Source organism: Astatotilapia calliptera, chromosome 1 (assembly GCF_964374335.1).
Source record: "Astatotilapia calliptera chromosome 1, fAstCal68.1, whole genome shotgun sequence".
NCBI classification, from domain to species: Eukaryota; Metazoa; Chordata; class Actinopteri; order Cichliformes; family Cichlidae; genus Astatotilapia; species Astatotilapia calliptera.
In genome coordinates this window covers 12,362,708-12,434,796 of record NC_137422.1, presented here as the reverse complement: position 1 = coordinate 12,434,796, position 72,089 = coordinate 12,362,708, and the positions used below count along the sequence as shown (strand labels likewise).

The 72,089-nt window shown below is 39.9% G+C and overlaps 2 protein-coding genes and 1 long non-coding RNA gene across 13 annotated transcripts; 1 reads left to right on the top strand and 2 right to left on the bottom strand.

The window, feature by feature from the left end:
- Nucleotides 1-31,835: 31,835 nt before the first annotated feature.
- LOC113019271 (kinesin-like protein KIF23) lies at nt 31,836-44,083 on the bottom strand. 10 transcript variants are annotated; one of them, XM_080307620.1, is made up of 24 exons: nt 43,960-44,083; nt 43,333-43,399; nt 42,533-42,661; nt 42,169-42,274; nt 41,890-42,026; nt 41,687-41,799; nt 41,374-41,544; nt 41,106-41,141; nt 40,536-40,648; nt 38,595-38,716; nt 38,349-38,451; nt 38,123-38,202; nt 37,884-38,003; nt 37,385-37,544; nt 37,075-37,236; nt 36,683-36,849; nt 36,391-36,564; nt 35,848-36,054; nt 35,314-35,622; nt 33,279-33,512; nt 32,971-33,059; nt 32,720-32,780; nt 32,595-32,635; nt 31,836-32,496 (listed from the first exon to the last, which is right to left on the bottom strand). In XM_080307620.1, exons 1-24 carry the CDS (start codon nt 43,971-43,973, stop codon nt 32,481-32,483), a joined length of 2,931 nt encoding a protein of 976 aa, XP_080163746.1. In that variant the 5' UTR covers nt 43,974-44,083; the 3' UTR covers nt 31,836-32,480. The 10 variants fall into 10 exon arrangements, with proteins under 10 accessions (XP_080163746.1, XP_080163724.1, XP_080163700.1 ...); XM_080307598.1 differs by having other exon boundaries at nt 33,279-33,509; nt 37,075-37,239; nt 43,960-44,081; XM_080307574.1 differs by having other exon boundaries at nt 37,075-37,239; nt 43,960-44,080.
- On the top strand, nt 44,037-48,201 carry LOC145431777 (uncharacterized). Its single transcript, XR_013912078.1, has 2 exons — nt 44,037-44,173; nt 47,784-48,201. It is a non-coding gene; the product is annotated as an uncharacterized LOC145431777 (long non-coding RNA).
- On the bottom strand, nt 46,920-55,991 carry paqr5b (progestin and adipoQ receptor family member Vb). 2 transcript variants are annotated; one of them, XM_026162914.2, is made up of 8 exons: nt 55,840-55,991; nt 55,470-55,597; nt 52,424-52,629; nt 52,049-52,175; nt 50,907-50,951; nt 49,961-50,057; nt 48,807-48,951; nt 46,920-47,997 (listed from the first exon to the last, which is right to left on the bottom strand). In XM_026162914.2, the coding sequence occupies exons 1-8, from the start codon at nt 55,891-55,893 to the stop codon at nt 47,723-47,725; spliced, it is 1,077 nt and encodes a 358-aa protein (XP_026018699.1). In that variant the 5' UTR covers nt 55,894-55,991; the 3' UTR covers nt 46,920-47,722. The 2 variants fall into 2 exon arrangements, with proteins under 2 accessions (XP_026018699.1, XP_080163959.1); XM_080307833.1 differs by lacking the exon at nt 50,907-50,951.
- Nucleotides 55,992-72,089: the final 16,098 nt, after the last annotated feature.

Below are 72,089 nucleotides of genomic sequence, written 5' to 3'. Positions count from 1 at the left end.
GGTGGTGGGTGGGACACAACAGGTACAAAGCATTACAGACCAAAGAAAGCATCTTTCATGGTTAGTACTGCCATCTAATGGTGACTAATTTACTGTATTAATGTGTGAGTTTACAGAAAAGTCTTCATATTTTTGCTGAGGTATTAACTAAAAATTATTATTATTAATAAAACTTAAAAACATCAAGCTCTTCACTTCACTTGCTGATTTAACAGACTCTGATGTGTGTAGTTTTGTTCAAAACTACTTAGGCAAAACAAAAAAAAGGTTTAAAAAAAAGAGTGATGACGACAATAGTGTAACCGTAAATACTTCGAGTTAACTTTAAGATGACTTATTTTGAAAGAAAACCACATATTCAGTGTGGTAGTTGAAACAATCCAAAGTGCTGCTTTGAAAAAAACTGAAGAGCTGTGTACTGAATCCGGTTCAATCTAATAACTGAAAGCACTTGAACACTCAGTTTCGGCGCTGACAGATTTTCTATGAAGGACCTAAGAGTAGCTGAACGGACAGTGAAGAGGTGAAAGTACATACACGAGTTGTCTGTTGATGTCTAAGCTGCGAAAGCCACTGCAATACGAGTTGATGGCTAAGCCTCACAACACAACCTCAAGATTTCCTTCCAGGTTTCTGATGTTATTTGGGTTTGGACCGAAGCAACTGAATCAATGGATTCACTGCAGTAATTACTGGCAGCTTTCTAAGGAATGTCTGGAGTCACCGTGCCTTGCGGATGAGATTTCAGGTTGGTAAGGGGTGATCTTGCAAAGTTAAGCCTCACTTTCCTCTGACTTTTTCAGCACTGATAAAGCACTGAGCTGGCAGCAGATGGCCTGGGCTGAAAAAGATTTACATTGTGCCTGAAGGTCAGCTTGAATCTGCTTGGCAGTTCCCTAAGCTGTTATCTCTGGTATTTCAGCAATATTTGATGTCTGACTAAGTATATTTTTCTTTCTTGTGATCTCATTCTGAGAACCGAGCTACAATGCCACAGCTCACAAGCATCACAATAACATTTATTTTTTTATGGAAACATGGACGCAGTTCTCTGGAGGTAAACTTGTAGCTTTGATAATGTCCCTGAATTCAAACGTATCGTTTTCTTATCTACCTCTGTCCACAGTTATCCGCTCTATAATCATTGATACACACAGCGATGGCAACGTTAACAGTTACTTGTTTTCAAAACTGGTAGAACGAGTGTTCGTTATGCTGTGAGCAACGAGAGGCAATAAAAACAATTCAGAGAAATCGTAAGCATTTCCAGTAACACTGATGATACAGTCGCTTGAAATAGGACATTATTAAAAAAGTGCAAGGATGCAAATATTACCAGCAGAATTCCCAGCTTCTGAGTAGCGCAGAGACACGCAAGATGTCTAATAAATGGAAAGGCAATTTAGGGAGCTGTAATCAAATATGTACTTGACTTGGCTGTTAAAACCATCTGCATCCACTTCATGGTATTTGGAAAAGCTGCAACCAAATAAAACCTGGCCAGCAACTACAATGTCACTGTTCAATATACGTCTGCAGTATTTCAGTTAAGGCATTTATTTTTTCTCTAGTTTGGGAAAGCATAACAGTTATTACTTGCAAACCTTTTTCTAAAAGAATATTATTTAACAGTGTAACGGCACCATTTCAATTTGCCGCTGCTAACAAAATCTTAAACAAATATTAGCTCTGGCAGGACATCACGTCAGAAAACATAAAGTCACTGGCCTTAATGAATAGTTTATAGAGTCGCTTACTGCATATAAAGAGTGGACAAAGACAATGGGAGCACAATGGAGGGTGGAGCACTGTGTCCACTAATAGGAGGTATTTAGTGTGTCCTTATATATCAGTGACCTCTGTGAGTAACATAAGGGTTCTTTAAAACAAACTCGCACAACAACTGCACCATAATAATTGGATCTCGCCAGAATTTATTATGACTCAGTTTGTATTTGCATATCTCTGTTTGTATCTGCATAGATGCACTGGTTTGTATTTCCCCTGACAGATAGCAATTCCTGATATTTTAAAGGTCTGACCTGCCAAATCAATATCTTTGCACAAATCAATATGCCATGTTTTATTGATTTCTGTGTTTGCACAGGATATTGCTGCCAAGCGGAACAATCAGTGGCTTTATTCTGCTCCTCAGCAACGTGCCGGTACGTTTCTGGAGAGGTGAACGTCAGGTTCTGGTGAATCGGCATAGAATGGGATGAATCTAAGGTCGACTTTTATCTGAGCAGTGACCTGCTAACTGATTCTGCCTGATCGATCGGTGCATACCTACGCATTTAAAACTACTTTTTAATGATGGCAGTATGAGGTTAGATGAGGCCAGACATAATTAAAACACACTTTCAGGTTAGCCAAACTTTATTACTCTCAACTGCAGAAATAGTAATGATCGTTTGTTCACAAACACATAGGATTGAAATACTGCCCATCTAGTAGCCAGAACTACAATTCCTTTCCATATAAAAACACTGTCAAAAATACAGTTTTGCCGCAGTGATTAAACTACTAAACTTTTTTCTACATCCTGGATCCAATGTTGTTATATTTATGTGTATATAGGTTTTTGGAAGCATTAAACAAAATCACAGAAGAAAGCAGGTAGCTAACATTCGAGGCCCTACCTTCAAAATCTCTAAAAATATGGCTACAGTGCACGGCAGCTGTCTGGCTAACGTAGTTCACGACGCATAAAGGTGAAAATGGCTCTTTTCATTCCAGAACGGAGCTCTGAACTAAAGCCCACCACGCTGCATAGTGCTACTGAGCCAAAATCAAATCAAATCAAATCAAATCAAATCACTTTTATTGTCACATCACATGTGCAGGCACACTGGCACAGCACATGCGAGTGAAATTCTTGTGTGCGAGCCCCACAAGCAACAGAGATGTGCAAACACAACAACACAAACGAGCAAAATACAAGAATGGCCAACCTGAAACTAATAAATATATGTACAATATATAATAGTGTATGCATTTCTGGATGTGTATACTAAATATTTTCCTACGTGTGTGTGTGTGTGTGTGTGTGTGTATACACATTTTTACAAATTAAATAGTAAAAAAAAATAAAAAAATAATAATAATGATAATAATAATAATAATAATAATAATAATAATAATAATAAAATATATAAAATATACAGAGTTGAATATGTGCAAAACAAGTGGCATTTATATACAGTATGGAGTGCATAATGTTAAAGTTCCAGTAGTGAAGCTGAGGTGTCTATGACGTGTTCAGCAGTCTGATGGCCTGGTGGAAAAAGCTGTCTCTCAGTCTGCTGGTACGGGACCGGATGCTGCAGAACCTCCTTCCTGATGGAAGTAGTCTGAACAGTTTATGGCTGGGGTGACTGGAGTCCTTGATGATCCTCCCCGCTTTCCTCAGGCACCGCTTCCTGTAGATGTCTTGGAGGGAGGGAAGCTCACCTCCAATTATCCGTTCAGAGCACCGCACTACTCGCTGGAGAGCTTTGCAGTTGTAGGCGGTGCTGTTGCCATACCAGGTGGTGATGCATCCAGTGAGGATGCTCTCAATGGCACAGTGATAGAAGGTCCTGAGGATGCGGGGGCTCATGCCGAATCTTTTCAGTCTCCTGAGAAAGAAGAGGCGCTGCTGCGCCTTCTTCCCTGTTTTGTTTGTGTGTACTGACCACGTAAGATCCTCAGCCAGATGTACTCCAAGGAACCGGAAGCTGCTCACTCTCTCCACAGCAGCGCCGTTGATGGTGATGGGGGTGTATACTTCTCTGCACCTCCGGAAGTCCACTATCAACTCCTTTGTCTTTGCGACGTTGAGGGTGAGATGGTTGTCTTGACACCAGTGGGTCAGGGCGCTGACCTCCTCCCTGTAAGCCGTCTCATCACCGTTGGTGATAAGACCCACCACTGTAGTGTCGTCCGCAAACTTCACAATGATGTTGGAGCTGTTAGTGGCTGTGCAGTCGTAGGTGTAGAGTGAGTACAGGAGAGGGCTCAGTACACACCCCTGTGGAGCACCAGTGTTCAGTGTGATGGCTCCTCAAAGAGCTGTGGCATCTGTCTAAAGAGCTGCACTTTTCGTGTTCCAAATTTAAAAATATATCTGCAAAGGTCTTAAGTATGTGAAATATAATGAATATTAACTGTGTGGCTTTTACTGGGCTAAGCCTCAGTTTATATATTTTTTAATCTGAATCATAAATTGTAGAGCGTGTTAGAAAAAACAGCACCTGACATGAAAGCCACGTTAGCGTGCTTAAAACAGAAGTTACAATGTGATTTCTCCTAATCACATCCAATGTGACAATGCTGGCTTCTTTAAAAAGAGCTTCACTAAAACACACTCTGCAGGGGGATGAAAAGGCTTGGTATGCCATTTTCTTGTGTGCTCTGCTGAAAAGAAAAGCAATTATGTCTCTTTTGAAAAGCCACTTGGACAGCTCTTGTGGCATCCTGTGAGTAGCCCCACTCATACATGACTCATTTCTACTCATTTTCATCCAGCGACTGAAAATGCACTACACTACTGCTCCTGCCAGCTTTTGGTGCAATTATACTCGCACTCCTCCACTCTCATATCTTCTCCATGTGAGGTCAACTAAGGCCCTAATATCTGTGTGATTTAGAATAGAGCATCTAGCACTGAAAAAGTCCTTTGCATTTTAACAGAGAAAACTGCACCTATGTACTTATAGTGGGACATTATCACAATCTCATATAAATCTATATATTGTATACATTTAGTTTTGCAACAAGCATAAAGTTTTTATAAGCACAATCTTGATTGTTGGTTCCTCTGCTCTTGGCTCGTCTATAGACGCACCCATCTGGCACAAAATTAGGTTCCCCAAAAAGAACAACATATCAGACAAAATTATGTGCCAAGATACAAGATATGGAAGACATGAAAACAACAATTTGAAGTACCACAATCCTTATTAATAATTTTTCCAAAAGAGTACAAACCCACAATACACACACAGTGGCACCCACACTTGTAGCCATATACCAACAGGTCACTTGTTCTTCGCTGTGACTGAAGACATAAAGTGAACCATGAGAAGGCCATGAAACACAACAAACCTAATCGAAAACTTAAGTCATCCTCACACAGCTAAACATGCACGTTTCAAAGAAGCCTGACCTCTGGGTCAGGCAAAGTTCAGCTATTCAGAGGTCAGAGCCAGACTCAAGCCAGCAGTCTTTGTATGAGCAAAGAATCAAAACAGTTATGAGGAAAATTACAGAAATGACTAAAAAAGAGACAAGTGTCAATATTCTGATATCCTGTGAAGTCATAAACATAACAGAAAATGTTGTAAATACCTGACATTTGTTTTGCTATAAATCTGTTTCACCTGGCTTTGTTTGTCAGGGTAAAATATATCAAACAAAGATGGCTGTACACCATCTGATTTTCAGTTAATTACTTGTACCTGCTTCGAGTAGAAGATCACTTTATATTCAAATATTTCAGCGACAAAAAAGCTTGATATGAAGTTTAATAATTTCTTTAATCATGAAAATAATAAATGGCAATAAAGTCAAGCTTTATATGGGCATTTATATTAATTAGAGTGATTTTTATTGATTAGAGGGATTGATTTATTATAACCTACCTGGAATATACTTTGTAAGGGTTTATTTTTAATATATGAACTATTGCTACACTTTATGGACTCGCTGTCAAACCCATATATCCTTTTAGTAGTTATGAGCTGCTATCAGGTCATGCATCCCTTGTAAAAATAGTTACTCAAAACAAGCAATATAACTTTCCAGAAAATGCAATTTGCACTTCCTTGAAATCAGGGTGACTATGGTATGTATTTGAGTCTCTTTCAATAGGCCAAGTTAAACATTAATTTCAGCCATCCACACCAAACTGTCATTCACTGGATGTTTACAACGATGGTGCTGCCACATGACTTATGATCCGGCACTACACAAAGGGTGGAAAAAACTGTGTATAGATTGAGGTGGTAGAGGGAACAAAGTTATTTAATAGTTATGTTAAAAAATAGAAAAACCTGCATAAATCAACCTGATATGGTAACATAATCTCGCACATAAAAGTTCAGATTTTAAAAGTTAACATTCATTAGGTGAAATTATGATATATAAGTAACTAGAATTCAAATAAGTGGGAAGAAAGTAGGGTGTGGTTAATGGCTTTGAGTGCAGCACGGTGCTCACTGCAGCAGTGTCCTGACCGTGAGTCCACCATCTGCCCGCGCCCTTTATGTGTGATGTTTCCTCCGTGGGTTCCAGCTTCCTCCCAAAGTCCAAAGATGTGCAGTTAGTGGGGTTAGGTTAATTGTTAAATTGCTCATGGGTGTGAATGTGAGTGTGAATGATTGTCTGTCTGCCTGTCTATCTGTGTTAGCCCTGTTTCAGACTGCCTCTAATCCTGTGACCACTCAGATAGGCTCCAGCTCCAGGCCAAGGGGCTGGAGCACTTTCTGTGCAATAGTAAAAAAAAAAGATCTTAATCCTCACTAATATTTATCTTGAATTCAAATAAATACAATAAAAAAAATGAAAACAAAACCCCCCTCAACACAAGAGCCATTTGCATTTGCTAATTAAAATGATTCATCGTTTTCTGTGTCATGATTACTGAAACTAGATTATGTCAGTACAAACAGCAGCGTTGTTCCACAACACAGGTGTAACAAACTCGGAGCCTAACGATATAATGTGAGTTGATGAACTCTAATATGGACAACTTTCCATTTCCAGAAAGGCTGATCACTGTTAGTTCAGTCAGCTTGTTCACCCTAAGTTAAGAACATGTGTTAGAGAAAGCCGTCATATGTGGAGCTCCAATACTGCAATTTACTATGGCAACAAACAAGTAAATAAATAGCACCAGGGACTAAATGTAGGTAATAGTAACTTAAAATAAAAATACTACTCTAACAAAAAGAACTGTTTATTCTTGGATCTGTGATATTATTTAGTGAGACTGATTAACATGGATTTTACTGGAAAAGAGATCAAGGATTTTAAATTTTCAGACAATGTAACTTGTAAGTTTTGCTTGGCATCATTTAATGACTGGATTTCACATTTCAATTTCAACATGAAATCAGGCTGTCTGCAGTCTGCATTCAAAAATGTACTTCAAACTAAATTTTATCCAAATTTAGGTCACACACACTCATTCATATATATATGCACACACAGTGTACTGTATACTGTATATGAATATGACAGTTGAGTATTGGGAATCAGACAACTTCATGGGTTAGTTTGTTCAGCTCTAACGACCAGATTTGGTTAAACTGAGCAATTTTCTGTTTCAGGGCCTTATTTTTTTCAAGGATGTATAATTTGTTTGAAGATTATTTTATTGCCAGCGTTCAAAATGGTTTTCAATTTCAGTTCAAAGAGATGGCGAGGACCAAGAAGGCCATGTGGAGAGCGTTAGGGCTGTAAGGAAATTACTAGCAGAGGGAATTTGCAAATATAAAGGCAAGTAATCTAAGAGGCAGAGTTACAGAAACAATGTTTGGATGTATGTTTTTTCTAAACTGCTTAACACACTTCTTGTTGCCATTGCCCTTGCCACTGTGTGCGTGTCTGCATGTGTTGGACATATTAAACCATTCTTAGTGTAATCAGATATGTGGTACAATTACACAGCCCCATTATCACTGCAATTAAAAATGATTGGAATACCATTCTGTCAGCTTTGGCAACCAAACACTGGTGGCTGGCCGCCAGCCTGGCACTCATTTCTGAAAGCTACTTTTAGGAACTGGAACATTTAGCACAAAGCCATTTTCTCAATATTAAGAAAACCAGGAACACTGTAAATAATCTCACCATATTGCTTGTTTCCACTGACCACCGTTTCCTGCGTATGGGTCCCAGTCCTGCTGTATAATAAAATGGCACGATTTCCCCAAATCCCAGAGAGCTGAGGGTACCATAAGGCTTGTGCTAAGATGAAAGATGGATAATTTGCATTGATAATGTCATTAAATGTAAAACATCATGAAAAAGCTTCTAAACTTTTTGTAGTGTTGTATGAAGTCAACAAAAGCATCATTAAAAACTCAACGCTTGAAAGTAAAAGGAGACTGGGAGTTTAAAACCAGAGCGGGAGTGCGATAGAAAACCATGCATACTAGCCTTTAATGAGTGTGGGCGGATGGGCATCAGTCTCAAAACTGTCATCATAAAGACAACCACAGCCAGTGAAAAGTCAGCCTGGGATTCACAGCGCCTTAGCAAAACCACACCACTGACAGCTGCAGAAACTAAAGGCTGTGCCAGGAACACAAGGAAAACATCCAACCCACTTTGGCTGAGAGTGTTTATCCCTCAACAATGCCTTCCAATATTTTCTGTGGATGCAAAAACCCAGAGCTTTCATTGTTCTTGGCAGGGCCCTTCGTGTCCTGGTTGGTGTTGATGAGGAACCAGCTTAACAGCAATCACTTACAAATGTATTTATCTTTTATTGCTCACGATTGCTAAATGTTTTCTACAGAAAGCTGAAGCCAGTGTTTGTCAGTTGAGGCATTTATTTGAGATTCCTTCAGGAAAGTTACATTTAGGGCCCTTTTCACGCTCGAATGTCCAAACCAAAGTATATTTTTGTTACATTTAATCTCGTTAGTTTTGGTTTCACAAGTATGCAAACATGATAAAAACTTCACATATTAATGCACTGAAAAAAGTGGCTCGGCATTCAGCTTATAGCACTGCTGAGGATTTATTGAAGCCCAGGTTGCTTTAATTCATCTCATCACTATTTTTGGGTCAGGTGTTTCTCCATATCCCATAAGTTCTCCAAAAGTTTCAGATCAGGCTGACTGGCCAATCAATGATGGACAAAAAACCTTTTGGTAGTAGATATGGGACTGTGGACAGAACAGTGAAACAACCACCACTAAAACCAGTAGATGAAATGGCACCCCACAGAAACTTCATGCTGGACTTTGGACCGCATGTGCTTCTCTGCTCTTCCTCCAGACTCATCTAAAAAGATAACTTTGGACCACTGAGCAAGCGTGCAGGTCTTTTCCTACTTAGCCCAAGTAAGGTGTTTCTAATGTTTTCTGTGGGTTAGGACTGGCTTGATATGAGACAATTGCAATTGTATTTATATAGTGCATTTACAGTAAGTGCAGTGAGAACAGAAAAATGAAACTAAAACCATACATGCAAAGCGATTGAGTGTAGGCCTGTGTGAACAAAAAGGTTTTGAGGCAAAGATGTAAATGGTCTCAGGTCAGCAGGCAGCTTGTTCCAAAGAACAGGACCACAGTAACTGCGAGCATCTTCAGTACACTTCAGTCTGATTCTAGGAAGATCTGTACCCAATGACCTGAGAGGTCTGACCGGGTTGTAAACAGGGAGCAAGTCACAGTACTTGAAAGGACTCTGGTTGGAATGAAAGCACGGAACAATTTCTCAGAGCAAGTTCGGGATAATATTTTCTCTCTTTTATATATTTTTTAAATGATAGAAGGCAGTTCTGGTGATGGGATTGACATGATCATCAAAACTGAGATCACTGTGCAAAATGATCTCAAGGTTCCTGACTTGCTTACTGTGTTTCATAGACAGAGATGATCTAAATCAACACATTTTTCTTACTCTGACTTTTTGGACCAACAACCAGTATTTCCATTTTGTCTCTGTTCAGTTCAAAAAGTTTTGAGACGTCCAGCAATCAATGTCACCAGTGCAACTCAATAGTTTGTAAACAGGGGTTAGATCACCAGAGGTAAATGATATATAGAACTGTCTCTCAAATGCATAAGAATGGTAGGATATGTAATGATCTTTATGATAGTACAAAGCAGGTACATGTAAAAGAATTGGTTAAAGAGTAATGGATCAAGGACAGACCCTTGAGGAACCCCAGATTGAATTTTTAGTTCTGCAGATCTGAAACATAAAAAACTAAAAATTCTACCCTTTAGATAAGAGCCAATCAAGAACCTGACCTGTTAAACCAACTGCAGGTTTGCTTTTGATGTGCTGATACCACCCTCAGTCCAATCCTTGCCAAGTTATTTCTAGCTCCCGAACTGACTATTCTTGACAATCCTCTGATTGTTGTGTCCATCGCTGTTGCTTCTTCCCCCTTTTTCTTACCACACTTTTCCTTTCCAGTCAGTACCATTAACAAGCTTCAGTACAGCACTAGATTACAGCAATAATCTTCTGTTGCTTATCCTCCTTGTGGAGAGGGTCAGTGATCATCATGTGTACAACTGTCAAGTCCGCAGCATCGCTGTGACTGTGTTTCCATCTGCTGAACTAGACCAAGAGATACAAAGTGTTGCAACTGTTTAAATAGTATCGGAATATTTGAATCATCGGAATAAAAAGAGGTTTGATATATTTTCACGTATTTGCTCTGAAAACACACGTGTAAAGTGTTGGGACTTAGATTTCTCTTCTGTTAATTGTCAAAACATATATCCTAAATCAGGCGTCCCCAACCTTTTTTGCGCCACAGACCGCCGTCCTGAATAATAGTTTCCTCATCTACCATGTGCTACTGCAGCTTTTCTTTCCAGTTCTGATAATAATCTGCTATACTTCCTATTTACATTGGCACATTTATAGGTCCAAAAGCCCATCCAAAAGGAAATACATAAGAAATGAACCAAACCACGATTCCAGTTTGATCAGAACGGACCCTCATTCATCTGTTCGATCAGGACCTTGACCTGGGGAAGGCTTCACACTTAACTGAAAGAATTAGGTGTGAAGCCACAGTTGCAGATGCTTTTACATGATTGGAAAACAGCTTAGGTGACCCATTGCATTGCAATGAGCCATTTTACCAGTTGGTGTGCATTTGAGCCAAGGAGTCATTACCCAGAGGCAGAGCGAACGGATGACAAATGAGGCCTCCAAGTGAAACAAAGCCAGATTAGAATATTTTTTTCTTCTCTGAATAAATACAGAGAGCATCTTTTTGTGTGGATAAAGGATAAGTCCTTCTGTAATCTATTTATAGTATTTGTATTATGGTTGTGCTGTGGCAGATGGTGTAGCACTGCTCAGCAGTGGTAGTCCTGAATGGGATTTATTTCAGTCAAATTCAAAGTTATGGATATGGTATTATGAGAGTGCCACAAGCGGATGCATTTTAGAGCAGCTTTCATTTCATAATGTTACCAATATGGTGGTGTATAAACCACAGCACATTCAGTAATGTGGGGATTATGGCTACAGCAGGGTTATGGGGAAATCCAAGGAAAATATTGTCTCTGCTCACTGTATCGTCCCCATCTTTTAGCTTCAGCCGACACCGTTAAAGTGTCAGCTGAATCTAAGAGAAAAACACTGGGCACAAAACATTTATTTAAAATGAGATTTTAAGCAAAAATGAAAAGGTTGCATTGAATGAAAATATGTTGCTATAACAGACAAGGCTTTTCTCATGTTTTATCTGCATTCATCCACTACCATTGACCTAAGAGTTGCTTCGTTGTGATAGTTTGCAAGTAATTGTTGTAAACCAAAGTACTGAACACATTTGTATATGGTTTGGTTGAAACTAAGTAAAAATTAAACAACCATCTGTTAGAAATTATCTAGAAAATGTAATGTTTAAAAATAACTCCTAGAAAATGTGAGCTTCGTGGTAATGATGGAAAATTTCTAAGGTAATAGAAAAGGTCTTTCAACTAAAACAAATCCATCATATACCCTCATGCAGTTAGGTCCACAAGTTCTTTTGTATACATACATTTAACATTTACACAATATGCGTTAATCTTGGTCTCATCTGTCCAGAGATGTTTTCTTTTTTTAGACCTTTGCAGGGTCGTTTAGATTGCTGGCAGAGGCTGACCTATCCTTCTTGTTCTTGAATGTAGATGGTTGGCACCTTGTTGTAAACCTTCTGTATTTACATTCATGAGTGCGTCTTGATTGTAGACCTTGACGATGTTATGCCCAACTCCAAAAGAGTGTTCTTGGCAAGATGTTATGAAAGGGTTTTTCTCTTCATGAAACTGCAATCATCTGCTTTAGTTGATTTCTGTGGTCTTTCAGTCATTTTTAGCATTGCTGAGCTAGCCAGTCCACTCCTTCTGTCTAAGAATGTACCAGATTGTTGATTTAACCACTCATACATTTTTGTATGATTTTTGGTTGGTTTATTTTGGATTTTCAGTTACTTGCTTAGCTTGAATCGACATCTCTTTGGACCTCATATGGAGACTTTCATTGAAAAGCTACAAATCTTTTATCTGTTCAAAGTGTCATTTAAAACGAGGCAACAGGCCTCACCTAGTCATGACGCTGTTTATCAGTCAATTGTCCAGTTACACATCTTGATGGTTTGATTTAAAATCAATCATGATCATGAACTTTGCGCAGAGATACTTTACAGGCGAAGGGAAAACCTTCATTTACCTTAATGGAAAGTACACAATATACAAGGTAACTAGGATTTTTCATCTATGTATCATCACTCCTATCACCATACTAAAACTTCCTGGCAGTCCTCTAGAGACTTGCTTTCATAGTTCACCAGATCGCTGGGTGAACAAAACAGTAGCTGAGAGGTAGAAACCATGAGAATACAGCCATATAACTACATTGTTGCATCCCAGTGTCCCCCATTTCAAAACATTAGCCCTGATATATACAAAAACTGGGCAACTGTTGATGCCCTTTGCTAATGTCTTGTTTAGAAGGTGGCCCTGCTAATTTAATGTCAGTGGCCACTCTCAGGCATATGTTTGACCAAGCGCTGGGGAAAGTTTAGAGTTTGATGAATTACAGCTGGCCACTAGTGGCAGCTTCAAAGGTCATGGGCAAAGCTGGGAAAACCACCACAGCCTAAGCTGATTTTAAAGGAAACTTGCCTGTAACCACTGTAATTACATTTTACAGTGTTCACAAGGCAAAGTGTGGTGTACGAGACAACTTTTACTATGCATGTTAATAGCTTTTAACTAAGAAGCACCCCATTTTTTGCACAGATAATGCATGCTCAGTCTTAGGCAAAGTCTCTCTCTCTCTATGTATATCATAAGGAAATGTTGATCTGATGTCACAAACAGAAAGCAAAGTACATGGCATAAGCATCTATAATTCCCGAGCATAGTTAGAAGGAAACTAGAGAACTGAACTGCATCCAAGTCGAGAAACAGTACAAGGTTTGTAAGCTGGAATCTGAATATGCTCTCTGAATAAACAAAGAGAAATTTGCATTTTAAACAGCAACACATTATGTGCTGCAGCTTTGTGGAAATCATTAGTTACACACTTCCTTGCAATTAGTTTGCAACTTCACCCCACACATTGCATATGATAGGAAGACAGAGAAAAGCTCTAGTCTTTATGAGAATCACTCACCCAGAGCACAAGATAAAGCAGAGCAATAACTTATTTCAAAAAATCCCAACCGGCTAATTAACATTGTGAATTCAACCAGAAAGTCAGTATTCCTCTGACGAGTTTAATTGCATTGATGTGTGAGCCACAATTAAACAGCTCAAATAGAGAGCTGCTTTGGCTCCCATAAATGACAGTATTTTCTCACCTCAAAGACGGTAACAGGATTTTTTTCCTTCCGAGCATAATCAAGTTTAGCTTTACCTGAGCTCATTTGATGATTTAAGAGACTTAAATGAGTTTTCCTACCAAGGTTAATTATGAAGCTCTGAATTTAATTTGCCACTGCGCTGATTGCTTATTTATAAAAACGTCTTCAGCTTCGCTCAGAGGTAATGTGATTACTGGATTGGACTGAGCACCAGCCAAATAATGTTGTGCGCATAAGTTTGCTGATGAGTTCGAAGGGTCACTGAAAATCAAGATCTTCTTTGGCAAGCAGTGAATGTAGAGCAGGTGAAACTCTTGGTCTGCACCGTAGTATAAACCTGCTTCAGAGAAATATATAAAATTAAAACAATTTTCACTCAAATAAGGTACGGCCACACTTTAAATTGTGTATCATATGTCAGTGTAATTAGTAGAAATGCTATTTTAATTGGCAGCCTGTTAAACGCTGCATTTCTTCACACATTGTGAGAGCTTTGCTTTGTATTTAAAGAGCTGCTGTCCAGGTTTGCTCAGGATTTCCAAAATCCAAATCACAAGAGCAAAAGTGTGAGCAATCCCTTACACGGTGCATTTCTCTGCTTCAACATGAGCCACAATCATTAATATCTCCAGTTACTGTCTTACTAGTGTCTAAGTCTAGTTTCTCTCGTTCTCACTTTTATTTATATAGTGCCAGATCACAACAGTTTCCTCAAGGTGCTCAAGTGACCTGGATGGAGTCAGAGTTTAGGTAAGAATTAGCAGTTCCCTCCTGCTCGTCATCTCCATACTGCTTTATTTATTAAACACAGTCTTTCTGTGTAATATCACAGATGTGGCCTTGGAGTTTATTTAAAGAGCCTTTTACAGAGTTCTCTTTAAGCATAACTGCAGCCAAAGTTAACGTTATATAACCTGCTGATGTGATCGTCTTCCTCCGTCTGATTTTAAACACATTTATAACACTATAAAAGGTGTAAAGCTAAAGTGGTAAATCTGCCATTGTGACTGTGCCATGCAGGAATGTTAAGATCGGCAGGCACACCAACAGTAACCAAGAAGGGTGCGGCTTGCTGCACAATTTGATGCATTAAAAGTCAATTATATCCCCACAGAAAAAAAGCTAAATTAGCAAGATGCATTCCAACAAAACCATCAGATGATGCAAGAGCACAATGGTCTCGTTCTTTTCTAACACGTTTTCAGCATCCGCACTCATCCTCGCTATCCCCCTAACAACCTACAAGCTTTAAAAAAAACTATTATTATTTAAATTTTGCAAATTTATAACACCTCTAACATTGTGAAGCGCTGCTCAGAAAGGCCACCGTGGCAGAGGGAACAAGTGATTATACAGTGGTACAACTCATCAAACAGGGCACTTGATATCTCAGACAAGTGAATTTAATAGCTGCCAGTGCTTGACCTTCTTCACAGGGCCTCCATTTTAGTCATTCTCCAGCAATTCCAAATTGAACGAGTCACATCAGCCAGTGAATGTGTGCAGAGAGAGGCGAACGAGAAAGTACACATAAGAGAGAGAGAGGAAGCACTTTGGAGATTTCACACCCCTCCCTTAGGGTCTCTCTCTTCAGTCCACCCTGGTATAGCCGACCGATTTGGGAGTGGGTTTCCCAGTTGGGCGATAGTGTGACAGCGTCTCTGAGTATTTCACCACGTAAAGTTTGTGGGCAGAAAGGAGAGCTGCAGACCACCCTACTTACTGGATGAGTCTGAAAGCTGCATTAGCCGCTGCCAGCAATAACATTTTGGCACAAAGGGCACGAGTGTTGCTGCAAACTGGGCTAAATATCCACGATAACAGGACTTCCACTCTCATTTATATATGTAATAATTCTTCTTGTTCAACCAGGATCTGGCAAATCAAAATGTTATGAATATGTCTTTTTCGAAAGCTTAGCACGAAAATTTAAATAACAAAAAATAACACGCTATTTGTGACCTAATTAAACCGACACACAGTACCAAACGGTGGAATTTCACCATATGTCCAGAACGGCTCACAATAAGCCTCCATCGGCTTCACATCAGTGACCCACGGCTCCACCCCTGAATGGCCCTGCCATTACTCTCATCCTCCTTATGGACGTCCTGACATTCATAAGTGAATCTATTGACGATTACAATTAAGGAGAGTGATGGAGCTCATCCCTCAAGTTCCAGCGTCGCTGGTGAAACATGCAGCAGGTTCTGTGAATGGAACAATTAAGATAATTGACTGTACAAGCCCCATTAACAAAGCCTGCTCGCAGCTAGAAGCTGCGATTAGATTAATTCTCATAATGGAGAAGCCCTTGTTCCTCTATTGTTCACCATTTGCCCTCTTCATTCCAGGTGCCAGTCATATCCTGTGAGGGAGGTTTTATATTCAACTGGAATCACAGCGTTTGGTTAGACACACAGGATAAAGGACAATGCCCGGTCAATGTAAAGTGACCGGTATTTAATCAATACTTTAGCAACAGATACGCAACTCTGAATTCGATTTCTGTCCCTGCGATTCAAATACTGTATGCTTTAGAGCCCTGGTAAATAGAAATGCATCCATATAACAACATTAGTAACATTTCTTATGATAAGCCTCCATCCCAAATAGACATGATCTAGGCCAGAGAGGAGCCCATTTCAAGCCAGCGAGTTTTGCACGCTTCATACAATTGAACTCTTTTGGATAACTGAGGCAACAGTTCAGTCCTGTGGGATGCACATGCAACGGTTGTATGTGCAAGTCGAGCATGCAGGAAAAAAGGAAAAAGAAAAGACTAATTACTTTAGTAAGTTGTTATCCACTAATTCAACTCTAAATTGCTGGTCTTGAATCTAAAAGCCGGATTTACTAAACGGGGCAAAACAGCATCTGATCACAATCCTGAAATAGTAACCATATGTGAGGTTAGCTTGATGGATGTTTACACAAGTTAAGCACAGCTGGTTTATTGTCAGTTCAATTCCGTTTTATTTGTTGCTAAATCACAACAAGTTGCCAGACCTACAATAACACAACATAATATTATATTTCAATATCAAGCCAAAGAATAAGACATGCTTTTACTTGGAATTGAATATAATAAAAATATAATTAATCTAATAATATAATATAACAGGGTTAGCCCTGCATCAGGTTGGCGACTTGTCCAGGGTGTACCCCACCTCTCGCCCTATGGTAACTGGGATAGGCTCCTGTGTTTCTGGTGAAGCAACTCCATTACCAGTCTTTCCAGTCTTATGCCTGTCTGTGCTCTTGCCTCTTGCATGCTTGGAACATGGAGGTCAGGACTGAGGCGTCTGCTACTGAATTTTCTTTTTCTTTGGTTGTTATTCTAAAGAACATGATGTTCTCTTTTATGTCTGTCCAGCTCAATCAGCTCATTCAGGAATGATATGGATTCTTCAGCCACTTCAACCCACCTGCACCCCAAGCCACGCAGAACAGGTTGCACTGCCTAAGTCAAGAATGCTGCAAATACAGATGCAGTTATTGGACAGGGGTTTGTGGAAAATAAGAATAAAAAGCTATAGACACAACACCACAGCAGCAAATGTTTGAACATACTGTATGGCAGAGAGATGAGAAGATTTTGTTCTTTCTAATAAAACGAGAGCACACAGCTGCTTCAGATTCGTCCCATCTCTGTCCATTTGCAGTAAGAGCCCCTTCACGACGTCTGTAACAGAAGGCAAACCAAATACCTTCTGAGTCAACACAACCTTGATCCAGCCTGCAGTTGGAAAACAAATAAACACGGGCTCACGCTAGGTAGCCCCAGCGAATCCACTCAGGAATTTCAAATACTCTTGAATTTATTTTCCATGAAGTCTGTGGGGCAATCAAAGAGGTCAATTTTACTTGGAAAGAGAAAACTATGAGGTAAATATTTTCAGGGAAGCTGGTCCTATTTGAAATGAAATGGCTTCTCTCTTCACCCCTGCCCTCTGTTTTTTCAAGCACACGCAGTGTACACACAGGGAGACGCACAAAGCTGCGCTGGAGACACATGCATACACAAACAGCTTTTCTTTTAGACACGGTCCAGTTTTTTCCGAACGATCAGCTCCCCTGCCGCTGCACCGACTGACACGCTTGTTTATTTTTCCCATGCCCACTTTAAATTCCAACATCCCCCTCCACCCCACACCACAGCCGAGAAGATCCATGCGCCTGGCCAGGAGGACAAAAAAGGTAGGAAAATATCAACAAGTCATCATTTACATCAGAATAAAAACAAACAGAGCCAGGAGAAAGGAGCTGCTAAGGAGGTCCAAGGCTTCCCCCCCCCCCCTTTTTTTTGCTCCAGGAATCCTTCTCATGTGGCTTCAGGCAGCCTGCCAGCCAAATCTAATATGGATTTATATACAAAGAAAGTGCTTAGTTTAACATAATGAATATTTAATCATGCATGGACCCTGTAAAGCAATTTTGCAGAAATAATTGAAAGCAGACTTTGTCTTGAGGCTTGGAAAAAAAAGAAGAAAGAAGATGAAGAACAAGAAGGAAAAAAACAACAGCTAAACTGTTGACCCAAAGGAGCCCAAAAATCTCACGCTGGATTAAATGTCTACACTGCTGGCATACACTCTGATAAATGAGGTTAGGAATCTGGGGTGGAATCAGCGGGTGTTAAATCTGCTGATTGTGTAGGGGTGAGAGAACACACAGATGCCCTGCTATGCATATAACACATGCACAGGGCTGAGCAGCTTCAACCTGCATCCCTCAGCGGTCTATGCATCAAGTATGTAAACTCTTTCATTCAGAGAGTGATGACTTAGTGAAGGAATACAGATGTCGATGCACCTGCATGAGTCCGAAAATTCACGTTAACCGTCTCTTTAAATGAATCGAGCAAACACATTTTGCATTTTTTGCATGGAGTTTGTGTTTTGCTCTTCCTACTCTAAACATCACATTGTACTCCTAATGTGACGGTCAGGATGACACTGTCTCTGCATATTTTAGAGTTTTTAATTGAGCCAGCATGTCTATTAGCAAAGAAAGAAAGAAAAAAGTCCACCAGGAGAAAAGCTTGATTTTCAGCAAGAGAGTGCAGCCAAAGCAGGGACAAGATAAAGTACAATCAATCACAGGAGAAAAATTACATCATATAAAAAGCTTTTCACAGGCATGTCTCATGCAATTCACTCTTTTGTGATTATTACTCTCTCCTAATAGCATTAACAAAGAGACTGTGACGATAGCATTGCACAGCCTCAGGTCACAGAAAAATACAAGAACAGCTAAACTTGTATTTTTTTTTTTTTAAAAAGGCAGGACGGGACCACATAAGAGGATTTGAGGGAAAGTGTTCACTTATGCAAAATAAAGCAGGTTATCAGGTCTATTTGGTGATTCCCTGGCACCCTTAATAAATCAGCTTAGGGTGCGGCCCAACGGCTTCATTCACCTCACAAATCTCTGCACTGCAATAACATGCGCCAGCGAGCACAGATTAATTTAATAACTCTTTAATATTCTCCATGAAAAAAAGAACAGGAGACCAACGAGTCAGGAGCATATGGGGAGGGTGGTGAAGGTGGCTATCTGTGGAATAGGATATTGCTGCAGCAACAGATTGAATATTACGTAATGATGTCATTTATATTCCATTCAAAGTGCTCGCTTTCTAGACTGGGGACTCAAACAGAGCTGGGGATTTGTCTGTGATCAAGTGTAATACTGAGAGAAAAAGTTTGCAGGTACAGTCAGCGTGAATGAGGACGGAGGTGAACAGGTAGTGAAAAAATGGTCTTATTACATGTGAGAGTGTGCGCGACTTGATGTAAAGAGTCAAGTGTAATGTACGTATATGCATTTGAATACATTAAATAAGAAACATTTCTCAGTCAAAAAGCTTAATATGAAGCACCGTCTCCAGTCATCTTTTGCATGTAAGCAGCTCGATCAAACCTATATAATCAAACGTATATATTGCATAAGGCTAATTGTTTTTTTCTTTACAATAAAGCAGTTGTGATTAGATTTTTTTTTTTTAAATACGACATGGCAAGATTAAACTTTTTTCGGGAAAATTGCTGCACAAACACACATAAGACTCCTGATTTTTAGCTTAAGTTCCCAATGGATAAACTTCTGATAATTTCATCACCATGGCCTCTAAACTAACTCCCATACTACTGAGGTCATGGTGTTGTAACATATGCAGAAATGAGGTTTGGCAGTGTCTTGCTGAAATCAGTAAAGGCCTGAAATACATATCAGTTAGCATTAATGAAGCCTTCAAACATATGCACGTTACTCGTGCTATTTAGACTTTTGCACTCTAATACCATCACAAACTGTGGCATCATTGCTTAAAAACAAGAAATCCTCCCTCTCCATGATTCAAAGAAAACTGTAGCCTTTCTTGTTTAGTTATGATTCATTTATATTTATATTTTGGCTGCAGTGACGATATGTGTTCACTGATAACACATTTTCAGAAATACACCTATGACTATGCAGTTATATGTAGAAAATGATGTTATTAATACAGCATCACCTGACAGTTCAAGGGTCACAGCCATTCCACACTGGTTTCCAGTCCTGTCCTGCACACACAGATTTTTCTGAACTCTCTGATTCTTTTAATCATATTAATTTTAGTTTAGTTTTCATATTAATCAATGAAAACCACACACCATCTTCTGGGTTGCTCTTTTCATAACCAGTCCTTTGTTGGTCTTTTAAGTTTCCAGTCCTTTTCTCAACCAATCCCACATTTTTCAGATGTGTTGCTGACATCCAAACAAAGACATCTATTTAATATGTTGCCTGTACATTATTTTCAATTAAATGCATGATTCAAATTATTTGCAAATCACTTTGTTTTTTTTTTTCTTTTTCTTTTGCACTGTGATCAAGCTTTTAAAACTGGGATGTAAATAGAAATGTATAAATTTCAAGAAACGTGGCTGCAGGTCTAATGCTACAGCGCTGTCATCCTAAACTATTTCCAAATCAGTAATGGTGTCTGACCACATTTCGATCTCTCCATCTTGTGCCAACGTCTGACTCTCCTCTAACTGTTCGTTCACGTTCATTACAAATTACTCCATTTATTAGCGATACTGTGGGAACTTGTTCATGATAATTATCGAGATCATTTTATTACCCAGCCCCAGCAGCGATGCAACAGATCACTCTAAACAGCCCCACAAAACAAATGATGTCTGTTTTTGCCATTCTGTGCTGAGGGTGATAAATATCCTGTAATCAGCAAAACGAGGCATAGCAAAATGACACGTCTGCATCGGAAACAAGTGTTGAACACATCAGATGGCAAAGTGGTGCAAGGGGTGGAGGTGAGGCTTGGAGAGAATAAACAGAGCTTGCAGACGTTGTAATGAGAATTTGCTCCATTTGGCAGTAGCCCACAGCAAAGGTCTCCCATCTGTTTCCCATTGGAAAGGGAGTCAACAGTTTGAAGGGGGGGAAGGTGGAAAAAAGGAAATGAAAGAACGAACAGGCCACAGTGACATCGTGTGGCAGCAGCTGATAACGCAGGGTAGGGTGGGGATGTATGAATCCAAGCTTCATTTTTAAATGAATTGAAGCAGTGCTGGAAAGCATTTACAGCTGTTCTTCTTTGCTTGTGTTCAGGTCGTAAACACACACAAGTAAAGTGTCCAACATGGCGCTTAGGCTGTTCCAACGTAAACAGTGGATTCTGTAGGAAATGAGCTGAACGTGTTCTAATATTTGAAAGGTTTGATGGAGAACACAAGTGGTAAAAAATAAACTGAATCTCAGGTCTCGTCTGTCCTTCAGTGGACAAACATTGCACAAGAGCGCTGACTTTAACTAATGTTAGCTTGAGAGTCTACTATTTTAATTGTCTCGGGGGACAGAAGGGTCTTGGCTTTGTCCTCATGCTCACATTCTCAAAGAACATGGGAGTTGGCTGACAGTGACTAAAGATTTGTTTGCATGTTAAGTGACGGTCGTTTGTGCAGGAAGATTAAACACTAGGGTCAATGTTGAACCTGTAAAAGCACTCGACAAAGAATGGCATTACAGTTGTTATTAATGTGTGTGCTTAAACTGGGTACACACACTTGTGTTTAGTGTCTGTATCCATGGGGTGTGAAAGGCTTTTAGCAAGATCAACAGGCAAAGCGGGTAAACAGGCTCGACGGTGGCTATCACCTGTGGAGGATGTTATAGCTTTACCTAGCACACAGGCCCTGCCTTTAACTTTCAAACTGTGAAAACATGATATAAGAGGACTTTCCCAGGCCTCACCAAGCCGTCACTCAGCTGCTGTCCCAAACGCATACGTAAAGATGTCCTCGACCACAAACTCGTGGCTCGCGAGCACATCTTTTGGTTTCGCTTTTGTTTACAGGTATCAAATCTGTGGTCACGGGGAGACATTTTTGTCAACGTCCCCATCAGTTTTTCTCTGATAATACTACAATTCACATTCTTCCAAATGATAAACGCTGCCAGTCACACAATAATGGAACTTAACAAACCTCAAACTCCGTGACACCAAGCTGGATTTAATGCTGCCTTTCCTAAACACTGACAAAAAAGTGTTGAGCCACTGCTCGTTTCTTCGATTTTGCTTGAAAAATTGAAAATAGGTTCAGCCATTTGTTAAAACTTGTGCAAACATAAATCACAATACAGTATATGAGGCAAACAGTTTTTTTCTTTTGTCCATCATTTTTCCCATTTACACAATTTTTAAAGGACGCACTGCACACCTGCTGAGATATGCTAAGGTTTCAGTTCATAGCTCATTGAGAAGCAGCTTGAGGTGATTTCCAGTGGTCAGAAACAAGGACTGCACTGAAAATTAGTGAAAAAGCAGCCAAAGAAAACCTTTGAAAGACCTTCAGAAAGACTAGAGAACTATTACTCAAGAGCACTTTAAAAAGTCTGGCTGCTTACAAACAATATAAGAAATTGGCTCAAGACTTTTGCACAGTACTTTAGGTCAGCGATGAAACAAAAAAAAACCTACCTTGATAAGTTTGTGAAGTCACGCGTCCTAAAAACTACATGAAATGTATTTATTACTTTTATTGCTGTAACATTATTTATATCATATAATTAGGTTCTGCTATAATTTTATTTAATGCCAATTAAAGTATAACTAACATTTTCAGGTTTTTTGGGGGCACATTACAAAGAGCATCATTACACAACCTGTGATGGGTTCACGCTACAGCAGGCCACATCCATGTTTTTCTGAGACAAATTCTAAAACAACAAATTTTCAATTCATATTTTCATAATCGATGCATCGTATTAGCTCCAACCAATCAATACAATGTTATTTACAGTTGCTACACATTTGCCTCACAATCGATGTGAGATAAATGTGTAATAATTGTAATAAAATGTAATAAAACTGTGTTAACATTTACTCAGTGTCACGCAGTGGACATGGACACCAACTTGGACATTAACTGAGAGACGAGGTGGCCCTTGCTTGAATGGCCATTGTTTACTCTGATCTCACACACACACACACACACACACACACACACACACACACACACACACACACACACGGCTGTATAAACACTCTTTGCTGACTCGGGAAGAGACAAAGGAAGTAAGTGGAAAGAGGAGGGAGCTGATGTGGAAGAGTGCAGTCATATATTTTTTAAACACTGGTGGCAAAGAGTGCAAGAAGGATGTTGGAGCTAAATAAACACATTTAACTATTACAATTTTTTTTACTCTCACCCCTCTGTTACACATACACACATATCAGCAATTGATATCAATAACTAAATACACTGATCATGGCTAGAGACAGTCCTATTAATGCACACCACAACATAAGTACAAAAACAAGGGGAAATACCGTGCCCCGACCCTTTTTTTTTTTTTTTTTTTTAAATCAAAACAGCATCAGCCAAAAACTACCTCATCACCCTTACCATTGTGTTCATTCAAGACAAAGCTAAAACACAACACAGAGGGACTGAAAAGCCGGTAGGCAAAACATGTTCTTTGACTTCCTAAATGCACCTTCAGATCAAAAATACCACCACTAAAAGTTGAGGTTATCACATGAATCTACATACAGTTTTATCGGAGACCAAAACACTGAAAAGCAGTTTATAATGCTACCAGGCAGGATTTCACAAAGAATATATTTTATCTTTCGTTGCTATGATTGCAAGGCAAACAGCCGAATAATACGCCGCACTTTACAAAGCAATCACCCAGGAATGTTTTCATGCACATACTTGACTGACAATGATTGCTAGATATTGCCACATTGTGTCAGGGTAAAAGTGGAGCCATGTTCTACCGCTTTGGCTCCCCCACTGTGCAGTTTTTGAACTGAAAGGAATCCATGAGCCATACAGTAGTAGCGTTCAGAGAGCATAACAAACAGCTACAACATATGGACATCTAGATATGACCCACAGCTTCATCAGGAAATCAAAGACCTGGCTACACCAATGGGCTACACGTAAAAAACTTAAATAAAATGCAAGGCGCTTTTCTACTTCTAATAACTGTTGGAACTGCAGGAAATCTTAGATCCTAAAACGCTGTGTGAGGGGTATTTCTTAGCTAGTTTTTCAATCTAGGTATTCTCCCAGCATTGATGCAGCTGCACAGTTAGCTACATGCTTTTATTAGCAGGCAGAAAAAAATTCCCTGGAATTGATGTTGTTCTCCCAGTGGGTATTTACACTGGGGAAGTCCCCTGAACTGTTTGGTCCTAGAGCAACATAACAAAGTCAGAAACTTCCTAAAATGGCCTTAACTTCCTTTTCTTTCTTTTTTTTTTTTAAAAAAGAACTTGTATATGGTGGGACTCTGTACCCTGGCCAACAGGTTGTTTGTAGTATTTGGTTAGTAATCAAGAGTTGTTTTTATTTTAAAGATTTAATGTAATCTTAAACCCTTCTCTGTAAAATGCAAACGCATTTGAATTTACATGTTCATACCTGGTTCTTTAACCGTCAAACCACCTTTAACCGATGGCAGTTGTAAATGACTTCAAATTTGCCAAGGTGTTCAGCTGCAGCTGTGTACGCTCGAGACTATAAAATTCAAAACTAACCACAGCTTAGCTAATTATCCTCATGTTCATAAAGCTCCTGTAGAATTTGACAGTTGTAAGCTGTCAGGTGGGGTATGTGCTGTGTCTGTGGTCGTTTGATGATAAAGTGCTGTGAATTTGGCTTGAAATTTGCATCTAATAACTACTCAAATTAATCTATAGAGCAATCAACCCCTGCCTTTGCTCCATCCATCTATTGCTACTCTGAACTCCGACTCCGAACTATGTCTTCTGGGTTAGCTGCAGTTCAGCAGGTAGAGGAGGTAACCTACTAATTACCAACTAAGGTTGGAGGTTCAATCACTTGCATCTCCAGTCTGAATGACCAAATATACTTGGCCCTGATTCATTTTTGAATTTTTAAATCAGATATTGGATCTGTGTTGCAGATTATTGTCTTGCAAAACAAGCTGTAGTTTGCTAATTTCATAATATTATGTTATTCAAAGGTTGTGTGAAAATATCAGGCAGTTTATTGCAGGTGACACTAGTCAGTGTGTAATACTGTGAGAACAGTTCTACCCTTGGTGTGTTACTATGTTACAGAAGACATCAATCTTTAATTAAGGCGATGATGCTGATTGTTTAATTCTACATTTATACCAGTTTTTAAGAGTCTCAGGGCTGTAAATAAGCCTGTCAATCAGTTTGTGAAACATCTGTGAATATCTTGTTGAATTTACTTGTAAATCCACAAAGGTGCAGTAAGGAGTGTATGTAATGTGTGTGTGAGCATGCGTGTGAAGGAAACGCGGGGAGCTAAAGAGGAAAAAGAGAGTGAGAGAGTGTGTCATGGGTAGAGGGCGACCGGGAGCAGCGTTCTAACGGGCTACAGGCTATGCAGTGTGTTTCCAAAGTGTGCAGTACTGTTATTAAAGCCTCATCTCTTCAGTACTCTCCGGTGCCTCGGCTGATTTCTGTCTGCCTCACTACTCCACAAAAGTGAAGGGAGTTAACCCCGAAGGAGGACAAACTTCGGCCCTGGAGGAAGCATCTCCCCTCGTGTCTCCCGACCACGGTCAGGGGACTGACGGCGAGGAATGGTTAACACAGTGAATACTCGCGTAGCACCACAGGTCAACTGAAGACAGTCTGCAGACAAAGAAAAATCTTTTGGAGGTTTAAAAAAAAAAAAAAAACTATCATGGCACTTGTTTCGAAGTAATTCTTTTTTTCCTCACTTCACTGCTACATCTGGTCTTAGGGTTCCCACAACTACGCCCTTCAGTTTCTGGCTGCAGCTAGCAGAAACAAGTTTTGCCAAAGTCAGAAACTCATCAGAACTAACTAACACACCTAGCTCTAACCTCCTGATCTGATAAACATATAGAAGAAGCCACTGTAACCAACTCATTTTAGACTCGCCGTCATGTTGGTTTTCTGAAGCCAGAAATGTTATGATGGTTAAATCAATAAACTTTATGGGTGCTTTGCACAGACACACATATTAGCAATCTAATAAAATGTTCGACTTTCTCCCACCAAAACTGAGGTAAAAACTTGTTGGGTAGTCTGTACTAGACACCAAACCAGATGGAATTGACCAAGGTAGACATCAGGGAGATGATTTTAGTTGAACATTTAGACACTGCAGCCTTCTTCTTATTTTCAGGGCTTTAAATACATCTGTACGTGTTGCATAACTGCCTCCTGTCACATTATCCAGTCATAGTTTAATCTGCAGTCCAAATGAACTGTATTCTTTACAACAGTCCCACTGTTTTCACTACCATTCCTCCCACTGCTGAGTTCTCACAGACACATATCGCTAATGTATGCATGTATTCCCTACCCTTAATATTTGTATGCTGGCACTTCTCTTTCCCCTTGTTTCTTTGTACCCCCTCTTTATGATATCAATGCATGCTCCTCTGACTCTCTTTCATGACACCAATTATAAAAACCACAACCAGTCAGATGTTTCCTCATAATAAAAAAATGTGTGCTATTTAAATTAGCGAGTCCTATTCTCAAACTACTAATGATGACTTGTTCTTTCTTAGTGCTTCTTTCCTGGTAATCTGGTAATACTTTGTTTTTACATTCATCAGGTCATTCATCAAAGAGAAATTAAAAACACACACCATGGAAGAGTTCGGGTCTTAGGAGGTTAATCATTTCGTGCCATAATATGGACTTTTTTCAGTATCTCTGTCTCATTCATGAACAGATTCCTCTGCTAAGTTATCTGCTTTCTCACCTTCTCATTGCCAGGAATTCTCTTCAAGTCCTGGAGGTTCCCACCTGGGGAGGACAAAAACAAAACAAAACAAACAACAGTTCCTCCAATAGCTAGTTGAGGTTGGCTCCAAAAATGAGTCAATCGAGACAGAAATAAGAACACTCAGAGAACATAACTCCCCCCAAAGGGCAAAGGCTATGCAAAAACATCGATGTTATTTAAAAATCAATTTTAACCCCGCTAACAATGAAAGTAAAGGTCAAAAGGTCAATTGCTTAACCAACCTAGGTAATCATTTGCCTCAATTATTGTTGTGAAGTATGAAGACAACCCATAGAAAATTGTGGGTAATATAAAGGTTTTACTGATTGATCCTTGACACGATTTTCATCAAAATTAAATCCACTCAAGTTGTCACTGGTATCGATCATCACACAAAATTTGAAAATGATGTCTTGAAAACTGTGGATGCTAGACTGCGAACAAACAGACAGATGGAACCAAATACATACTTCCTCCCTTTGGGGGAAGAAAAAAAGATTATTTGAACAACTAATAGGGTTGCAAATATTAAAAGGCAAGGAAGTTCAGAGAGGCAAGAAAAAATAAAACACAAACACATTTTACAGTCTTGAATAAAAAAATTAAAATCAAGATTCATAAGACAATGCAAACAGCACAAAGTGTCATTTTTAAGTAAATGTTAAATTTAAACAAAGTAGTGACCATAAAAATAACAGCAGTCTTAAATGATCCCAGGTATTCTATGAAGAAAACTATTACACATCACCTAAAGAACACATTGAAAAATGGCTGTTGGGCTTGAATCACCACTGATTTCAGATCAGGTCACAGGTCTTGTTGTCTTGCACTATAAACAAAAACATATCTAAAAAGATTTCCTACAGTGACCTGACCTACAGTTAGACGCACGAGCACATTAAAGTCATTAAAGTGAGCAAGCTGCAGTTATTACCACGGGTCTAACAGAAAGTCTACACGTATCAATTACCAAATATCACTCACATAAGCCAAGTCAGCGTTTGAACTTTATGGCTTACTGTATATTTAGTCTGTCACGCTACAGTCTTTACTGAACAGCGTGTTTGTTTTTCCAGCCTTCTGTTTACTTGAACATCACGTCTTTGTGTGTGTACACAGGCCAACAAAACCCACCAGCCGCTGTGTATCTACATCATATTTGTGCTACACTGGAAAGAAAATTACCCAGAAAATAAAAGCCTCCAACATCAAATACATGGTTTGTAATCTCTCGCTTTCACACGGCAGTGCACAAAAAGGTGACCAGTCTAATACAATGAACCAAAGCAAACACAAAGTCCACAACGGATAAGAGGAGCTGTATTTAAGCAGCCATTAGCAGGTGTTTGACTTAAGGAAGCCATAAAGCAGTCCTGTCATATGGTATTTGCTCCCACACTGCTCAAAGGCTGACTAGTTAAACAACCAGGAAAGGAAATGTCAATGTTTTTAGATGCAAGCGTGGAAAGAGGTTGAGACTGGCGGAAAACCAGTCCACAAGGCAGGATGGACATCCTGTGGGCAACAGAAATCACCACAGGATCAAATAACTAAGGACCAATTAGAAAAAAACAATAGTTTAGTCCTGTCATAAGTTTTCCTTACACAGGTAAAGCTGTATGTAAGTAGCCATAATACTGTCAGGCCACATAGTATTATCAAGTCAGTACAGTGCAAAGTCACCTGGGGATTCACATATTAAAACAAAGCATTTATTTTTGATGTATTAATCATAATCATTTGATATAAGTTACAAGTGCTGGAGCCTATACTATGATGTGCAAATTATGTATAATGCTAAAAGCTCTGTTAAAAGATGTCATCTCTTTATATTTCCAAGCTGGAGAGCAACTGTTCTCCAGACTTTCTGGAGGTCTTTCGAAGGTTTTCTTGGGACACTGGCTGCTTTTTCACTCCAGTAACTGCACCAGACCATTTTCAGGTTCGTTTTTATTTTATGTCTGTTTGTTAAGCCACTTAACACAAATCAATTATTCAATCTTAAAAAATGTGCCTAACTCAAGAGTTAAATCTGTGTTGTCACTGCAGACAACATAAGAGAAAAAAAAAATTAGCCTGTGTCCCTATGACAAATGCCAAATATAACAAAGTTTGACATAAAAATGAATTCTTTCACCAACAAGGTGTTTCCCAAAGAGCTATTAGCTGAAAACATGCCATATCTTAGCATGGTGTGCAGTTTGTCCTTTAAAATTTTAGAGAACTGAAAAAGTGGAGGACAAAAAAAAAAGACATGACAGGCCTTAAAAAAAAAAAAAAACTATCTACAGCAGCAGAATAGGGTCTGGAAGTCCTGTCCTGAAGAAACAGGAGGGGGGAAAGCAGTAAAGACCTCACACAGGATCTAAGAGATGCATGTGCCCCTTCAGTTCATCCATTTGCTGTTCACTGAAGGTCATCAGAAACTGTCTCAGTGGAAGGGTGGCTTTCAAGAAGCCATTCTTTAGAAAGGGAAACAGGAAAAAAGGCAGAGATCTCCCAAATTACTCAACAACTAAACTGAAAATCAGTGGAATCAAATTTAAAGTTTTGGTTGAAATCTTTGTTCATATGTATGAAGAAGGTCAAGAGAGACACTGAACAGACAACAAAACTAAAGTCAGTCAAGAGAAGAGCTTTGAATGTCCTTAAAGCCTGGAAAACTATTCCTGAATACTCCTTGAAGAAATGACAAGATCGCTTGCCTAAGAGAGCTTTGATAACATTATACAATCTCTGTTTTTGCCTTATTTACTGTATTTGAATGCATGTTTAATTCAATAAATCGCTGCACCTATTCCCCATTTTCCTGGCAAAATATAAAGAACTGAAGGGTGGCTAAAGCCTTTTGCACACTTCTATACACTCACTTGAGTTTCCTGTTCACCAATTTATTTTTACACATCAAATGTTGTTAGAAACACTAACTATCAGTAGCCAGAAAATTTAAAATCCTATATCAAGAGCCTCCTGATGAAAGGGAACAAAATCATGTTTAGTTGAGCAGCCACTGTTTGTAACGTCGTGTTTTGTGTTAAACAAAAAACAACAACAAAGAAACCCCCCAAAAAGGCTCATATTCCATCAGCAAGTTTTAGCAACCAAATTGCCCTCCATAGTCAATTTGCCAAGTGCACATTAGCCATCACCACACATACTTTTCAGCTTCATTTCCTGTGAAGTGAAAATAAGGCAATTTCAATCTAATGACAGCTCATCATCCAGGCAGAAAAGTAGTTCATCAAATCAGTGACCTCATCATCCTGGTTGTCCAGGCATTCACTGTGAAATGATACCGCTGAGGCAGCAGGGCATCATGGGAGGCACAAGCTGTCTAATGTCAGCGGCGGTGAACGAGCAGGCAGCATTAAACCTCCATAAATGGATGACTGTCACACTCGTTTCACTCCCGGGTCACTTCAGGTCAAGCGAGTAACGTGCAGAAAGGAAAATGGATCATAAAGGCCAGATGAACATTTTAAGGTAATAATAGCAGATCAGATTTAGCCTAAAGGAGAATGAAACCCACAACTCAAGCATATCAGAAGCACACACTCCTCACTGATCTGCAATTAGAAATACTGGCTGTGCCTTCTAAAGCGGTTTAGTTCCATCTGCTGTTCAGACTGTAAACTACAGTTAAGTAAGCATTCAGTGCAGTGAAATGAAAGAAGCCTTTTAAACAGCAGTATAAGAAAATAAAATGATTAATAAGGAGGAAAAGAATCAACTGTGCTCCATAAAGATGTCAAGCTTTAACATTTTGCAATCAATGACACGCTGCTCTCATAACCTAATCTGTCATCTGAAAATTCAGTTATACTCCGGTTGCACCGACTTTGCCAACGCAGTTAATAAATATTGATGGAATTTTATACATCCCAAAATGCAAGCAGAGCCTCAGTCCACGGGATTTTTTCCTCTCAGAGGTGAGGACAGGGCTGCTAGTGTGTACGTCTAGCTGGTAGTTTGGTTTGACATTTTTCACCTGCTGACAGGCCAAAAATGTTGCACAAACAAGCATAAAGTGTCTACTTGTCAGCAAGGCAATCTGTGTGCCGAGTCTAAAAGGAAGTCTTGAACTCAAGCTGAGAAGCTGTCAGGGAAATATATGTTTGAGTTTTAGCTTATGCAATCTCTCTTTACACAAGTTAATAACAGTTAGTCCCCCACCTTTAAGAATAATCAAAAGGATCATTCTCAGTAACTTCTTCATTCACACTAACCTGTAGCCATTACTATTATTTTTCTTGTTAATTTAATCACATTAAACAAAAATACTAAATACAACAATGAACTATGCTCACTGGCCACTTCATTAGGTTTAGCTGCTCATTAATGCAATCAGCCAATGGCAGTAACTCAAAGCATTTAAACACACAGGCTAACTCAAGTTTAAACGGAGCACTGTACGGGGGAATAAAGGGGATTTAAGTGACTTTGACATGATTGTTGGTGCCAGATGGGCTTGTCTGTGTTTTTCAAAAGCTGTTGACAATCCTCTCTAGGCTTTACAGAGAATGGGCAGACTGCTTCAAGCAGATTAGAAGGCAAATACTCAAGCATTCGTTACAAGCAAGTCATGCAGAGGAGCATCTCTGGATGGATAACACATCAAACTTTAGCAGATGGGCTACCAGAAGACTCTAACCCCAAGAAAAGGAAACTGAGGCAACAACGTGCACAGGCTTTTAAACACCACAGCCTGAGTAACATGAGTATTGTTGTTGACCGCGTCCATCAGTATGACCACAGTGTACCCACATTCACATCAACTGACAAATCTGCAACAACTGTGCGATGATGTCATGTCAAGATGGACCAAAACCTCTGAGGAATGTTTCCAGCACCTTGTTTTATCTTTGCCATGATGAACTAAGAGAGTTTGGGAGGCAAGTGAAGTCAATCCCAGGACTAGAAAGGTTAAGACCAAAGTCAGTTTAATCCATTCGCTCTTTGGTGATTGAGGACCAAAAAATAAATAAATAAAAAAAAAATCATAATGAGGCTTGATGTTGGTGTTTGAATAAATTTAATGCCACCAGAAAGAGCAGTGTGCTACATGTCTTAGGAGATGTTTCAATAAGCCAAAGTAAAAAGTTGCATGACACCTATTTACATGGAGGCCAGGGATCGAGTTCAAAACCTACATAATAGTGTAATATTTACAGTTTCAATTCTACACAGTATATTCTAAAATTTGTTTTTTTAATAATCAGCATTATGCTTAGTCTGGCATTCGATCAATCAATGACCTTTGAAAAGAAAAACAATGACATAGGAGAAAAAAAGGAGAAAAAAAAAAAAAGAAGCACAACGGTCTATAGAGGCATGTGGTCGTCTTTGGATAGTACAAAGCATTCAAAAGCATAAAAAGTTCCATTTATAGAGTGTTTATAAGTTTGTTCATGTTTTTAAGGAGAAATATTTCCAGAATTCAAAAAGTAACACAAATACAGCAATTACAACTTAAATATTGCTCTTGTTCTGAAAAAATGATAATTCCACCAGAATAATTCCTAATATGATTTGATAGAATTAAAAAACAAAAAAAACAAAAGACCCAACTTGGTATCCAAAAGATGCATAGTTTCCCTTCAATTTCCTCACAATTACCCATTCTTGTATGTTAAAAGCAAGATGAAAATTTTGAGGGCAATTTAAGGCTTTCTGCGTCTGGAAGAAAGAAAACAAAGACAACCAAGAACAGAGTTTAGTTTGAACTGAAAACCAAAATCTAAAGTACATAAAACAAACACATGCTTTGTGCTTACTTTTGATACCCATGGGATGAATTTGTGCTAGCCGCTGGAGCCTAGGGAGGGAAAGTTTGAACAGGGATTAGAAAGCATAGGTAAAGTTTTGCTCGTGGTTGTATTTACGCTTTTTAAGAGCTTACCCTGTTTTCTATGTCCTCCCCTTCAGCTGGTCCTTCTGCAGATCCTGATCGCCTTTTGCGACTGAAACAAAGAGCGTTGTTTTTAAGTCAGTTCTCTTATAAAGTAAGGATTCAAACCTTTCCCAGTCTCTATTTGGGAACATTTAATAACTTGTATTTGATTAGCATTAATAAGTGCTATGTTTTGGTATTATAGTTATATTTCTCTGTGCACACAGAAATATATCACATTTCTGTACATAATACTGTACCTTGGTGCTAACGGGCACACTTGTTTGAGCGTCTCAATGTCTGTAAATTGCACAGCTTGTCCGCCACTTCTGGTCTTAAACACATCACCCTGGTGAGGTTTAAACAACAAGAACAAAAAAAAAAAAAAAAAAAAAAAAAAAGAAGGAAAAAAAAAAGGAAAGAGGAGGAAGAAAGTGTTATCAGAATTAAATCTGTAAGTAAATAGGAAGGAGCGTCCCACTAAAACACTGTAATCAAGTGAAATTCATGCAACATCTAAAATGATCAAAATCAAACACCAAAAATTAGTCACATTTTTTGATTTTACCTTAATCAGTTTGGTTTCGATCTCCCCGTCAGAGGCAAGCTCTTGATGTCTAAGCACATACTTGTGGCATTTAGACAGAGCCTTCTCGCTTGGGGTGGACACCTTGATTGCATTGGGTATGATTGGCTGCATGACAGTGTCTAACTCCAAATTAGAAGGTGGTTTGTGGTCTACCCATTTCTCCCCACCGGCAGAGTGTGAACGCCTGTGTTTTGGATGAACTGGAAGAGCCTTCTGGTGATCCCAATGTGAGAAAGACAAACCAGGAAGTTATTCACATGTGACTCCAATCAAACTATGTCGAGGTTAGTAGGGAAGGTGAAACGCTAGAAGGTGTTAGCTTGTTAGGAAAATAAATGTATTACTGGAAGTCACAGGAAGTTGATGCATTATAGACTTTATTTCTGGAAATTTCTAATCAAAGTTTAATAGTTTATTTAAAAGTTTAACTGTCTTCCAGCAATACACATTGTCAAAGGGTGTTTTCACACCTGCAGTGTTTTGTCAGTTTATATTGAACTCTGGTTCGTTTCCCCCTTGGTGCGGTTCACTTGTGCAGGTGTGGTTCACTTGTGCAGGTGTGAACACAGTAATCACACTCAGGTGCAGACCAATGCAGATGAACTAAGGGGTTTCTTCATGGTTTGAATGTGACCCGACCTCAATCCAAACAAACTAGCAGGTGCATCTTACATGTTTGAGCTTCTTACAAGGAAAAAAAAAGCCATGTGTGTTTTGTATTCTGGAATGTGGCAGGGTACTAAATGGCCTGGTAAATGGCCTGTATTTATATAGCGCTTTACTAGTCCCTAAGGACCCCAAAGCGCTTTACATATCCAGTCATCCACCCATTCACACACTGGTGATGGCAGCTACATTGTAGCCACAGCCACCCTGGGGCGCACTGACAGAGGCGAGGCTGCCGGACACTGGCGCCACCGGGCCCTCTGACCACCACCAGTAGGCAACAGGTGAAGTGTCTTGCCCAAGGACACAACGACCGAGACTGTCCAAGCTGGGGCTCGAACCGGCAACCTTCCGATTACAAGGCGAACTCCCAACTCTTGAGCCACGATCGCCCATAGAGATGTGTAAAGATCTGTACGGGTCAGCAACTAGCTGTGAAATGAATGCAAATTCTGTGTTCTCCAAGAGTTCAAAACCCAGCAACTTCCTGCATCTACTTTTGTTGCTCCCGCCCCAGACACATCTGGCCAATTAGCAGACTGAACGTTCTCGCGTGGTCTGTAGTGATGCATTTTGGTTTGCTTGAAGTCCACTTGCGAACCAAATCAAAAGGGGAAAGCTTAAAGTTACAAAGTCATTAACTGATTCAGACCAGAGTAAACAAACTATAGGTGTGAAAATTCCCTTCGATTAAGTGCTAGCACTCTAAAGAATTAAGAAATTAATGACAATGCATGCAAAGAAGCACAAAGGTAGCATATCTTGTAATGCAGACACCCATTACAAAAGCCAATCTTTTCCCCACCCACGTTGGCCGACTTATTATCATCCAGTTTTATTGAGCAAATTTCAGCATTAATTTGAAAATTAGCAACACTGGTGCTGCTATAAGGCTCAGGACCGAGAACTCCGGAGGACCGTTGTCAACGGCCTAGACCCTAGACTATTAATACTCAGTGTTTTTTGGGGGTTTTTTTGAACAAAGATGTTTCTGTTCATTTCAATACCATGTTTATGCCATTTTGCTACTGGAGTACAAGAAAAAAAAAAAAAAAAAAAAAAAAAAGCATTTCTAGAGAGCAGTTTGCATCCAGAAAAAGAAAGATCTACAAACATGATGTAAATACTCATGAGCCTTAAGATGCAAGCCAAGAAGATTTCCAAGCATGACAGATCAGTCTGCCTAAGAGCGAGGACAGGAGACACACCAGTCTACACTGATGCTGCTACTCAATGTATTTCTAAACAAGGCGACAGCTGTTGGAATCACAGATGCAGTTCTACACCAAGGCGAAGCTTAAACTACAGGCTCACAGAGATGAACATCTAGGTTCTAGCACACACTGACCCTTGTGCCTGCCTCTAGGTCTAGTCCATAGACAAGAGTGGTGGCAGGGACCTCAGTGCCTGGGGCCCTGCGCTGGCCTCTCCTGTGACCAACACTGCTGGTGCTGTGGCATGTGGCCGGAGTCCGGCTCCTGCATTGGGGAGTCCCGGTGAACCTATTCTGGCTGCCTGAATCTACAGGGAACCTCTGCTCCCACCTAGAGATGCTGGAGGCTACTGAAGAATAGTCAGAGGAGGATGGTGTGGAGGTGCGGTCCTGAAACACCCTAACTCTGGCTTTATTTTGGTGGGAAGGAGTTTGGCTGAAATCCTGAAAGGGATGAGGTATTGTGGATGTTAGGTGCTCCAGATTAACACAAATTCACAACAGAGCAACAGACAAAGTAGAAAACAAAGTGATGTAACCAGTAAGCGTATACATGTCAGGATTCCTGCTCATGATTTTCACAATGATTAGAAACATGCTGATTCAATCGGGTTGACAGAATGATTAGGTGCACATTGGCGAAACATGCAGCATCAGCAAATAACTCACAGGAAGTGGTGATGGAGAGGGAGACCTCTTCTGTTGGATGTTTCGATCTCTCTCCCTTGAGGGCCTCTCGGGCTTCTCTGGACGCTCAGTGGGAGCGCTGCCACCGCTGCTGCTCTCCGTCACTATGGCCTTCAGCTGCTTCAGCTTCTCATCCTTTACCCACAGCTTGTTCTGCATCTCCAGCTGCTTTGCGTTCACCCGTCTCTCCTAATCAGAAACCATGGACAAGAAAATATTTAAAGTCTTATTTGATCGTGTCATATCTAACAATTGGAATTACAAACTTACATGAACGATCTGAGGGACATTACAAAGTGGAGTTTAGTATAATTACATTGCACTGTTCATGTTTTGGTAGATTATGTGGGTTAATCTCCGTGTGTACCCATACAAATGTTTCCAAACAGTAGGGCTCTCAATGCATATTTGAAATGCAATTGTAAAATATAACTTATAATTGTGCAAATTAACGTTTGATTGCAGAAAAATAATTTACAATACCTGATATCCTAATGGCTCAAAACAGTGAACAACTCCACTTACACACTCCTTCTCCCACTTGAGTCTGGTGTCCGTCACCGCGCCCTGCATGCGCTGCTCCATGCGCTTCCTCTCTGACAGCTCGCTCTGTAGCCTGTGCTCCCGGGTCTGCAGCTCCTGCTGAAGTGCACGTTTGTCCTGCTCGTACATGTCCGTCGTCTTCTGCAGGATATCGATCTGAAGACGAGCAGCGTACACAAACAGTTAAATGCAGGCCATTATTTAAAAGAAAATTAACTGAATGCACATTTCCAAGAACATGTGTTTTGTGTCAGTTGTAGAAAGAAGACAGCACCTTATACTCCAACGTTTTGGACTTTTTCTCCAGTCGTTCTATCTCCGTCTTCTGACTGAGAATGACTTTGTCTTTTTCATTCAGTTTGCTCTGTTGATCGTGAAGGAAGTAATCCTTTGCACTGAGCTGGCTGTCAAACTGCTGCAGCATGGATTTCACTGTATTAGCTGTAGGAAGAAGCACACGGATATTAACAGATGTAGATTTATATTTATTTTTAAATAGAAATGTTACTTGTTTGTGAAAACAAAAACACAATCCATATTACAGAAAAAAGATTTAGATACTGAAAACACTCAGACTGATGCATCACTGCTGTACCGAATAAATCTGCTCTAACAGCCTAATCCTGGAATTCCAAACTTTGCGTGATGGAGACAAATGGCCTGTACCAGTTTTATTGAATTGTTCTGTCATCATCTGTCGGATTTGATGCCTCCTTTCCAGGACCTCAATCATGCGGGGCAGCGTCTGGTCATCAGCTGGGTCGACCAGCTCGCAAGTAGGTAAATCTGGAAGGCTTTCTATAAGCTGAGTCATCAGAACTCTGTCATCTACTATGAGAATCAGATATGGTAAAGATTGTTTAAACTGAGTAACATACAAAAAATAAAACATCTCCGATTGCTTTAAGTTTAAATGTATGAATGCAGCATAATAACAGCACAATGAGCAAGCAGCAGAGACTTGAAGGTGATCTACCAGCATTGCTGGGCCCTCCTCGTTCTTCCAGACGACGTGAGAGCTCGTCTCTGAAAGCCTGGTTTCTGTGCCTGCGTCCAGGAGCAAGGCCACATATTGGACGGTCAACCGGCCGTGCCACTTCTACCTCTTGGGTCATTTCTGCAAAGCGCATCACCAACTGCAACACACAATATGGAGGACTCTTTAGAAATAGTCTACTTGGCAGGGACAGCTCAGTAGGTGGAGTGGTGGCCCCATGATCGGAAGGTCGGGGGTTCGAATCCACTGAACGGCTACCCTGAGGTACCCCTGAGCAAGGTACCGTCCCTACACACTGCTCCCCGGGTGCCCAATGGCTGCCCACTGCTTTACTGAGTGAATGGTTTAAATGCAGAGAGGAATTTCCCCACGGGGATCAATAAAGTACACACATTATTTCATAAAGCATCCAGCAAGGCTGCAAAAGAAAAGTTTGCTCATGCAGGCCATTCTACCACACGAAAAGAAAATGTCTTACCACAGTTTCTTCATAGTCATCAGCATTTGGGTTGACACAAACAATCATCCTGACTTTTCCCTCCCCATCAAAGTAGTTTTTAAATAGATGGGTAACTTTGGAGTCTCTGTATGGCACCATCTGAAAGAAAACAACAGCTCTGAAACTGCAATGAATGAAAAACAAAAAACAAAAAAAACAAACAACAACAAATGTTAAAAACAGAGATCAAGGAGGTGGGAAAATGATAAAACACGAACCTTATTAGTTCCACACATCTGATTTTCACGCAGGACTTCAATACATGTGCGCAGCGTCATCAGGGACTGGTTAATATTTCCTGCAAATGAGACATCACTAAAAATGCTTGGTCTCCTAAGAAAAGTGATTTCTACATAAAGAAACTTTCAGAATGTGGTTAACATTAGAAAAGCTGAAAAAAACAACAACAAAAAACAAAAACAAAAACACAAACAACAGACAAACCCGCTTCACGGAGACGGCTTCCCTCTGCTCTGGTCCTGTTAGTGCGCTCACTGCCGGCCAGGTCAACCAGACACAGCTGGCTCACATTCACCTGGTTTTTGTCCTGTTGTTCAGTGACATTGTGTCAGCATCACCAAGCATTATAAAAAACAAAAACATCGGTCTTTCTTTGAATAAAAAGGTATAATTGAAGATACCGATATCACTGACATATGTAAACATGTTTAAATAAGGGCTGCGCGTCACCTGTAGTATGTGGTCCCCATCAGCATCTAGCGGTGCCTGGGCCAGTTTTATTGTGAAGACACTGTGGGAGCGGCTGGATTCACGGTTGAGCTGAGTGTTGGCTATCCTCCTTTTCTTTTGACCTGGACAGAGAGGAGATCATTAACACAATCTGTGAGCTCAAAAACCAGCAGTAACAACTTTAATTTACTACAATTTCCATTTATTTGCGTTAATTTGATTTATCACTTATTATAAATGCTGCCATATCCTCCTGACTACCAGGGGGAAAAAAAAGTTGTCCAATCAAATTTTTTTTTTTTTTTTAATCCCCCAATGTTTGTAAGGTAATCAGAAAGACAGAAATAATTTTTTGGGGGAAAAAAAGGTTTTTCTTTTTTAGATATCACATGTCCACTGCAGAGGACATAGGAAGGCCAAGCATGTAAAACTGAACTTTTATGGCAAACATTTGCTTCAACTCTTCACCAAGGAGCAGTTTGAAGTCAGGGAATTTTAGTGGTTTTTTCACCCAAACCTGCAAGTCACTGCTATACTGAAGCCATGAGTTGGTGATTGCCAGATCAAGAAAGTACAGAACTGCAAGTTCAGGAGGACTTCGTCTGAGTACCGTCTCTGATGCTCCCCTTTCTTTCTGCTTGAAGGGCTTATTCCCTATGATCTTCTTCGTCAGACAACTCAAGATCTGAGTTTCCCTCAACAAACTGCAATAAATTTATTTCTGCTTCTAAAAAGGACTCATTTTCTGGTCATTTAAAAAAAAAAAAAAAAAAAAAAAAAACAAAAACAAAAAAACAACAAACAGAACAAAATGGAAGAAATGACTACAAATGTCCACTACGGAGGACATTTTTTAAACACTTCAATACTATACTAAAAAGGTTAGAATTAAGCATACTATGTTTTAATGTGTTATTAAGAGCCTCATCTAAAATATGCTAACATTTATAGCCAAAAATTGCTCAATGAAAAGTTTTATGCACTTACTTTTGTTCTCCCCATAAAATGTGCTTGCAGCGATGGCCGCCATGTTCCTTGATTAAAAAACTAAAGTTCCCAAAGGCCCACCCCTTTACATTTGGTATCATTGGAAAACCCTAAATGCCCTCTGTAGATTCCAAAAGGAGGTAATTCTGTAGTATGCAGTGGATGGGAGATATTCAGGTTTAGAAAGGTCCTCTACAGAGGACAAATTTGCATTGCTGGTAGTCAGGAGGATGTCTGCAGGAAGCTCAAAATTGTTCTGCTGTACATCAGCAATCCCAGCATGGCACAAACATTGTAAAATCTAAGTCACTGCTCTCCATTTACATGCAATATAGAAACTCTTTTAAAGCTTATATTTTACAAAAAAAAAAAATTCAGATTTCAATTTATCTGATGAGTTTTCCACTTTGCCTCATTCCATTCTTTTAATTAGCTTTGGCCCGCCCAAAAAAAGATGACAGCATTTCTGGATTATGTTCAAATATGGCTGCTTCTTTGCATGATAGGGCTTTAAACTGGATCTGTAGATGGCAGTGAAAAGTTGTTCTGAGCCTCTGCAGGGATTTTAACCACATAATAATGCCCATTTTAAATCCAGTGCCTTGTAGCGGCCCAGAAGTCATGGTCATCCAATACTGATTTTCGGCCCTATACCCTGCGCACAGAGATTCTGAATCTTTTGATGATATCAGGTACTGATGATAATGATATTCAGCCCATCTTTACTTTTGCAGCCAAATATCATAATTAGTTGCAAAGTCTTCCTCCAGCTGGTTGTTTCTAGTACCACTTACTTTATTGTTTTTTTACATTTTACTCAGCATCTGTACTCTTTTCAAACTCATAAGAACTGTTTGATTTAAATATTTTACTGATTTCCATCATAAGAAAAAACAAACAGACACAATACCGTTTAAAATGTTTCAACACATTCAAGTTCTGACTTCTACTCACCCTTCCAGAAGACTTCAAAAGCTTCCTCTGTTGATTTTACCTCCACCTCTGTGCAGCCAGCCACATACATGTTATGATTCTGATCTTCTCGTAGAATCTTAGATTGAGGTGGTCTACAACAAATTCAAAATATTTCTAAGCAAACACCAGTGAGGTAACGCAATTACATGTTGGTATAGTAAGCAAAGCAGCAAAAGCCAGATGCCAAATAATTGTTAGCGCCATTATTTAAATTTAAATAAAAAAAAAAAAAAGCAATCTAGGAAGACATACACATTCATTTAGGGGTACAGACACATGCACACAGCATTTGCACAAAAGCAGCATGAAATGTTTAAAGACACTGTTTCCTCTACGTTGACAGAGAGCCAATTAACTACAACGGCGGGAGAAAAAAAACAAAGACAAACAAAAAAACAAAACAGTAAGCTACACCTATGCTACAAACAGACGACTGGATTAATGGGAAGGGAATGCACTGATTACTTAAACAACTTATCAGCTACAGCCAAGTTATGCCTATGAAAAACAGTACTGTGTAATGCAATTTTACTGGCCACATACACATACTCATTGCTCCGCACAGGCGTGCTTCCACCGAGCCACCTAACAAAAAACAGGGTTTTTACAAGTACAATTTGTCAGTAAAGACCTACGAAGCACAAAAAAAATAAAAAATAAAATAAAAAAAACATGGTATCATTTTATACTTTCTCAGTTTCAACACTGCTATCTTCATGTGCACCACAAGTATGGGTGCTGTCGGGTAGCTTTGTACACAGAGCTTTTTAACAAGACGTTATGTTTCAAAAGCATATGTTGATTTCTAATCTCTTACTTTGGTCTGATCGGGTCATACGGAGCATCTTCAAGGAGATCGTAGATGTAGTTGTTGTAGATCTCAATGTAGGAAACAAACACACCGTAACAACCGTCTTCATCCACATTCTCCGATTTACAGGCCTCATCTGGGCTGATCATATCTGCAAATTCAGGGTCAGGCTTCTGCCTAAAAAAAAAAAAAAAGAAAGAAGAGAAAGTAAAAAGTAACCTAACAATGAAATGCAAACTTTAAACTCAAATGTCAACAGTGCTCGTGACCACCATGAAAGTATAAAGTGAAGAGTGGACTAAAATGACTCCTTAGCTACCTAGAAGATGGCGTTTTGGGCACTGCCTGCTGACTGTCTCGCTTCTGCCTCTCGAGGAGAGCATCAACTTGACTCTGGATCTCCATGCCATTTTTATCATCTGGTTTGAACACCTGAAGAGGTTTAAAACAAATATTCGGTAATTTCAGTAAATGCCTCACTCTGCAAAAAAACAAAACAAAAACAAAACTGTTCAGTCTTACAAATCTTTTAGCCTGAAAGGGTCCAATGCTGTTGAAGATCATGTCTAGAGAACGGGGGAGAAGACCACCTTCTCCAGGTGAGCCAGTCATAGTGAAGGTCTTACCACTTCCAGTAACACCATACGTAAACAACAGACCTGTGGTGAAGGTAGGTAGGATATTGCAACATCACAGTAAAGCAACTCTCACAGAGACTCACACAGAGAACCAGCACGGCAAACTAGCAGTAATCTTTTGGCAAGTCTTCAAAGTACACATTACACATGTCAAGTGACTTACCATTTTTACAGTGAATTAGATCCTCTACCAGTGGCTTGGCAACATCCTCAAACAACTCCAACTGAGTGGTGTTAATACCGAATACTTTCTTAAAGGAGTACTGTGTCTGAAGGGTAAACAAACAAGAACATACATCAATGGTATTAAGAAGAATAGAGACAATAATAGCAGTTACTATAATTTATGAAATCGCTGTCGAAAAAATTCTTTGGTAGCCGCTTTCAGGTATTTGCTGGGTTCAGTATTGTTTTGTGATTTTCAGCACAGTTTAACAGCGATAAACTGAGCTCATGAAAGGGGGGGGGGGGATACTAATCAAGTATGAGTGGCCAGCTTGTTTTACATTTTTATAAAACACACTTACCTCCTTGTATTCCCCATTTCGGTTAGCTTTAAGACCATCAGGAGCATGCAGCTGAATGGTGGTGCTGCTGATCATCTCAACACAGCATTCCTCATCCTCTGATCCAAGGGGCCGTATACGGCAGTACACCTACAATAAATGTTGTTTTTATAAAAGCTCTTTGTTTGGCGCCCACGCATGACCAATTTGTCTGGAGACCCTACTAGAAACAAAACATAACCCCTGTGATCACTGGAACACACAAAGCCCTCCACCATGATGGAGGGTAATTCACGGACATATATGGATTTGAAGTCTGTCTGTGAGCTTAAAACGGACAAAATTATTCAACAGGACTGTAACTAACAATTCTTTAGACTAGAAGATTTTAAGTCAATCAGACACATGATTAACTGTTTAGTTTCTGAAACCCCAGAACACTGGGAAAATGTGTCAAACTTTTCTAACTCAAGTCCAAGTAACAATCCAGTTTGCCATTTTGCTCAGTTAACAGTACAAATCCAAATATTCAGTTTACTAACAAATACGATAAGCAAGACAACAAATCTCAACAGTTAACTGGCATGGTCATAACAAAGGGCTCAAAAAGGTTGAAATAAGTCACCTTTTTCTCATTTTTGTTTGAAAAACAGCAATTATCTGTCACAAGCACTGGCAGCTGTAAAGAACTACATCGATCACCTTGTCTTGTCTTTGTTTACACGAAGCACTAAACTACAAAAAAAGAGGATTTGACAGTAATGGCTTCTCCATTAATTATACTTTAGTTTCATGAATAATGAGTAAATAAGTTCACTTACTCCCACAGGATCTCTCTCTGTGTTGGACGCCTTCTTTGGCCCAGGCCTCCGAGGAGTCTTCCCTTTGCTGGAAGTGTCAGTACAACACCATCAACACCAAACACATTATTTAGTTACGGAATAACCGACCTATCTTAACGTGTGTGTGTCTTGTGCGGTATTATGTAGAAACAGACGTGTGCTTAAAGTGCCAAACTACACAGTTAGACAGGGGTAGGTAGGCGGAAGGTTAAAAAAAAACTGTCAGTGAGGGTCTGACGTGTATGATGAATGGAGTCTTCTTATGAATTACGCTAACTAGCTAGCCAAGTTAGCTTCTAACTCGCTAACCACGGTAACGTAATTTTATTTCTTACTCGATATTATATTTTGAACGTTAAGCAAACCGAAGTCACGCTACCCTTTAGGTTTTAAAAAAGTGTAGCAAACACTGTCAGAAACAGCCGAGGAGTTGAATCTGAGCTTGGAAGCCAGTTGAGCAGTTACCAGACGGTTTTAATTACGCGGCGATAATCTCAAAGCTCCCTTTTCAGAGAACAACCGTAAACTAACGTCCTTTTAATACGTCTCTCATTTATAATGTGCTACCTGTTCACTGTTAGACGTGTAAACGATGATAATACTGACCCCGGTCTTTGCATTGTTTGTTTTGTGAACACCCTCTCCGCTGTTCTCACGAGCGCCTCTTCTCGATTTGAAAATTTCCCTCTTGTAAACGTTCTTCCGAAAATCTGAATTTCCAGCCAATCTCAATACTCTGCAGCGGAAGTCCCGCCTCCATCCTCTCCCCCTCCTAACTCCGTTACTAGCTCTGGATCAAACAGGCAGGTCCGAAAATCTGGTAAGCTGTATTTTCACAAGTTTAGCATGACTTTCCTCTTCATTCCTATTTTTTAGAGCAATGTCGTAACATTTAACTTCTGTTTTATTTCTGAACTTTGAAACTAGTAATTAACCTTAATTAAATTACACCTGAGACGTTAAAGAAGGGGGACTTGGGTGACAATATATTAGAGTGACTATTTGGGGAAATAACTCGTTTTTCTAATTAATCTGCAATTAATTAGTTCGACAGTTTATTTTTTCCAACACTTCAGTGAGTCGTCTAAGCGTCAGACACCTGCCTGATCTCCTGTATTCTGTTACATTTTATACCCAATGCCCCCCCTATTTTAGTGCAATCTGTTTATTTGGTTGAAGAATTACACAAACGGTAGATAAAGGTTGCATTTATATTGTAGTAGGCCTCACTGGGTCTCTTTATTATGGAAAAATGTTGACACGATGCAAACTCCTTTCGGGTACTGGCATTATAAGGGTGACCGGATGTTACAATTTTGTGGGACAGCACAGCATTTTGGTCCCCTCATTCCACCCTCTGAGTCAAAGTCTCTTATTTTGATTGGCTGTAGTATAAAAAATTAGCAGTACATGGCAGACACTTTTCTAAAATTTGGCCTTTAACGGCTGTGAAGAAAGCAGAAAGGCTTTCTTCATGGGTCATTTGCAGGATAACATGTCATTTTCTGACCAAAATAAATATGAATATCATGGAAGTTACCACATGTGAAATGCAACAAGACTGGAAAAGTGCTTATAAGTGTGTGAAGTCAGTGAAAGTCAGTTTCCAGTGCTTTTCCCAAGTTATCATTGTTTTCAGTTTCACACAGGAGAGGATCATGATATGGAGTGACCAAATAGTACAGGTGGGAATTACCACGATACACTCCATGATACAGTGTGTGGTGGGGCGTGGCCTGTGGTGCCGTGCAGAGGAGGCGGACGCACCTGCACGGCATCCGCAATTACGCCCCGCCGAATTAAACATTGTACTGGGTCCTGTGGTTGGCGTTGTTGTTGTGGTGGTGTTGAGCGGGCAGCGGGAGAGCTGCAGCTCTACGTGTATTGTGAACAGCAACCATCCAGTATTAATAAAGAATGGTTAAAATGCCACTGGGTCTGCCATGGTTGTTTACACAGTGTTATTGCAAACATTCCCAGTTAAACATTGGCAGTATACATTTATTCAATAAGAAAGTTAATGGATAAATAATTTTTACATTGTATAAAGTTATAAAATGAGCTTGTCACTGAAACCTGCCAAATGTTGCCATAAGAGGGAGTCAGTCTACTATAAGTCTGTTTGAATGGGTCCTTGGAAATCACCTATCTGTTATTGGGCACAAAGACAGAAATCCACGTTTAGCTCTCACATATGGAAAAGAAATAGAAAAAACTTATAAAAGACTTGCATCAGATGTGGCCTACTTCATATAGTGAATCATATAAGGCTTATATGATTTACTCAGGAAAGTGGCCACTTTCATATATTATTTTACTAAGTATCCAAAACATACAAGTTTCATTTATATAATTTTTCTAGGGATCTTATATCTGTTTTCACTCTCGTATGCTTTTCATACAAGTTTCACACAAGACAGATACAAACTTTATAAGATTTATATATCTCTTTTCCATATGGGTTATGCTCAGTAACAGTCCTGTTCTGTCGGTATATAACCAGAAAACAACCAACTGACAGGCAGTTGAGTCGAGTCCCCTCGAGTTGTGCAGACTGATCAGAATCAGAGAAACTTTGTTAATCCCAGAAAAGAATGCTACTGTGAATTGTCACAGCAGCATGCATACAACAAATCACATAAAATGAATTTTCTCTTTATAGAGATATAAATATAACTATATACATGAATATAAAAGGACACTATTAACTAATATTTCTGTGATATTAAAGATATTAGTGTACAGGTGTGCAAGTATACATTGTGGAGTACAAAGTGACAGAGTGCAGTGAGCAATGTTTAGTCTGGTTCAGTATGTGTGGGTCTGACCCAAGTGGATGAACTAAAGAGAGTGATAGCAGCAGGAAGGAACAAACTCCTGCGTTGTTCCCTCAGACAGCAAGGTTGAAGGAATCTGTTGCTGAAACTGCTCTTCATATTGTCCAGTGTGTTATGAAGAAGGTGGGAGTCATTTTCCATGATTGCCAGCAGTCTTGGCGACATGTTGGCATGTCTGCATTTCGAAATTAGACAGCAGTGGTTGGCAACCCTTTGAAAATCTCTCTGAGAGTGAGTCCAGCCAGTCCAACTCAGGCTACAAGTGTTTGCAGAAAAGTTGCCTCTTATCAGACGACCTGTGCAATTACCTTGGGATCAAAAGTGGTTGTGACTTTAAAACATCCACAATCTGGGTAACCATTTAGTCACCACAAGTTGCAATCAGTGTTAGCAGGCCATTTTTTGTAGATGCAAGCAGGTTGCTGTCCTGCTTTTGCTCACATGACTCTGCCCATATGAATACTATGTATTCGAATACTATATTTGGCCCTCACATTTGACCTGCATAGCTTACATCTGTTTATTCTTTTAGGTTGGACACTCCAGGCCTCACATGTCTCACACTCATACTCATATATTTCTCTCAGACAAACAAACTGTTTGTCCCACATTTAGTTTATTGGGATCTGGTCACCCTGTTATAGGATGTAAATACTTGTAGGATAAACACTAATGTGCCAGCATTATGCAACAGGATGCTCCTAATTAAAATAAAAGGGACACAGACAATCGTAGTTTACAGTTTATATGAAAAACTCATAATAAATAACTTTGTTCTTAAATACTCTATTTTGTAATCCAGGAAAATGTAACACCAGAAACATCAGACATTCTGAGGGAAATAAATGACTCAGAGGACATCAGCTCTGTGCTCAGTGACCACACTGTCAGTCTATTAAGCTGAAGTTTAAACTAAAAAAAAACAACATCTGATCTCCCTGAACAAAACTGCTTCATTTGTTTGATGTGCATTATTTGACTGATGTCACATTTAACTTAACGGCAGTCATGAGAAACATGAAAAGGCACATTGTCAGTTCAGCATCAAAACCTGCAATTGAAAGGGAAAAAACAGTATTTTACATAGTTTTTGTTCCCTGCAGTCTCTTCATACACCACAAGTGTGGAAATCGGAGAAGCAAAAAGATAAACACACATGCGCTGCCTCGTAATGTAGCTAACCTGCTACATTTGTAGCTTCATGTAGAAACAGGTTTCCTCAGAAACATTTAAAAGTCATTACATATTATGAAACTTAACAAACACGTTGTTAATTTTCATGCTATGTTTGTGTACCTTGCACCTATATTTTCAGCCTATCAGCACAGCAGCAGGCATCTCATTGATAATTAAAGGCCAAATGCAACCGTGATTCATTTAAACATCATGTCAGTTCCTCATCTGGTGCACCCTTCACTATGTTATACCATTTATATTACCCATAATGCAATTTCTTTAGTCTTGGGACCATATAAAGTGTATGATTTGGATGAGTTAAAGCCCTTTAAACCATGACCAATGAAGCTGGAGGTTCAGCTGTGGGGGCAGAGTTTGTCTTTCTTTGGTCCTCTACTGTACTTCTTGTCTTTGCAGACTGGGCCCAAGAGGAGAGGTAGGCTGTAGAGGAAGATGACAACCAAATTCAACACCACACAAAGCAGCGCCGGACCCACTGAGTTGGCAAATGTGATGGGGATTGAGTTTTCCACGAGCCAGGAACGGCGTATCGTCATGTCCTGCTCCATGGCCTGCATCTGGAAGTGGGTGCCGAGGATGGCGCACACATGGAAAAGCTGATGGCTGTGACCTGCAGAGGGAGCAGTTGATATGTGTTTGTTAGAGGAAAGAGGTAGACTGAAAACGTTCAGCACTGAGCAAATGATTCACATTGGAAGCACAACATTAACACAGGATATGTGAAAAAACAGAGGTGATTATGCATTATTGTTGTAGCACAGCAGAGAGAATACTTTTTAATATCCACTTAATAAAGTGCAGTGCTGGAAAATGATTTAAGTCAAACTAGTCAAACATTTGTTCAATGCTGGTTTGGTTTATAATTGATGGATGTTTTTCCGTTGGAACTCTTTATGATCTTTTTGTCACTGATTAATTACCCCTTAGTGTTGGTGAATGCTTATTAACCTCACCTTAGGATCAGAAATTAGCATTAAAATTCACTTTATTTGAAGTACAAAAACCATAAAGATGTGAAAATCACAGACTTATTGCAAAAAAATAGCCAAAACAAATGACTTATAATAAATAGTACATTGACCATTCAAAAAAGCTAAAAAAAATTTTATGCTGAAGGAAAAGACAAGAAATGCAGCACAATACAGCGATGCAGAGAGCATTTTTAACGTAATGTTTGCCAACAAAGAGACAGTAGTTAAAGTTCTTTCATGGATCTCTGCTTTCAGTAGCTTGTAAATGTCTCCTTTGTCTGTCTTCCTTTCAGTGCTGAGCAGGTTGTGTACAGTGGTTTACTTTGGCGTTTTTTGTGAAACTCTATGTACAGCTAAGAGGAACCGGCGATAACGCTCTATCAGTAAACAGGCCGAAAAAGCTAAACATGCTAATAATTATAAAGAGTGCTCGTCAGATCTGGTTTACCTATGAAGTCGAAGCTTCCAGGTGCCAGGCGCTCGGGTAAATGGGTGGCAAACAGAAAAGCAGTGAGAAAAGCCAGGGTGATGTGGTAGTAGTGGAGGATGTTGGTAGCGTTATCTGTACAGCCCTCCCCTTTACACAGGAGCACCTGCGAACACGACAGCACAATCGCTTTTAACTTCAATGGTTAAATAGCCGATGACTGTTTTTTACTTTAACACCCCAAAATTTCTTAATGAGGGTCAAACTCTCTGCATCTGCCAGTGGAGCTGCTTTCATGTCATAAACGCAGATTGAGAAAAAAACAAGAGTATTTTTTCACATTTATGATATTTATGATATTGTTTTCATCATAAATGTTAAACGCATGTATCTAAACAGGGAGCTAATTGGTTGTAAAGTATTCAGGTGGGTTCCAAACATGAGCAATTGGCTTCTGCTTTGTAAGTCTTTCAAAGAAAATACTCGGCTCCTCTTGATATACACTGAAGGGGTTACGTCATTTTATAGAAGGTTACCGCCTTCAATAAAAGGAGTTTATTGTTTTATGATATAATAAAATATTTTCTTCAGGGGTTAGTGATTTTTATCTGTTTATTATGCCCTTTTCTGTAGTAGCTGTGAATTTTACCCTGTAACATACATAATTTTAGATTATTATACCAAGGATGCAGCAATATATTGAATATGTATTGGAATATTAGCCCCGTACTATATAGCTTCTGTGTAGCCATCTACTGATGCTATTTGCCAACGTTTTTCTGTTGTTTCGCGTCAGTGTTTGCTGGCTAAACTTTCAAAGGCAGTGTGATGATAAAATTAACTTCTGCATAACTTGTGTAAGGGAAATAATTGTTATTTTTGTTTATTTAAAGCAGCAACAGCTTTAAAGTTAAATCTGAGGTAGCGTTGATGGCTAAGTTATACAAATGGAAGTGGAACATTGAGCACCAGGGTCAAAAACCCTTAAAAAATGCTGTGTTTTTTGGTGTAGCAAAGAAGTTTGAAGATGATACTCACACAGAAAATTACAAACATACACATGCTTTCAGTCTGTTACCTATTGTATGGTTACCTCTCTAGAACTAACCGCATATTTTGCTTTATAGTGTTTCAGGTGTGTCTTGTGAGGCAAGTGGATGTTTAAAGTGCCTTACCCGGTAGAACAGAGGAATGTTGTCAAACAGGTAAGGGTAGGCAAAGGCTACAACTCTAAGACATTTGCTAAACTTTGGACTCTGGTACTCAGGGAATCTGGAGGGGAAAAAAAAGAAAGAAAGGCATTTTCAGTGGAGGAAGCTCAACAGAAACAGAATCATCATCGATAATGAAAACATTATGTAAGAACTGATTATTAACCTGCTACATTTTTTAAACAGAACATAAATTAAAATGGAATTACAGCTGAAAACAGCTTGAATGAGCCAGAAATGATAATAAAACAAATCTTTCTTTAAACAACTCAAAATATAAATACACGCAAATATATTTAAATTTACGAAGCATGTGGACCATGAAATGTTTTCTGAGCAGCACGTTAATGCAGTGCACGCTCCTTTCCTATTGTTGCGTGAAGCCAGGATTGACTTTGAGTCAGTGAGTCAGGCTGTTACAGAACACGTTTAGCTGCCCTGTGTGTCAGCTCCTCCAACCTGCTCCAATTGAAACTGTGCTTGGAGTCAGTCACCGTTCAGGGCTGGTCCGTATAGTTACAGTCTCGCCTCTGTCAGTGCGCCCCAGGGTGTCTGTGGCTATAATGTAGCTTGCCATCACCAGTGTGTGAATGTGTGGATGACAGGTTGTGTAAAGCGCTTTGGGGCCCTTAGGGACTAGAAAAGCGCTATACAAATACAGGCCATTTACCACGCCATTTACAGATACATAACAACAGTTGTGTTAAGAAGCAAGTTGCTCAATTGCACCTTCGAAATTCCATTCACCTACTGTGGTGTGTCCGAAGACTTGTCAATACTTTAAATAGATGACTCGCATGTTTTACGTAGGCACCTTGCATTTAAATAATGACAATGTAATGAAAAATACAGTTCAGAGGACGATAAACGAGACGGAGGAGCAGATTGTTAGCAAATACGTTTTGTTTACCTCTTAATGATGTCGTGATTATACTGTAGAAATGGTAAGCCAAGCCTTAGCGGTGGGAGAGATAAGTGAAAGAACAATCATTAGCTAGACCAAGCCAACATTTTCCAGTACATAAAGGTAATAAATATGATTATTGCTGTAAATGGAAAACGTGGAAAAGTGAATACTGTGTTTTGCCTCTTATGATCAAAGCAAGCTTTACATTTTCCAAGAGTTCTGATTTGCAGTCGCTGAGAATGATCTAGATTTTGATGTAAGCCACGCCCACCATTGTGCTCTACCAGACACGGTGCTCAGGCTGTTTGACAAGATTTACGTGACTCATGTACTCAAGTACAACCTCGAGATACAAAGACGACAAATATTTGTTAGTTGTCACATTACAATGTTGTCCTGGACCAGGTTCTCCCAACTGCTATAAACATATTTTCCTTCTTATTAGTTCAGCTGGAGTTGAAACACTGACTGCGTAACTGTATGCTTCCTAGAAAGTGTTACTGTGCTAATGACGACACGATAACATGCATGTTCGCCTATACAGCGTTATGTATAGCATGGGAAAAGGAAAAAGCATTTAGTGTGTTATTATGAGAGGATGCAAATGTTAGATCTTAACTGAATTTCTCAGAGGACTCCTCTAAAGCTTTCCATTTCAAAGTTTCACCCACAGCTGGAGCTTTAAATGGGCAAAAACGTTTAGATCAAACACACAGTCACACAGGCTAAAAAGGACCTGCAGCATGTTTGTGCTCAGTTCTGCACCATGCACCCGCAAAAAAAAGCTGTACTGTTGTTAGTTTTATTGTATCTGCACTCTTATGCGATGGAGAGGTTCTATCCTGTTTTTCCCCCCTTCATTTTCATACACAGTGAGGCACTTATATTTTATTCATCTTGCATAAGATGAGCTTTTAGATTTTAGATTGGCTTGAATCAGTTAAAAATTGATTTTGAGCTGGGGACGAAATGTTTTTTTCAGTTGGAAAATTTTGTTAAAAGCACAAAGTGAAGCCATCTGCTGTTAAGAAGGCTCGCATGTTAAATTGCATAGTACAGACACCTCGTCTTGCATAATAAAAGCATAAATCTAGGATAGAAACAGCATCAGCAGTAGGGATGTAAAAGTCATTTTTTCAGCTTACCTGGAGTAGCATGCTAGGATGGTGCAGATGACGGTGTTGAACACAGTGATGGTGATGTAGGACTGGTGGAAGGAGCTGTTCACCCACTTGTCGGGGAAAATGTAAGCTGAATAGACGATCGCTGAGCCTGCAGCCGAGCACACCATAAGCATGAAAATCTAGTCTTCCAGCACTCCATAATTCCATTAAAATCTGACCTAGAAAACTACCATAAGTTTAGACTGCGCCTGAACTTTAGAAAAGGGAATCCACATTGGTTTCACTGAACATGTAGTGGACCCACTACTGTGCAGTGGACGTCCCTGCCCCTTTCGAGTAGAAGTACAAATTCACCCATCGTGTATCTTCCTCGAACAGCTTTTGTTTTTCACTTACCCAGGCTGTAGAAACTGATAGAGCCATAGTCAAAAAAGAAGCAGATGTGGCGTGCCCGCACTGACATGGTGCTGAAGGTGTGAGCGCAGCTCGACGCCAGTGGATAAATGCAGCAGGTGAACAGGAAGATCACCATGGGCCAGGTGAAGGAGTCCTGCCACGCTTTCTGCATCAGCACCACCGTTACTAGTTTCCATAGGAAGTACCTGCCGGGAGAAAAACTGGGTTGAAGAAATCAGAATGGATGTAACACATGCTTATGACAGATGCGTCTAGTTATAAGGAGTATTTAGTAGTTTTAATTCGTTTAGTTTTGGAGTGTGATTATTTGATGGTGTACTCAGAACAAAAAGGGCTGTGTGCACAGACAGACTGCAGGAAGAAGAAACGGAGAAACACGATGCACGTGCTTTCATACGGGAAGGTCTAATGAATAGTTTGATGGTATGATATAAATCGAATGCTATGGCTTTTATAGTCACCAAATCAATGCTGCTGAACAAACATGGCAGATTTTCCAGCCGTGGCAAACAGAGCTCTGAGTCTGTTTAGGGTGACACTTTAGGTGGGGTTTTCCTTTCATTCGTCAGACATGGAAAAGGTTAATTATTAACTAAAGATCACTGTAGCTAACTGATAATTATAAGGTTAAAAAAGAATCTGGCAGTCAAAGCTGAAAGACGCACATCGATGACTAAACCCAACTTCTATCATTGCTCTGTTTTGTTAGTAAGCTGCTCAGCGCTGAATTCACTGTGGTCATACCATTTGCGGTCACGTATAAATATGAAATAATATACTCTATATGTCAGCTGTGAGCACAGTAAACACACGTTGGCTCCCATGTTTCACACGGCTTTCTGTACAACCACTGAATGTCATTTTTCACATTTCTGTTTGCTGAAGGATTAAAGAACCACAAAGCAAAGTCTCAAGGACTACGAGGTGACATCCCAGCTGTTTCCCCTTCAAGTCTGTACACTGCGCTATGCTGTCTAGCTCCATATTTTATACACAGACCTGAGAGTCAAACTTTTCCTCAAGGCAAGAAAGCTAATAAGTTTTTAAGTGTCCAGAAGTATTAACTGGAGCCGGAACGTCCAGCTGGCTCCGTGCTTTGAAGCGACACAGCAACATTAAGGAGGCCAGAAAACCTACATATAATAGCAGAAAGTTGTATGTAGCACCTATCAGTGTAGAAAAAGTACTTTATTACTCAGAAAATGATGTATTTGGCAGTTACCTCTGCAGCTGACTTGACTTTCCAAACACTTTTATCCTATCATGAGGATATTGTATTGCCTTGTGTATTGCAGTCACTGCCTCGACTTCTCAGAGCGCCTCACTAACAAATCAACATTACTCGTGCTTTTCCCATCACCGAGCAGTTAACTAATTGTGGCAGTTTATGCAAAAGTCTTCAGCACAGATCTGCTCATTACTAGCTAGGTCTACATAGAGCCCCTGGACACCAACACCCATGTGTCCTTTGCTTATCTGAACACAAAGACACTCACAACCACCCATGCAATCAAAGGAAGGAAGGAAGTGCAGAGCGACTACTGGGAAAAGAAGCCTCTGAAGTACCTTTAAATCCTTACACAACAAGAACAGCATCGAGACGTTAGCTACAGAGCTGCCACAAGTCATGGACAGAGTCACGTTTGTCAAACAGACAGAGAGGAATCGCAAGTTTAGGAGGCCGAGGAGCCAAAACTACTTTAGAAAAGAGTCCTCGGTATTTTTCTTTGTCCACCTTTACTTCTGTTTGTTAGTCATGCAAACTCTTACCTTGGGTTTATCGTTGTGCTAACTGACAGGCTTTAAACTGGACAGGCTTAAATTACTGCACACAGTCGTCAGACTGGATTCCTTATCGCAGTTTTCAGATTTTAGTAATTCCCTCACGTAACGCACTGCCTAATCAGTGTAGCTCATGCTGAAACCACATCTACACTTGAGTCTTGAGTATAAAAAAGGACATTAAGTCTCCATCATAACTATGCTCAAATAGAAAAATGAAAGGTTTTCTGTAAATGCCAGGATGAATGATGATGAGCTAACTAGATTTAATGAGTTACTGATCAACTTTACAAATTTGAAAACTTCTTTGTCTGTTGTCTGGAAAGCTTTGTAATCCTCCTTCGTCCCAAATAGTCACAAATTTTGGTCAACAGGACAGTGCTGATAATGAATTGTGTAAACACAAACAGGCTCATATTAAGATTGAGCATCGTCATACGCAAAATGACAGTGACAGGGAGGCACGGTGATGGGGGACCCGCATCGTTGCTGAAATCACAACAAACATCTGTGTATATTCAGTCCTCGTGTTACGTAAGTCAGTGCAAACAGATGCTGCTGAAGCTGCAGGTCCCGTGAGCCTTTTGATCTCCATTCTGTGAAAACTGGCCACGCTACTTTTAAACTTTTTTTTTTTAGTATTAGTACTGTAACGTGCCACTGATCCTCTGCCATCTGTTGAACTCCATCAAGACGTGCACATAACATGAATTCCAAGCGCACTGTACTGATAGAGGTGATAAGACTTAAGTCCGACTGCAGAAAATGCCACGAAGGTATAAGGTAAGCAAATATTCAAAGAAAATTCTAGAAAACTCAGAGTCCCACGAGCTTTACAAGATGTGCAAGATTCCTTCTTTCATGAATCCGACCAGGCTGGTCAGGAGGGAGTGTAAAATCACGTACACTCTTCTCTGCTTTAAAAAGCTGCTTCTCTGCTGCCCCTTTATTCACAGCCGGGTCAGCACAGCCGGGAGCGCTGCTTTTCTGCTCAGCTTTGCTTCTGTATTAATATTTTTATTTAGTAAACGGAGAAAATAGTAGAAAGACTTCAGTAACTATGATGTAAGACTGTACTTGATCGCTCAGCTGTCACCTCATGTACAAACCAGGCCACCTGCCAGCTGAATCTAAATTCTGTCAGGTGTGTCGCATGTTGTCAATCTTTCCAAGCGCACAGCAGGGGGGTGAAAACAACTTTGCAGTGAAAGAAAAACAAGAGAAAAAAAATTGTCAGCTGTACCAGGTGGGCAGAAAATGGGTCCAGATATTGAGCGTCTCATTGGTCATCTGGAAGAGGCTCAGGATGCAGTCGGTGGCTGAGCTCCGGGGGTGCCGGTACCCAGTAATAATGCCGTCCTCATGGAAAACCTCAATGAAGAAACACTTGCAGTTAGTGCTCTGCCCAAATGTGAGAAGACCAATTTTGTTTTCACCTCTTCTGAGAGTTTAACAAAGAATGCATGACTAGGACTTCTCAAATATAAAAGCGGTTTGTTTCTTTTTCAACATTTTGCATGTTTGAGATTTGTCTTTGAAATTTTTTCTTTTTTCAAATTTCTAGCACTTATAAAAAGCGAAAAATTGTAAAGATTGAGTGAAGGTAAACTTACTTTGGGCACTTGATTGATGGTGAAGACTCGTGGCAATTTGATGAGGCTGAGCATGACTATGGCAAGGTGCTGCTGTCTGAGAGGCGAGCTTAACTGAAGCTATAAGCCGGGTGTGTCTCCGTCTTTTATAAGGTTTGCGTTGTCATGCTGTTCTCAAGGTTCCTCCCCTATCGTGTCCTCCCTCTTCAAACCCAACGAGAATTTCCAGTGTACCTGTGCCACTCCTACTCCTGCTGTCTCTCTGGAGGCAGAGGGTATGCACACACAGGTGTATGCTCACATAAACAGACACATACACACACCTGCTGCTTGGCCACAAAAAAAAAGTTTGACAAGACTGGACCAAAATTACTCATGTCACAGCGACATTAGCGTTATGAAACAAAGCTATTGTTATTTTGTAATTGCGTAACACTCCTGTGGCAAAGACAGTCTGCCCAGTAAGGCAGGTTTTGCAACGGAGGACAATATTTTTAGACAGAAGTTCAGAGTTTCAGGCCAGATAAGGCTGACATCATGAATGTAGGGTGTAAATCGGCCTGGCAGAAAAGTCAACAGAGTTCCTTTCACGCACTTTCCTGCTCGCCTCCCTGTTAAACTGACATGTCACCATCTACCCTCCACCTCCCCACCCCCAAACCGACATCAGCTGTCACGCCTGGTAGAGACGGCCGAGCCCAGTCGGACCTCCCCGGGCCTGTTATCTTGTTCAAACTCTGAAGCAATGAAAGCAAACATGTCTCACTGCTCCTGCAGAATTAGGAAGGGGAAAGTAGGATAAGCCTTTTTATGTGGCTTGTTAGATCCTTTGTGTTGCACATGAGAGAGAAAATCAATTTGGTTCTTTTTTCTTTTTCTATTTTCAATTTGGCGAAATAATTTTAAATCACGAAAGAGTTTTTGATCTGAGTAAAACTACAATAATCATCGAGCTGTTATAAAAAATGTCATGCTGGCTTAAGAATAGACACCAAGTTAATCATCCATCTGGTTTTATTCCTCTAATCCTTGATATCAAGCTTCTGTTTTCACATTCCTTCAAACTATTCTGGACCTGTTTTGTTTTAAATATACACAAAGTCCCTTAAACCACTCGATCTTGTACTGGTCTCCAAACCATCACTATTGCACCCTCAGTGATCCACCTTTTCCGTGTTGGGTTGTGAGCTGCAGCTCAGTGCCATGAACTAACGCGTGCACTGCAATGGAGCACCTTGGGATTTCATTCCGCGTTCCCTCAGAGGAGCAGAGCTGCCAGAGCAACATCTCGAGTTGAAAATCCACCAACAGGAGCTGCTCGTCTCACCGGGAGTTTGGCTTGGCTCGAGGTCAGTTACAGTTAAAGTGTGAGTTAATATGTAAGTATTTAAGAGTTTTAGGGCCAACAGTATAAACAAAGTCAAGTGCAGAGGGTTATGACTTTGGTAGAGGAGAGAAAAACAAGGTTATTTGTAGGACACCCCAAAGCACACCCCAGTGAGAGCGAATTCATGGTCTCCCTGCGGAGTGAAGAGAGAAACGGACAAAACATGGTGTCTGAATTTTATAATTACACCTCATTTTTTTGTTTTAATATAATTATACTCATAAACTTGACTTGAGTTATTCAATACAAGGGAGGAAAAAACACAATGAGAAAACAAATTTCCAGAAGTTTCTGCTCACACTCATCCAGCTTTACTGATGGGTGTGGTTGGCACACAGGACAACACATTTCACGCGCTAGCTTAATCCTGAACGGTACAGGCTAATGGAAAATTTCTTGTGGCAATGTTGTGGTTGAATCTGCACAGACGAACAAAATCTTCTACAGTGTTGTTTTGGTTTTTGTACTTACAGTAACTACAAAGTAGGGCTGCCACAAACGATTATTTTGATAGTCGACTAGTCACCGATTATTTATGCGATTAGTCGACTAATCAGATCATCATCCACTGGACGTAAAACTACAGCTTATTGCACCAGCAGCATCTGCTCTTATATAACTATCATTAGCTTACAGCTTTAAGCTTTTAAGGTGCTAACTAAAAATAAAGACAAGATGATAGTTTATTCAATTTTAATGAAATTTGCAGATTGTTTCGGTAAAGTTTAATAAACTCCTTGCTATCTAAAATATAACAGGACACCGGAGTATATTCTCCAGCATCTCACACTTCTGATAATCAGCTGTCTGCTTGACGTTTATTCAGCTGTGTAAAAACTATAACTTTAATCTCAGCCAAACCGATTTACTCAGGAACAAATAAAATACTAAAAAAAAAGCCAAACAATAACATTTTTAATTTATCTAAGTGACTCATATATATTTAACCTGAGTCGCGAAAGACAGCGGTGGGTTTGAAAACAATTTGCCGGGAGTCCGGTGTTCTCACCGCGCTAGTGACCTAGCCCCCGGATAGCTATCGAGCTAGTGGGTAACAGACGTCTCCGAAAACGTCGGAGCGCTTTTGAAAATATGTGGTGTCCTGATAAACTGAGCAGATATTTGAGGTTTACACAGCTACATTCTCGCCTGAAAATATGTTAAACGTTTATTTTGTGACCCAGAAAGAATAATAAGAGTAATATTAAAACTAACTAGCTACCGCCATTGTTGGAAACTAAGCTGGGCCGCGCTATGAATTCTGGGACACAGCTGCTTCTTCTTCTTCGGGGTTTAACGGCAGCTGGCATCCTTGTACATGCTGTGCTGCCATCTTCTGTTTCAGTCCGTTATTACACTCTTAAATCCTGCTATTATTCCTGCGTCTTTTGCGATCTTACAAAGCTTCAAACGACACGTCGACTATTAAATCAGTCGTCGACGATTTTGATAGTCGACGTAATCGTGACTAGTCGACAAATCGTGGCAGCCCTACTACAAAGTACTGGTACTGTCCAGTTTTACAGTATTTTTTCCTCTTCATTGAGTCACAAATCGAATTAAATGAAGTGTATTTAATTTGATTACCTCCATCTATAAGTCATCTGCGCAAAATCATGTTGCAGCATGTCTCATTTAGCACACGGTTACTGTGAAGAAGTGAACAAGGAGGCGCAGGAAATTGTAGCTGTGTACGCTCTGCCCTGGAGAGCACAAAGACTTCATTTAGAAGTGTTGCTATGATTATACTTTAACTGATGTGAAGATGTGATGTGGGTTTTTTTCAGTGTTTGTGTGAACAAGAATAAGGTTGACATTTAACTAGCAACAAGCCAGTGAGGCGAATCACAACAAAAGCTGAAACCCCCACCATCATGCTGTAATTTAAACTGAATTCATGCTAAATGAACATGATTAAGGCCCTGTTTAGTGTTGGGACAGGTGTTTTTAAACATTTAAAGTACTGAAACATCATGAAATAACTTCTTCATGAGATCACAGAAGAAAACTGCGTTGCCACGTTGTTAGCTATACCCGTTCCACTGCTTGTTAACTCAAATGTTTAAGTAGCCAATCAACTTGGTGTATCAACTGATTTTTTGAACATGACAATGAGTTTAACAGCTCAGCAGATAATACTTTTATTAATATTAACATCATATCTCCTTATCTCAGCAGATTTAAGTCTAATAGAGCGCCGTGGGATGTAGTTGAAAGGGAGTTTGTACTGTAATTTTTACAGTGGGAGCCTGTTATAGTACAAAAACTTTAAAATAACAAATAGAGCTGGGAGTACTTTACTGTAATTTAACAGGGTGATTTCTTATGGTGTGTCTGAAAACATTTGCACGCTGTAAAAAGATTTTATCGCAGTGTCTCTACCACTTCCTGCTGTTTATCAGCTGACAGAGTCTGCACCGAACCTGTCGCCTCATATACCGTCTGCCCACTGTTTCATTAGTTTTTCTTACCACTGCAAGGCCTTCACCCTATGACATCCAGCAAATCTCAAACCACCTTCTCATATTACAGGAATAATTAACAACAGGCAACAGCAACAAGCCAGTAAGCAAGCCTCAAAGACCTGCTGCTCTTATACACATTAAATACACTCCTTGCATTTTAAAATTAGTTTCTTAATCTTGAATGTTTAACAAATAAGACGTATTATTAATGACAGCATTAGTAGTAATAAACTGGATTTTTAGCTTCCAGCTGATACCTGGTTTAGTTATTTTGGTATCGCAGAGCTGACTGAAATATTATATTGGTGAATATTGCTCCTGTACAGACAGGTGAGTTGGTGGAATCTCTGTTGTTATTACTACTTACTATGTACAATGCCATGAAAAAGCCCCCTCCTCTCGTTTCTTCTTCTTTTTTAAAATGATTATATTAGACAAAGATAACCTGAGTGAACATAAAATGGAAATGATTACTGCAAGACAAATCACTTAAATAGAATCTGTTTGAAATGGGACTAAGATCTCAAAAAGCAACACATCATGCCACGATCTACAGAAACAACTAAGAAACAAAGTCAGTGACATCTACAGTCAAGGGTCAAAAGTCATTTCTAGGGCTTTGGGACTACAGTGAATCAAAGGGAGAGCAATCAGTTACAAATGGAGAAACTATGAAACAGTGGTGAACCTGCCCAGGAGAGGCTGGCCTACCAAAATCAGTGCAGCGATGACTCATGCAGGAGGCTGGAAAAGAACCCAGAACAATATCTGAAGAACTGCAGGCCTCACATGCCTCGGGTAAGTTCCACAGTCATGAATCAACAATAAAACAAAATGGACAAAAATGTCAGGAATGGCATTCAAGTAGAAAATCACTTCTGACCAAAATGAACACAAAGACTTTGTCTGTGAAGGTTCTCAGTCATCCAGGTCATCGTAGTCAAAGGAGACCCAGCAACACACTCAGACAAAAACTGGTTCACCTGAAAGACAAAACGCCAAAACACAGACTTAACAATGTGGTGTATGCTGTACAGTGCAGCGAGGAATGCTCAGACCTCTACATTGGAGAGACCAAACAGCCACTTCACAAGCGCATGGCACAACACAGAAGAGCCACCTCCACAGGACAAGACTCAGCAGTCCATCTGCATCTTAAGGACAAAGGACACTCTTTTGAGGATGCCAATGTTCACATTTTGGACAGAGAGGACAGATGGTTTGAAAGAGGAGTGAAAGAAGCCATCTATGTCCACTGTGAGCGACCATCTTTGAACAGAGGCGGTGGTTTACGACACCAACTCTCTGCCATCTATAATCCAGTTTTGAGATCCCTTCCCAGACGCCTTAACGCCCACTCACATCCTGGGACAGCTGATCTCAGGAATTCGCATGATAAGGTGGGGCCAGGTTTCACAATGAACGCACCCGAAACTCTGGCTGATTGGGACCCACACCCAGTTTCCCACCTTGGCTTAGAGGATCATCAGGGGGTCCTTTTGTCCCTCTGTGGGGGGATACTCCCACTAGGTTTATATCTGGGACTCTCCACCATTTGACCTCAGAACTGAAGAAGCTTCTCGGATGAGAGGTGAAACGTCTTCAAGTAACTTAAAGAAGTCCAGACGCTTTTCTTTGCAAGCTCCTTTGACAACACAAAGACTTGTCTCACATTTACCAGAAAACATCCTGATGATCGCTGAGACTTTTGGGAAAATATTCTGTGGGCTGATGAGGCAGAAGCTGAACTCTCTGGAAGGTTTGAGTCCCACCTCTGCGTAAAACTAACAGCATTTCAAAAAAAGAAAGAAAATCATAGAAACAGTCAAACATGGTGGTGGTAGTGTGATGGTCTGGGCTGTTTTGCTGCCTCGGGACTCGGAAGACTCGCTTTGGTAAATGGAACCATGAATTCTTCTACCAAAACATCTTGAAGGATAACATCCAGCCATCGGTTCATGCCCTGAAGCTCAAGCTCACTTGGTTTATGTAGTAGCCTATTCAAAGTCATAACTGTAAATAGATGTCGTCCATCTAAAGCGCCAGGAAGAAGCTGTGATGGCAAAAAAAAAAGAAACAGCTGGAGAAATGAGAGAAAATATAAAAATATAAACTGCAAATTTATTTTTAAATTTATAAAAATGGACTTTACTGCTACAAAAATGAAATAAAAATAGCCAAACAATCCTACATCTCCCAACAATGATCTGTCTAATTCTAATATACATCAAACACCATCATTCATAAGTTCCCCTCACACTGACCAGCTGACGTGCAGTAAAAGAGCTGCGATATCGACTGAAGCGAAACATTAAGGTGATGACATATTAAAAGGATAAACTTGAGCTAATGAGCACAGAGACATAACAAAGGCATGATGATGATCCCATACAGGGTCACTGGAAGGTTTACTGAAAACGTGACTCGAATGCTGTGACCTTTACGTGCGTCAGTATTTGATGCCGGCTGAAGACTGTTATAGATGACTCTGATGTGTGAAACAGCTGTCTCCACCATCATCAGTCAAGCACTGTTTTAAGGATCATCTATAGAGAAATAATGCAAATGTGAAGAATCACTGATATGAGTGGATGGTAGCAGACAAGTGCATTTTACTTCACGGACACCCAAAATCAAAATAAGACTCTCTGTTAAATTGGCACTTGTAATTTCCCATCTTGCCACAAGGTGTCAGTGTTTTATTTTGGATTCTTACCTTTGTTTTCCTCTTGGATTAATTAATTTGTCACTCAGTGCACAGCTACTTTTTTTTTTGTTTTAACCTTATGTCACAGGGAATTAAAGCAGATCACTGTAGGGAGAGAAAGGTCTTCGTGTGTCGCTAGCTCCTTTTATTGACTGTTAATGAGAAAAAGTAACAAGTTCGCTTCAGGCTAGAGCCCCCCTCCCTCTTCCCTCTCCCCTCTCCCCTCTCCCATGCAAGAGATGAACCTCCTGTGGCAAGCCCTGAATGTTCGTGTAACATCAGCACAACCACCGTGGAGCTCTCCTCGCATTAAGCATTCATTGAGTCATTGTTGCTGAGGCAAACATTGCCGTACTTAAGAGAAGTCGGTTTCTGCTTACTGCGGATGACTGCACAAATATTAAAACCAGTCTTCTCATTTTGATGGAAGAAAAAAAATGATTAAAAAAAAATAAGTGAATTTAATTTTCAGCATCTTAAAGCCACCCTTCCACTGAGGTCATTTCTGATGAGGCTTCAGTGAACAGCAGATGGGTTAACTGAAGAGTCAGATGCATTTCTCAGGTCTTTGCCAGGTTTATTCTGATGACTTTCAGATACTGCTACAGACAGTTTTTTAGGCCTATCTCTTCTTCGTTTATTCTCAACTTGTCCCATTTTCTCATTTTTTTTAAGGACACACTGCAACCATGTTGATAATTAAAATTGTTTCTGTTATGTACAGTGTTGGGAAGGTTACTTTTCAAATGTATTCCACTACAGATTACAGAATACATGCCCCAAAACGTATTTTGTAACATATTCCGTTATGTTACTCAATGAGAGTAACGTATTCTGAATACTTTGGATTACTTAATATATTTTCATGCTTTTACAACTACATGAATGTACTATTGCTGTGTGATTTATTACTATTATTGAAGGTTACTCGCCATAATACCAACTAGATTTTTAAATCTTAATATAAATGAGTAACAGTAGGTGGACATTAGGTAAGGCTGCACTTTTTGCAGTGATCTCGTGTTGAAAACTATTCCACGCGTATATAAAACAGGTCAGCGGCCCCGAACCGTATCAAAGGGACCTCTGGCTAATACGTCGGGTTCCGTGTCGGGCTCGTAGCTGAAAACTAGCTTTACTTTGTTGTCTGGGTCAACTTTGCTAGCGAGAGACAGAGAAAGGCTACTCCAACATACTGTTTCGGAGGAAAACACGAACACAGTGTACAGTCGAGTATTAATAGCTTGTTTACAACTGGGCTCGTCAGGCACTCATTTTGGCTGCAGTGGTTATTATTATATTTACATGCTTCCAGCTCCCGTTTCTGGTCGGTGACAACTGGTACTTTTTGATTCTCCTTGTTCTAATAATAACCAAAAATAGGAGGGCATAGCCTAACATATGAAACAGGAAAAGACTGCTGTGTAATCCATTTATTTCAACAAAGTAACTGTATTCTGAATATCACCTTTTTAAATGGTAACTGTATACAGTTACTCATATTTTGTATTTTAAATGCGTAACACCAGTACATGTATTCCGCTACTCCCCAGCCCCAGCAGGTTACAGTGGGGCAAAAAAGTATTTAGTCAGCCACCGATTGTGCAAGTTCCCCCACTTAAAATGATGACAGAGGTCAGTAATTTGCACCAGAGGTACACTTCAACTGTGAGAGACAGAATGTGAAAAAAAAATCCATGAATCCACATGGTAGGATTTGTAAAGAATTTATTCGTAAATCAGGGTGGAAAATAAGTATTTGGTCAATAACAAAAATACAACTCAATACTTTGTAACATAACCTTTGTTGGCAATAACAGAGGTCAAACGTTTACTATAGGTCTTTACCAGGTTTGCACACACAGTAGCTGGTATTTTGGCCCATTCCTCCATGCAGATCTTCTCGAGAGCAGTGATGTTTTGGGGCTGTCGCCGAGCAACACGGACTTTCAACTCCCGCCACAGATTTTCTATGGGGTTGAGGTCTGGAGACTGGCTAGGCCACTCCAGGACTTTCAAATGCTTCTTACGGAGCCACTCCTTTGTTGCCCGGGCGGTGTGTTTTGGATCATTGTCATGTTGGAAGACCCAGCCTCGTTTCATCTTCAAAGTTCTCACTGATGGAAGGAGGTTTTGGCTCAAAATCTCACGATACATGGCCCCATTCATTCTGTCCTTAACACGGATCAGTCGTCCTGTCCCCTTGGCAGAAAAACAGCCCCATAGCATGATGTTTCCACTCCCATGCTTCACAGTAGGTATGGTGTTCTTGGGATGCAACTCAGTATTCTTCTTCCTCCAAACACGACGAGTTGAGTTTATACCAAAAAGTTCTACTTTGGTTTCATCTGACCACATGACAGTCTCCCAATCCTCTGCTGTATCATCCATGTGCTCTCTGGCAAACTTCAGACGGGCCTGGACATGCACTGGCTTCAGCAGCGGAACACGTCTGGCACTGCGAGATTTGATTCCCTGCCGTTGTAGTGTGTTACTGATGGTGACCTTTGTTACTTTGGTCCCAGCTCTCTGCAGGTCATTCACCAGGTCCCCCCGTGTGGTTCTGGGATCTTTGCTCACCGTTCTCATGATCATTTTGACCCCACGGGATGAGATCTTGCATGGAGCCCCAGATCGAGGGAGATTATCAGTGGTCTTGTATGTCTTCCATTTTCTGATGATTGCTCCCACAGTTGATTTTTTCACACCAAGCTGCTTGCCTATTGTAGATTCACTCTTCCCAGTCTGGTGCAGGTCTACAATACTTTTCCTGGTGTCCTTCCAAAGCTCTTTGGTCTTGGCCATGGCGGAGTTTGGAGTCTGACTGTTTGAGGCTGTGGACAGGTGTCTTTTATACAGATGATGAGTTCAAACAGGTGCCATTCATACAGGTAACGAGTGGGGGACAGAAAAGCTTCTTACAGAAGACGTTACAGGTCTGTGAGAGCCAGAGATTTTCCTTGTTTGAGGTGACCAAATACTTATTTTCCACCCTGATTTACGAATAAATTCTTTACAAATCCTACCATGTGAATTCATGGATTTTTTTTTCACATTCTGTCTCTCACAGTTGAAGTGTACCTCTGGTGCAAATTACTGACCTCTGTCATCATTTTAAGTGGGGGAACTTGCACAATCGGTGGCTGACTAAATACTTTTTTGCCCCACTGTATGTACACAACACTGGCTCAACCCTTTAGCTGGGTTCCTTTGATAGTCATAGATCAGTGTCACAAACAAAATCAAAAACCACTGAAAATGGAGTGAAAAAGCAGCAAATGTCTAAAACCTTCAGTTCGGATGTAGAACGAATGCTCCACATCCGAAGCCAGATATAAAAGTGAGGGTGCACAACACTATAAAGTACCTATAATACACACATTGACCAACTACAACATCAGAATGTTTGGTGCCTTTAAACAAGATGGTCCTTCGCTCAAGTAAAAGTAGCAATGCTACGAGATAGTTTCAAAACTTTAATCTTGCACTTGTAGTACAGATTAACTGCTGTTGCTACTACTACTCATAAATGATCATGAAAGCAGCTTTTATTGTTGTATTTGATGGAGGTGCCACTATTTTTATTAAGTGACAGGGAGTTAAACCTGTAACAATACATCATGTTTTTACAAGCACGGTTATAAAATTCACAGCTACACATAAGCAAACTGGCATTAAAAAATACACACAAGTACAAATAACATAGCAAGATACACATGTTACAATCAAACAATCATCTTCCTGCTTCACAGTTACCATTTTTAATAATAGTAGCGATTGTGTTCTGCTGATTCTGTGTTTTTTTGTGCGAGTGTCGGGGAATACAAAGAGACCAATCGGGCTGCTGTGCTGCAGCTGCTCAAAGACTCTGCTGCCTCCCTGGTGTTTTGGTTGATGAGGTGTAGTTTGTGTCTCCAAATGAGGAGCATGTGTGGCAGACAGCCCCCTGATACATTATTAATAGTTGCTAGACTCCAGGCGCTCTTTTCTTCCCTCTGTTGAATTTCAGACCTTCACAGCTTCTTCTTCTTCGCTCCGTCTAGAAACACTCCCACCACACACTTGCTTCCCCCCCCCTCTGTACATCAGTGCATCATTTTCCTGTTTACCCTACCCCCTGCCGTCACCCCATCCCCTCATTGTTCTCCACCAGCTTCCATCTTCATACCTGACTCAGCTGCTGATTAGCAGCGAAGGCTTCTATTCTCTCGGCTGCGTAAACCAAAGTCTGTCAGCTTCTTATAAATGAGCAAAAAATAAAGCAATTACCTGGCTTAGAAACTGAAACAGTAGATTCATTTCATTCTACAGTAATGACTTCTTCTTTGTCTCTGGTGTTCTTTTAGTAGCGAGGATGAGGCCGAGCTGAATTTGACACACCGTCAGCTCAATAGCACAAATGAAACCAGATAAGAAGTGAAGTTGGGAAATGATTTGGCAGAGCGCAGGGAGAAACAGATTGCCTGACAACAGTAGGTAAAAGCTAATGAGGACTTCAAGGAACTTCAACAGTTTGGAACATGTGTTTCTTCTCTTTCAGAGAGCAGATCGATTGATTCTTTAGGAAAATCAACCTGGTAGTAGCTGGCTTACGGGGATGTGTTATATGTGTTATTTTGTGTTTAATTGTCTCAGTTTTTACAAAATAGTTTAAACTGAAACATGTTAATACATAGAAGGTTGAGATTTAGCATATTGGAAGGGCTAAGCTAGCTGTCCAGACCCATGAATTCTTCTTGCTAAGCTCGTTGGTTGTTGGTTGTAGCCTGATAGATCAATTAAATAACTATGAACGTAGCATGGTTGGAATATCCTGTAACCTAAATAACCACTAGTTATGTATGCAGAAGAGCGTCTCTGAATGCACATCGCACCTTGAAGCAGATGCCCAGCAGCAGAAGACCACACCGGGTGTCCTCCTGCCAGCTAAGAACAGCAAACTGAGGCTATAATTTGCAGAACCTCACAAAAATTGGACAACAGAAGAGTGGAAGAACACTGCCTGGTCTGATGAGTCCTGATATCCGCTCTATCATTCAGATAGTGGGATTGGAAGTGGACGTAAGCTTGGATCTGTCCTGCCTTTTATCAGTTGTCCAGTGGTGTAATGATGTGGGGGGTATTTTCTTGCAAGTATTTTCTTTCTTTCTCCATTTCAGGATCTATCCAAAAAGTTGCTTCTGATCATCAGGATGTAGCGAGAAACAAGTAACGAGACACGTTTCTCCTCCTGAAAATGTCCAGATGAACAGACTCAACTTTTTGGGATTTCCTTACCTGGATGTTTGAGCATAAAGACATTTCAGGATCGAGTTTAAAACTCGATTACTTGTATTTAAGAGTGCCAATGGTTTGGGCCCCCGTCATTGACAGAGTGTTTGTCACCCTACAGTCCTACCAGAGCACTGAGGTCTACTAAGCAGCTGTTTCGAGCTTAAACGCAGAGGTGATTGGAGCTTTTCAGTGGTGGCTCCTAATCTTTGGAACAACTTACCCTTTTTCCATGAGAGCTGCTGTCTCTCAAACATCATAAAGCATTTTTAAAAACCTGCTTATTCTTGCTTGTTTTTGAGCCTAGTGTTTGTATATTATTATGCAAACACGGCCTTTTTTACTGTATTTTTTGTTGATTTAGTGACTGTGTATTGTGTATATGTTGCAAACTTGTACAGCATTTGTTCTATAGAAATAAACTTTGACTTGTTGCAACTGAGCACCATTTAAATGCCAAAGCCTACCTGAGTATTGCTGACCACGTCCATCCCTTTATGACCACAGTGAACCCATCTTCCAGCAGGCTAATACACCATGACACAAAGCTCAAATCACCTCAGTGTGGTTTCTTGAACATGACAATTGAGCACCTTTAGGATATCAGTAGATGGACCAGAATCTCCGAGTGCTGTTTCCAGCATATACATAAGTATTTCGATCAACGTGTAAAAGACTACAAACTCCGTGGAAGTTTTGAAGTTGCACTGTTGCACTGTTTCTGTTTTCTTTCAGCTCGATATTTCCACCTCCATTTCTTTTCTTTTCCCTCCTCCCCTGAGAACCCAGACAACACACAAACAAATCCAATAACGCAGGGTTCAACGGTGTGTTAATTTCATCAAGTGGGTAAATTTATGGACACTATAAAGCCTGTGGCTTCTGGGCGCCAGAGTACCAAGTATTCACTGTAATTTTATCATGGGCATCTCAAAGGCATCTGAATGGCAGCAGAGGAGGTAGAAGAGGCTGATACAAAGGCCGTGAAGAGGCCGAGCTTATCGGGTTTATGTAGGGCTAATTACAGGACTGGGAGACAGACTCTCTGTCAGGAGGCACAGTAACATCATTAGCGTCAAAAAAAGAGGAGGAATGTGACGTGTGGGGTAGTGAGGGAGAAATTATGGGTGGATTGTATTAATGCCAAAAGGTAATGAAAAATGCAAGCGGGTGGCAGGAGATACAGTCCTTCTCAGGTGTCTGCGCTTTTTCACTGGATCAGAATAGCCTAATTAGGATTAATAATTAATCAGGATTGTTTTCCTTCCCAGCAGTTTCACAGAGACCGTGTTCAGTATGGATAAACTGTTTCTATAATACAGTCAGAAATGCCTGTCACCCATAATAATGTGTGAAGTTGAGTTAGAAATGTTCGAAAGAGCTCTGATACAAACAGCAACTTTACCAGAGGCGTCAGGTAAAGTCGTTCAAAGGAAAAGATCTGATCGGGTGTGGAGTGTCACTCAAAGTACCGAGAGGAGCCAGTTGACATGTACAATCTGGCACTGGAGTATATCTGGAATAACTGGGAACTAGTTAAAAGCCACTCAACCCTCTCTGATGACAGCGAATCAGAAATTAGAGATGTTAATACAGAAGATGGCAGAGCAGGTGGTTTGATTATGAGGCGCACAATTAAATTATACAGGAGGGTTTGTCATTAGACCCGAGCAGGCAGAAATGACATTAGTGGGGTGCAGGCTTGAGTGATGGACTAAATGGTTACACTGATGATCAAATCAATCCCGCTGGTCTGGTTTCACCTGAACAGAATTTTTCGTTGCGACTCAGTAATTCCAACTTAATTAGTTTCATGCTGGCACGCAGTGCTGCGAAAAAGTATTTGCCCACTTTCAGATTTCTTAGTTTTTTGTATATATGCCACATTTACATGTTTCAGATCATCAAATTCATTTCGATATTGGATAAAAAATAAAAAAAAACCTACAAAAACACAAAATGCAGTTTTTAAATGATGATTTCATGTATTAAGGGAAAAAAGTTACCCAAACCTACTTGTCCCTATGTGACAAAGTAGTTGCCCCTAAACCTGATAACTGGTTGCGCCAGTTATGGCAGCAAGAATTGCAATCAAGTGTTCAAGTAACTGGCAACGAGTCTTTCATAATTATGTGGAGGAATTTTGTCCCACTTTTCTTTGCAGAATTGCTTTAATTCAGTCACTGTGGAGAGTTTTCAAACACGAGGGGCGTGTTAGATTTGCGATTTCCCTGAGTTATCACAGTTAATCACTGTATTTGGCAACTTCACCCCTTTTATCCAGAAACCAATAGCAGACTGACCCCAAATTATTGTGGTCACAATGCATCATATCCCCCCCCCCCGTGTAGCTGTAGGATAATCATTTGGAGTCATTGTTGTATGGACGTGGAACCTCTCGGTGTGCGCTGGGCTTGTTTAGCACATACCGTCGATCAGACGTGCATCTGGTGGTTCTTTGTGTTCCCCGACCTGCTCCTGAGATTGTAAGAGACGGCACAGCGAACGAACTTGCTGAGAAAGCTGCTGCTGTCGGGCAATCTTGTTGCTGTGGGTGTGCTAGTCTAGGCAACATGCCAAAATAACATGAATGTCAGCAAGTGTTTGCAGGCTCTATTTTTCATTTTCTATTGCAAAATAATACTCCTTAGAATACAATTTAGATGTATCCTTAAGATATAATTATAAATATTCAATTATTGAAATTGTAACTTTTAATATAATAACTTAATTTATTTGCATCTCTACTGATTTCCATGGATCCACTGTTCTAATTTCTTGAAGTCCATGGTGCCATCTTTACGTTACAAATCAAATATATTCAGTTGTTAATCAAATATGAGGGGAAAAAAATATAAAAGTGTCAGAAATGAAAAGCTACAACCAATAAATGTTTTTATATTTTCTAGAAATCTAGATAAATGGCTAAAACCGATCACCATTTATCGACAACTGATTGATAATTGCATAAATCTATAGCTTCATTAGACATATCTATTCTTTATCTATTCTTCATTAGGCTGCTGTGTTCATGTCAAACCTCTGAAAAACAAAACAAATCAGGAATTTAAGAAAAAAAATGCTTTTATTTATTGATTTTTTTTTTTTTTTTTTTTTACATCTTTAAAAAGCAAAACCTTAAAGCACAAAGATTTACTCTGTATATAAACACCTCTCTTCATTGGACTAAAAAAAATGGTAGCATTTGCACATTGTGCTTCGGTTGCAAAGTCTGTACAACAACTCTGGGTCTCTCGTAGTGTCACGACCCCAGTAAACATTTTATTGCATAAATCACATTTGACCTCAGTGGCCATTTGCTGACGTGTTGAAACAAGGAGTGTAGAGACAGAGGAGAGGGTACCACTGAAATGAGGAGAAAGAAGCTCTCATACCTGTTACACAGTGAATAACAATAGCAGCTTTCTTAATGAAGGCGTTGCACATTGTCCTGAAAAGGAAAAAAGTAATCCATAAAAGAGAAATACAACTAAACTCATGTGACGATAATCGACAGTTGTGCTTTTGTCTAACTAGAAAAACTCTTATTTCTCTGCAGAGGAAAAAAAGAAATAAAATAAAATAAAAAAAACTCAAGGAGAACCTGCAGCTATTGGCTCATTTCCCTTTAAACAGTAGCTTACTAAACACTAATCTCTAGTTGCACACAACCCCTTTTACAATAAGCATTTACATATCTACTCAACCTACATCTGAAAAAGTAGCATTTCTCAAAAGGCAGTGTCTCTCCATGACATCTCCAAGGAGACTTTACATCATTAAAATGCTGAATGGAAGTCGGTTTTTGCACAAAAATATACAAATACACCTCGAATCAATGACTTTGGTATAAACAACATGGAGCTCGTTATTCTCACACAAAGACTTCTACTCCTGAACGTTACCCCCCCTCCCCACCCCCGCCCTCAACGGACATATTTCTGCTCGTCGTGTATAAATTATGCAAGTGTTTACAGGAAGAAAAAGCCAACAGGAAGTAAAGAAAACTAGAATCAGCAAAAACAACAACAAAAAGAAAAACCCTAACAGATTACCCAAAGATCTCAAACATCTTTTATGGTATAAACATTCCCACAACCTATAAAAGGAGAAAAATGAATAAAAATGAATATAATCATCATTAAAAAAAAAAGATTGATGGAAAATAAATGTTAAAAGTTATAAGGTTTCCTCTTTATTGGACACAGTTGTAATTTTTCCATTTTAAAACAAGAGTACAAAAACAATAAATGACAAAGCAGGGTTATATAACAAATAGATTAGAGACATGCTTACACATTAGAACCATTATTTTGAGAACCAAACGTTTTTTTGTGATTAAACTTGATGTTTAAAAATGTGCATTATTGTGTTCTGCTTTTCTACTGAAGTCAGGATTTGTTAATCAGTTTGGAAAAAGGGAACTTGGATGTATTTTTGT

Excerpts from the sequence above, each read along its gene's own strand:
- LOC113019271 (XM_080307574.1), bottom strand. Across the intron at positions 42,662-43,332 it reads CAGAGAGAGATCCTGTGGGA|GTGTACTGCCGTATACGGCC; the intron begins GTAAGTGAACTT and ends CATTTATTGTAG. Across the intron at positions 41,545-41,686 it reads CCCAAAACGCCATCTTCTAG|GCAGAAGCCTGACCCTGAAT; the intron begins GTAGCTAAGGAG and ends TTTTTTTTTTAG.
- paqr5b (XM_026162914.2), bottom strand. The coding sequence starts at position 55,893 with ATGCTCAGCCTCATCAAATTGCCACGAGTCTTCACCATCAATCAAGTG. Across the intron at positions 55,598-55,839 it reads CCATCAATCAAGTGCCCAAA|GTTTTCCATGAGGACGGCAT; the intron begins GTAAGTTTACCT and ends TTCTTCATTGAG. Across the intron at positions 52,176-52,423 it reads TATCAGTTTCTACAGCCTGG|GCTCAGCGATCGTCTATTCA; the intron begins GTAAGTGAAAAA and ends GCTCGGCTGCAG.